A 72,089-nucleotide genomic window follows, 5' to 3' on the forward strand; every position below is an offset into this window, starting at 1 on the left:
TATAAAGATTTTATAAAAAACTTAATGTACCCTCTGTCTGCTGGGCTACTGATCCTTGGGGAGGCCCCTTCTTGAGAGTAAAGTGAATTCTCAGAATGCAGTTATACACATCAGCATTCAACAAATGGTTTTCTGTGATATTCCCTTTAGATCCTGTCTCCGTTTATAAAACACTTCTGTACTGCAAAGTCTTAGTGACATTAAAACTGCTAATGAAGACATTAATATTCCAGGAGCACCAATACATCAGTTATTGCATTTTATCAAGTCAAGAACATGAGATGAGAGTCACCATTATTATCATCATGCCCATTTCCCTGACCAGGACACTGAGACTTGGGTGTAGAGTGACATGCACAGGGCACTTCGGAGAGTTAGCAGCAGTATTAGGCTTTGAGCCCAGGGCTTTCCAATCCAAATCCAGGATCTACTCCACCAGGCCACACTTGCATTTCATACCACTCTGAGAGCTCAGGCTGAGAGCCCACACCTTCAGAAAGATTAACTGAGGCCTATTCGCTGCATTGGAATCCACCCAGCTAGTCTGTCACCTGAGCCATTAGTGTTCTCTGAGTCCAAAAACCATTAGCATTCAGTGCCCAGAGGTGGGGGAAAAGTCAGGCAGTCTCCACAAAATCTTGGGTTTCTAAGATACATGAACACTATGCACATCTTTTCCCACAACCACGTCAAAATTATAACTAATTTACAGAAAAGTCATTATCAAGAACCACCTGAAGTCTAGCTGAATAGAAGTCTAAATATGTACAGAAGAGACTGGTGGGTGGGGCAGAGATGCAGCATTGAGAAGGATATGTCAGCTGTAGAGGTCCCACCATGAGGAGCAAGGAGTCCCAGCCCAGGATCCCAGTGCCAAAAAGAGAAGTCCCAATAATCCCTGGTTGTAAAACCCAGCAGGACTGTGGCTGAGTGGGAGGAGGGCTGCTGGAATCCCAGGCATTACTTTTTAAGTGACCCACTCACAGACTTACTCAATGATGGACCCACTTGCTCTGAGCTTCAACAATGGGACAGCAGTTCCAAAGGTTCCAGGACTTACAACAAGGAACTGACTTGTCTGGCTTCAGGGTAAGGGCTAGAGGGACAGCTTCTCCCAGACAGAAGTGCTGGCAGAAGTTGTTGTTTATTTGTTGAGCCCCATCACCACCACTACCACAGAGCCAGCAGGCGGGCACCATATTTGAGTTTCTATTAACCTGGCTAACACTGTTTGCCCTGTACTAGTGGCTCCCTGAGAGCACTCCCCACCAAGACACATCATAGTCAAAATCTCAAAAGTTAAGAATAAGAGATAATCTAAAAATCAGCAAGAGAAAAGCAGTTAGTTACCTACAAGGGAGGTCACTTAAGACTGTCAACTAATTTATCAACAGAAACTTTGTAGACCAAAATAAATTGGTATAAAATATGCAAAGTGATGAAAAACGAGGACCTACAACCAATATTACTCTACCCAGCAAAGCTATCACTTAGAATCCAAGGACAGATAGTTTCCCAGACAAGAAAAAATTCTAAAGTAGTTTATCACCACCAGACCAACATTACAAGAAATGTTAAGTATTCTTCTTTAAGAAGAAATAAAATTAAAAATATGGATAATAAAATTATAATAATACATACCTGTCAACATTTACTTTAAATGTAAATGGGTTAAGTACTCCAATCAAAATACATAGGATGGCAGAATGGATAAGAAAACATGACCCTTACATATGCTGTCTACAAGAGACTCACTTAAGATTGAATGACACACACAGACTAAAAGTAAGTGGATGGAAAAAGATATTTCATGAGGATGGGAACAAAAAAGCTGGGGTAGCAATACTTATACCATACAAAATATACTTTAATGGTTATAACAAGAGACAAAGAAGGATCCAACTATACCACTTCTGGGTATTTATTCGAGGAAATCCAGAATTTAATTTAAAATGACATATGCATCCACATGTTCATTGCAGCATTGTTTACAATAGCCAAGATATGAATTCAATCTTAGTTTGCATCAATAGATGAATGGATAGAGAGTAAGTGATGCATATTTACAATGAAATATGACTCAGCTGTAAAAAGGAATGAAATCTTGCCATCTGCAACAACATGGAAGGACCAAGAGTATATGCTAAGTGAAATAAGTCAGATAGAGAAAGACAAATACCATGTGATTTTACTTACATGTGGAATCTAAAAAAAAAAATAAACCAATAAACAGTTCAATCCAGTCAACTCATAGATACAGATAAACTCATAGATACAGAGAACATTTTGATGGTTGCTGAATGGGAGGAGGGTTGGGGATGGATGAAAAAGAGGAAGGGAATAAGAAGTACAAATTGGTAGTTATAAAATAGTCATGAGGTTGTAAAGTATAGTATAAGGATATAAAGTATAGTATAGTATAATTATAATAACTATGTATGATGTTAGATAGGTACTAGATTTTTGGGGGTGACTTAGTGTTTAATCACTAAGTTGTACACCTAAAACTAATATATTGTATGTCAACCTTAATTTAAAAATAAATTATTTTTATAAAGCTTCAGGTTCTAAGTATTACCAGAATTTTTATGCTAGTTCAGAAATGTTTTTCAATTGTATAAATAAGAACAATTAAACAGCATCATTTTGTTAATGTAGAAACCCAATAGCTCTCAGATTGAGCTCAAACTGCAGAACAGATTTCAATATAGAGCCTAAGTTGCTAATCAAAGTGACAATAGTCATCATAGAAACTATCCTTTGTTGATCACCTACTATGGTTTAGCTACTTTATCTTTGCCATTTAAGCTTCCTGGCAAAGGCTTTTGTGACTATGAACTGTGAGGAGGAGAGGGCGTTATAAAAGACCCATTTACAAATGAGGATATTGAAGAGCAGCAGGGCTTAGTAACCTGCCAACAGTTACATAGGGAGAATGTGGAGTCCCACTCTTTCTCCCTGTCAGAAACCCATTGTCGTTCCATCATTCTCATCTAAATTCCTTCTGATAAAATAGCGGGAGGATCCCAATCTGTGCTTTATACCTGAGTTATTATAGCTTAGGCTTTTAGTGTTCTTTCTCTTCTGGAATCAGATGTGATGGAATCTCATTATTATGATCATTGAACCGAAAGGACACTACCCACCAGCATTTGGTGCTTCAAGTTTGGAATGACGTGAAACAAAACAATTAGCCAAAAATTTATTAGCATCCACAGTGCTCAGGGGACATTTGTCAATGTCTGAGGACATTTTTTTTTTTATTTTCACAGTTGTGGAGAGGGACTACCATACTGGCATCTAGTGTTTTGAAGAACATTTTACAATGCATAGAATAGTCCCCTGCAACAGAGAATTATCTAGCCCAAAACATCAATGGAGTTTAGGTTGAGAAACCTTCCCCTAAGCTAATGCCAAGCACCTGGCAGGAAATAAGTAAGCAATGTTTTCCTGCCCATCATAGTTAAAATAGTATCATTACCGGGCTTACTACGATTATCTTATGTATGTGTTTGTTCATGTGGATATTGTCTGTTTCCTTGACTCGGGAGAAAGCTCCCTGTGGACCAAGACTAGGTCTGCCTACCCAGAGGTCTCTCTAGGACACAGCAGGCCAAGTAGAAACTGAATACTTGTTGACAGTGAGTGAATAAATGAACAAAAATAGTGTGGAGAGGTTAAAAAAAAAAAGAGTCACTTCTCTTATAACTAAATACAGAGACCACAGTTCTCCCTCTTTCTGATGAAGTGTGATTTGGACTTAGAGAGCCTGACCTGGCTACAGACCATTAAGTACCACACATTCAGTCTGGAATCTTTTATCCTCTAAAATTTTCTGGGCAATTTCACAGATCCAAATAGTTTAATTGAGCCTCAGTGCTACTCTGTGGTTTTCCTCACTAACCACTTAACTGCTTCCTATGATTTCTATCATTCATGACTCAGGGCTAAATTCTTATATCTTGAGGTGTGCCTTCCTCCTATGGTCTGAAAACAAGAACAAAACACCTTGAGGAACCAAAGTCCCTCTGTGCCTCAAGTGTAAATGTTAGACAACTGAGGTGCAACTCATCCCAGCCTCATATGAAAGAAGGACAGAAGAGTTGCCCAACCTTAGGCTTTTAGGGGGAAACTTCTTTTATTTTTTAAATTACAGTTTACATTAAAATTATTTTATATTAGTTTCAGGTATACAGCATAGTGGTTCAACAATCATATACTTTACAAAGTGTTCCCCCTGATATTTCCAGCACCCACCTGGCACCATACATAGTTATTATGATCTTGTTGATTGCATTCCCTGTACTGTACTTTATATCTAGAGGGAAACTGTTTGTGTAGCAGCCCTAGTGTCAGGACTTATGAGGGAGTGTGGGGGAAGGGGTCCTGGGGAAGTGTGGGTCTTAAGTAGGTGAGAGCTCCTGAGACTTGTCTTGAAAGAAAAGCCAGGAGCCCAAGGTAAGTCAGCAAAGATAACTTGTGAGCAGACTGGGACACTGAGAAGAAGGCACCAGGGAGAAACTGAGGTCAGGAGAAACATAGGACTAAAGATGGATTAAAAATACACACCTGAGTGCCCAAAGTTCATCAATCATGGAGGTGAACCAGGGCCTTGAGGGACAGGAAAGGAAAGGCCAGGTTTCAGACATAGGGCCAAATGGATAGAGGAGTGGGAATGGGAAAGGAAGATGGAAACTGAGTGTGATGTGTAGTATGTGAGGTCCCTTACATAATCGTACGCACTAGAGTTATGCTTATTTTATGTAAAGAAAGTTACCTCCTTAGAGGTCAACTGGATTGCTCCTGGTCTACTAGACTGTGAATTCCATGAGGACAGGGACCAGACTAGGTCAGTTTTGTTCACTGCTGCATCTACAGTATCTAGAACATGGTGGCTGTGCATAGTGGGGGCACGGAATATTCTTGCTGGCTGACATAGACAAGATCAACTCACTAGTAAGAGGTGAATGGCAAGAAGGTGGCATTAAAAATTCCATCAGCAGGATACAGCTCTTCTCTGCACCAGACTGCTTTCCTAGCTAACACCAAGTCATAAATCAGAGAGAGCTTACCAGGAACAAAGATGTTTAGGCACCAAACCTGTTCAAAATAGAGTTGTTACTTTATTTATCTCCCAGCCTGAAAGGCCCAACACTTGCCTTTTGCCATGTCCACAGAGATCACGTGATTTCACCATTTTGCTCAGCTTTAAATAAGAGAAGCATTATTACTATTATTTTTAATTTCTAAGGAATTAGTTGGAATTTGGCCAACTTAATAAAAAGGTGAACATTAATTTCAAACACTCAGACATTTCAAGTTGGCTTGTGTCATTTTAAAACTATGTAAAATTATTTTTGGAAGCAAATTATATGTATTCCATGACTGGTTTTTGTAAGAGTAAATAAGGACCCCATGGTATCAGCTGGTCAATTGTTATGAACGTTTCAAAGCTATAAACTTGAATTTTCTTTGGTGTTTTCAATATAATTTAATTCAAATGCATTTATTGAATAGCCCTTATGCCCTAGTGCCAAAAAAAGCAGAGAATCACTAAACAATCAAGAGGGTGCCCATAGAACCAGGAACCCTGGAGCATGCCCAGATTAAAATGTGGGTTTTAGTAACTATAGTAGTTTAACTGACCCTAGTATTTGTCCCAATCTGCTGGCACATATTATCCTATTTTCTACAAAGCACAAACATTTCTGACACTTTCCAGGCTGTACTCCCAGGTGCTGTTTAGCAATTATGGTCTATCTGGCCATTGCTAGTCTTTTATTGAGTACTAGAGGCCCAGTGCATGAAATTCATGCATGGGTAATGCCCTTAGGCCTGGCCAGAGATCAGGGTCGATCTGCAGGAAGATCAGGGGGCCCCGCTGGCACCCACCTGGTTTGGCCTGGGGCCTTCGGGCTGGGGGTAGCTCCTGTGCTGAGCGTCTTTCCCCTGGTGGTCAGTGTGCATCATAGCAACCGGTCGTTCCACCAGTGGTTCTGCTGTTCAGTCGATTTGCATATTAGGCTTTTATTATATAAGTAGGATTGCCACTGATGCCCAATACTGCACAGGTATCTGGCAGAAGGAGGGAGCTTGCCTTTTTCTCTTTTTTTGTGTCCCCTACCATAAGCAAGAGTCTGGCACAGAGATATTTATGTGGAATCTCAAACCACTTACAATTTTTTTTTATTGAAATAGCTCTTCTATTATTTTGCTTATTATAGTTTAGAATAGTAGTTAAGAGTATAGATATTAGAGTCAAACTTCCTAGGATCAAATCTTGGCTCCAAGATTTGTGTGACTTATAAAATTATTCACCCATCTGTACATTGGGGCTAATAGTAATACCACCTTGATAGTGTTGTAGTAAAGATTCAATGGATGCATAAAACACTCAGTGCCCAGCACATAATAAGCACTATATTGATATTATCTATAATTAATGTCATTATTAATTAATTAGTAATAATTAGTCATAAATAGTAATAGCTAAGTTAGCTGCAGTATTACCATCTGACAACTAGTATACTAGATTATTTTATATTTAACCTTCTCAGTAGCCCTTGAAACAAGAATTATTGTTATCCCACTTTTCTAGCTGAGGAAACTAGGCTAAGAGAGGCGATAACTGTTCAAATGCACACAGCTGGCACATAAATTCTAATCCTGGCTGGCAGATGACAGCAGAATCTGTGTGTATCTACAGGGCTGGTTGGGAATGTTATAAACTATCAGCCATTATGCTGAACCCACTGCTTCTATCCCTCTCCAAAGAAACAGTCTTGAACCTGAGTCAGGCTCATTGCATCTGGATCCTTCCCCCTGTTAGCTGAGTTCTCTCCCAGGAGGCAGTTCAGGTCCTCACATATTTGATACATTTGAGGAAGTTTAAGTAATTCATTGGATGTAGACATATGGTGGTAAAGGAAGATGTGGAAGATGAGGCTGAAGAAATAAGGAGACTTCTCAGAAGTTTGTACTTAATCCCACATGCCAGCATTCCTCACAATGAGCTCTGTAGATACCCCCTGATAGTATGACATATAGGTAAAACAAAGAAAGAAAAAAAAAGGAGTTCAATTATGAAAATGACTATCAAAATCAAGTTTACATTGAAATACTATGTTTCTTTACTGCAAGACTTCTCAGAGCTTTTAAGACTCTGATAAATGTTCCAAGAGAAGGGAATAAAATGGAGTGCTTCCCAGATCATTGCCAACCACGGGAATATTTTGTGCTCCCAACCCACCACCCCTCTCCTGTCCCAGCCCCAGTGTTTCCCAGGACACATTCCTTTAGGAACAGCTTAACAGAAGAGCCCCCGAAATGGAAGATTAGTAAAGAGTTCTAACATCAGAACCACATAATCAGATGTATGATAGTAATTCTCACAGACCTATAGAGAGGTCAAGCTTAGTGGCCAGAAGACCTTCAGATGGTAATCAAAAATCCCTATGAAGAGAAAACTAGTGTTTAAATCAAGGCAGCAGGTGCAAGAATACACAGAAAGGGCAAATGGTCCTGCACCCTGCCATTTCTCACCTCTTCTCTCCTCCAGCACCATTCCTCCTGCTCATCTAACTCCACCCTCCAAGATTCACTCAACTTCCAGACTGTTTGACCTCCTTCCATCACTTGGAATAATATCTTAATGACTCTCCAAAACACTTCTATTCATCAGCTCATGGGTCATCTCAAGAGACTTTTCTTCAAGGAAGCATTCTCGGATCTTCTCAGGCCTAGGTGATTCAGGCCTCCATATCACAGTTCTTCCCTTCACAGCACTCACCCCCGTGTTTCTGATAGTCCCAATATTTTTCTTGCTCCCTCTGGATTTTGAGATCCTTCCAGGCTAGAGCCAGGTCTCATTCATCCCTATGTTTCCTTCACTGAGTTCAGAGTCAGACATATGGAAGTGATGTAATAAAGTTCATTCTATGAATGAATGACTTATTGAATCTTCACAACCCTGAAAGGAAGATTTTATTTCTCCCACTTTATACATAATGAAACAGAGCCTTAGGTGGATGAAGAAACTAGACTAAGTTTATACAATTAATGACCACATTTAGTGGAGCAAAGACCATCCCCAAAGAACATTAAATTTATCTTTGGGCTAAGGAGAAAAATAGTAACTTTTAAGATGGTATTAAACATGTATCTGGAAAGTTTCCAGTGTGCAACCCTATCTCCCCTTTGTGAGTAAATTATCCCATCGGTTTCCTGAGATCTGAACACTGAGAAGTGGTAGGAGGTCAGAGAGGGCATAGAGAGTAACATGGGGATGTTATTGATAGAAGCAACAAGTAGATTCAGAAAAAGTTTGCAATAATTTAAAATGTAAGTCTGCTTTCAAATTCAACCATCACAAAGTATTCATTATACATCTGAATGTCTGTCTACCTACAGGGAATGGTCTAGCTTAAAAAGAAAGTCATAGAAAATTTGGTTTCAAAGAACTGAAAATGGGGTCAGGTTTGCCTCTCTGAAACAGATTGAGGCCAGAAGAGCCAGTACCTCAGTCTTAGAGAGCTCTGCAGGCCCCGTCCAGGGAAACAAAATGTCAAGAATCTATTCTAACTGGGAATGTATGCTAATCCATAAAATACAAGGTCCTGAGTGTTGCCAGGCAATGCTTAAAGAGTTTTTCCAACTCACCAGTCTTTATGGAAACTCTCATGCATTTTGTGGGAGTGCAATATATGAGACATTTTAGTCTACTAAAAGGCATATACTACAGAGCAGAGCACTGAGTTAAGAAATCACAAGTGTAATGTAAACTGTATTTGAAAAAGTAATAAAAATGAAATTCCAAGTGCTATTTTGTTGAATATTCACAACATCCCTATGATATGTGCATTAATGTATGCTCTTTACAAAAAAGAAGCTGAGTCTCAGAGAAGTCACCCAGCTTTTATACAATGAAGCAAGAATTTGGTCCCATCTATGTTCTGTCTATATTCTTAAAGTTCTAAAATAAATAGATAAACCACTATTACCTATAATATTACAGATACTGCATGTCTGGTCTCTTTCCTTCTCCCCCTCCTCACAAAGAACACAGTTTTTTAGTATGCCAAAAATAGCTTCTCACTTTCCAGAACTGGAAAATGAAAAGATTACATTTAAGTGAGTGAAGCTTGTTAAATGTTAGAGTATTAAATACAGGCTTTTTAAAATGAGGTATTGATGTTATGTTAATTTGTCGTTTCTCATAATGGCTTGATGATGGCACTAATTTGGATTGCCTTCCTGTTGAGTACTAAGTTTATCAATCATCCAAAGGGCTGTCATGTCTAAGGTTTGTCAACTTAGTTCAGCAGAATATAATGTTTAGAGTCAAGGTTATTTGAAAAGAGGGGCCTCCAGAGTGTTCTAGAAAGAAGGTTGGAGGGTCAGAAGAGCTGGGTCTGAGTCTAGTTCCTCTCTAGAAGAACTCCGATGTAAAACTGAAAACAAATAAGATAGAGGATGTAAAAAGTATGCTATAAACTAAAAAGCAAAGGGAGCTTTGAAGAGATTTATGTTACCGCTGCTATTTTCCCCCAAGTTGTGGACACTGATAAAATAAATCTTAATCTATAAATCAACTGACCTCCCCCATTGCTAAAAGATAGTCTCTTTGTAAGAACATTAAGTTGCTTGTTATGCCAGCTGATGCAGTTTTATTTATGTTTTTGAAGGTCAGACCACCTCCATCCAATCCCCAATATTCAGTAATTCCTTTTTTTTTCCTTCAGCAAACCTAAATCCACCTCACAGAATGCAGAGTTGTGTTATTATTACAAAGATAAGTATAGGGCCAGGGGAAGCCTGGTTCATAGAATGGAAGTTAATCATTAATCTTGTTACAAATTTGCATTATTGTAGGGCTTCCTTGCTCTCCATGGTTGATTCTGTACCAGGTAGGCCCCATCTGGTGGTTTGGGTGGGGAGAAGTAGAGCCCTTGAAAGAAGTGAAATGTGGGAGGATTAAAGTGCATCAGATGAAATTCTTGCTTATTAGGAGTTGCTCACACACTGGCAGAGACTATATACTTGCAAGAAATAAAGTAAGTGGCTCCCGCAGCCCCTGGTGCAGGCCATCAGCCACTCTTTCTGGAATTAGTTAGCAACCCCTGCATGGCCTCCTCACTTAGAGTCTTGTTTTTTCCAATGCATATCTTGTCTTAGCCACCAGATCTAATCATTTTATTGTATTAGTTACAGTCCAAATAGGAAACAAGCATCATGCTAAAATTAGATAAGCCAAAAAGGGTTCAATAAGGAGACGAGTTAACATGGTGTGGATAGGACTGCCCAGCAACCCAGGCCTAATGACAGTGAGATGCACAGTCCTTAAGCCAGGGTGAGGATGAGGGAAACATTACTGGAAGCAGGAAGGAAGGAGAACTGTAGAGCTGGCTTTCTTAGAGAGTCAGTGATGTTGGTAGAGAGATAACTCCTGTCTGAGGCGACCCTGCAGGCAGGGAGCCTGGAAATAAGTACCACAACCTCACTCTCTTCCCTTCATCCCTCTCATCTCCTTCTGGAGCATCCAATGGCCTAACCAACCAGAAACAGTGTAAGGGAGGCTGTTGAAATAGTGTACAAAGAACAGAGTGGAAAGGGATGGAGAGTGGACCTGTAAAGGCAAGAAAAAGATGTCCAGCACAGACCCTTTATTTAAAGTCTCTCTGTGTGCTAAAAACACAAGGGAGCAGAATTGTTTCCACCCTTGAAGAAGCTACAGTCAAGGGAGAGTTTGAAGAGGAAACTACAACGGAATTCCCAACCCTGAGAATGCTGTAAGGAATTTATTTCCATTGATCTGTTCTCTCATCAGACCTCCCCTGTAGGCTTCCTGCTTGACAAGGAGATGCAGGCTTTTAGGACCCTGGGTTGTAGGGCTGTATAATAAGATAAAATCCTACTGTCTATGAACTTATTATCTACTCAAAGAGAAAGACATGTAAATAATAAACTAAAACACACAAAGCTCTACAGTCTTCCTTTACATGGAACCTTCTTTCCAAGCATTCAAACACCCAGCTCAGAGGCACCATTGGTTCTGTCCATCTTTGCAAGTATTTGGATGGTAACTGGTTTGGACAGCAGCCTATGTTCATTAGGCTTCGAAAGTATCCATGCCACTTCATGGGATTAATATTAGAGAAAACTCAATTAGACTTGTCAACTTTTTGCATGTGACATTTAATATCTATTAAAATCATGTCACCTCTATCAGCCAGGGGCCTAATTTTCAGTTTCTCCAGACCATCAACTTGAGAATGCCAACACCCAAACAAGGGGGATGAAACTGTATTGCTATCATTCTCTCCAGACAGTCTTAAAGCCAATCTAATATATGATCTGAAAACAGTTTTAATGTTAATGTGTCACTTACTCCTCTTTTCCCAGAGAGCCACACTTGAAAGAAGAATAGGAAAGGCTGAAGGTTAATTGTTCAAGTAGGTACTATATGGAGAGGTAGGGAAAGAGTACCTTCTAAGACAGAAAGACTAATTAGTGAGTAGACTTGTTTGAGGGTGATTCATATACCTGGCTGTCACTTCCAAACAACTACACCATTTCTAGGTCAAAACAAGGCTGAAAACTGCACAAAGGATACTATGGCAATTCTTAATAAAAGAGGAGAATGTAAAACTCTACTTTGTAGTGTAATCTCTTAACAGTAGAAGCTTTAAAGCTCTAGATGAAATGACGACAAGATATGTAACAGATGGAAATGTAACTATAATTTCAAGGCAGAAAAAATGTGTAAGGATTTCAGTATTTAATGCCTGTGTTTATTTTTCTATTCTGCAATAACTTATGATTCTTGTGCTTGCTCCACAATTTATATTCTGTCTACTGGAAAACTCAAATAATTGCCTCTTAAAATGGAATATATATCAGATTAATTTGGAAGATTTCTTTCAAAATGCACACACTCCCAACCTGATGCCATCAGAGTGGGGCCTTGGAGGCTACGTTTTATAATGTATCCACAGGTCTTTTTGTTGTTGTCATTAGCCCATTAATTTTTTAGAGAGAGGGGCAGGGGGAGAGAGAGAGAGAGCATCAATGTGAGAGAAACCCATTGATTGGTTGCCTCCAGCACCTGCGCCAACCAGGGCCAGGGATTGAACCTGCAACCCAGGCACATGCCCTTGACCTGGAATTAAACCTGTGACCCTGTGTGGGTGAATGGGTCGATGCTCTAACCACTTAGCAACCTCAGCCCAGGCTGCACAGGTCATTTTAATGGGGATTCTTGGGTAATAAAGAATGCACAGGACTGTCCCTAGATAGTCCAGATATTTTATACTGCTGGGCATTTGTTGAGGCTCTTTCATGAATATTACCCTTGCTAATTTTCCTGGCAAATGTCTCACACGTTTCCAAAGTTTCACAAGTTCTCTGAAGCCTTTTCTATCACCCACAGATAATTGCCCATATACTGCATATTTTATATTCTTTTAATATTTCCACTATCTCACACATAGTACATGCTCAATAAATGCTTGCTGAATGGAATGAATTAAATGGATACTGACTCTATTTAGGTCATCTCTTACATCCTTGGCTTGTTACTCAAAGATAATTTATATAATGCTTAAAGATTTAGCAGTCTCATATGCTCTATGCTAATTGTGGCAGTACATTATTAAAAGGAAAAGGAAACAAGATGTCTACCAACCAAAAAGAATTCTAATTTTACTAGAATCAGTAAGAGACTTTAAGTGAGATTCAATTTAACTGGTGGCATAACTTGCACATTGTTTTTCTCATCCTCCTCCTTTCTCACTATCTCTTACCTTGCATCCACCTAAGCCTTTTGTCTCTTTATGTCCACTTTCCCAAAAACCTTACCCACATGGGTTTTTTGTGTGCTTGTTTGTTTGTTTTGTTTTGCTTTTCCTCTCCCTCCTTTCTTCTTGTTTCCATTGTTTCTCTCTCTCACCTCTCACTTTCCTCAAATTCAAGAATCCAAGTGTCATACCTGTCCCTACCAGGTCTTCCCAAAATTTAGCCCAATATCTCTCTGATTCCAATTCTGTAACTTTATGATTTTTAACTAAGAATTCTCCCCCCACTTGATTTCTCACTAATGGATAGTTCTCTAAGAATTTTCATTTTTGAGGCTCAAAATGGTCAAAATATGGTTATAAAATGTGTGATTTATTTTAAATATTGATATTTTATGAATGAACACATAAGTGTAAATGTGTTCCAAGAAAAATTACAGGGTTTATGAAAATCCTCATTCATGGTACACCAGAGGCTGTGTGTTTTGTTAGTGGAACACACCCTGAATGTCATTTTCCTTCCAAACATCCAGCGTATCCCGTCTGGATGTCTAACCTCATTTCCATAGAACATAAAGAAGGTCTCATTTGGAAAAGAACTGTTCATGCCAAGCCAAATTTCCTTCCGATCCTAAGTCTCACCACTGCTAATAAAGACCAGACAGGAAAATACACATAGAAATATTTTGCATCAAGTCTGGATTCAAATTGTGGCTCTTTGACTTCTTAGTTGTATGATCTTAAGTGTGCAGTAAGCTTTCACTTCCAAAGAGGGCTCTCTTCCCTTTGAAAAGATAGAGTTTTGCTTTCATTTCCTGTAGGATCACTGTTTCCCAAGGAAAAAGGTATGGACGGAATACTGGCAGGAGTGCCTAAGTAGAGCAAGAAAGTAAAAATAGCCCAGCTGACATGGCTCAGTGGTTGAACATTGACCTAGTAACTAGGAGGTCACAGGTTTGATTCCCATTCAGGGCACATGCCCGGGTCGCAGGCTCAACCTCCAGGAAGGGGGATGCAGGAGACAGCCAATCAATGCTTCTCTCTAATCATTGATATCTCTGTCTCTCCCTCTTCCTCTCCCTCTCCCTTCCTCTCTGAAACCAATAAAAAGATATATTAAAGTAAAGAAAGTAAAAATACCAGAAAGTCATGTGGGAGGCTCTGAAGTCAGATGACTTATTTCTAGTGACAGATAAGTTACTCACTGGCTGTTTGACTTCAGGCAAGTTACTTGGTGTCCCTGAGACTAATTTTTTCCCATCTATTAAGTAACCATTATAAAAAGAATGCATTTCATTGGGCTGTTATACTAAATGGAGTAGATGAGATAATGTATGAGCATATTTACTCAGTACCTATATAGATTGAATGTTAAACAAGTGTATGTATTTGTTTATTTAATGCCATCAGTGTGCCCCCACCCCCCTTGCTCAGAGACCCAAGATACTTTGTAGGGATGAAAGTGTGTTAACTTGGAAGGCTGGGGAAAGGGATTTGGCAGTGAAAACCAACTTGAGGATGAACCAGGCAGGACTATAGTATTAGTATATGACTTACACTGTAAAGGATTCAGGAAGAACAATAAGGACTTTACCTCTATCTGTAAAACTCTGATCATTATTGTAACCCAAAACTTGACATAGTGTCTAGCACATAGTAGGTACTCAATAAATATTTGCTGAATCCCCATACCAACTAACCTATCATCTTGCGTATAGGAGGTCTTCAATGAATGTTTGTGAAATAATAATAATTATTATAACTAATATTTATCTTTATTATGTGTCATACACTCTTCTAAGCATTTTATAAATATAATTCATTTAGTTTTCACTTTGACACTGAGATAGGCACTTTTACTACTTACCTTTTTCAAATAAAGGAAATAAGGTACAGATTAACTACTTATGTGTTCACATAGCTAAAGACTGGCAAGGCCAGGATTTGGCCCCAGCCACTGTGTCCTAGGCAATGTAAACCTTAGGAATGCAGTTGTCTTTGCTTCTAGTTTTTTGTTTGTTTGTTTTTTCTTTTTGTTTTTTATGAGGATATTTTTTCCATCAATTTTTAGAGAGAGTGAAAGAAGGGATGGAGCGGAAGAGAGAGAAAATAAACATCAATGTGAGAGAGAGATATCAGTTTTTGCCTCCTGCACTTACCCAAACCAGGGCCAGGGCCAGGACCAAGCCAGGCACATGCCTTTGACCAAGACTTGAGCCCACGACCCTTCCGTGTGTGTGTATGTGTGTGTGTGTGTGTGTGTGTGTGTGTGTGTGTGTGTGTTTTGGGGGAGAGGAGTTAGATACCCTAACTACTTAGTGACATGGACTAGGGCTGCTTCTAGTTTTAAGCTTAATGATATCCCTGAAAGAAATCAAATGGTTTTTAGAATTGAAATAAGGTTCAGTTTGCTAATCTGTAATTCAAGATCATACTACTTGGCCTCCCTATCAAAAAGAATTATTTGGAACATCAATTAAGCTAATGTGGACTATCATAAAATACATCACATTTTACATTCTCTATACAGTAATATAACTGAAAGAACATTGATTTTGGAGTTCACAGACCTACATTAAAATTTTGGCCCCTTTTTATTAAGTTTTATGGCCTTGGGCAAGTCATCTTTCCTTGCATTTTTCACCGGTAAAATAAGAAATGTTATACTAAAGTTTGGGGTTATGATAATCACCAATGAGATAAAGCATGTAATAAGCCAGAAAACATTGCCTAGCACATGTAGGTAGATGATGACTATATGCTATCTTGCGAATAGTCTAGTTTCTTTAAATGTAATAGGACTGTGATGAGCATTTTTTGAGTACCTACTGTATATGCTTCTCATACAGAGAAGCTCAGTAAATACAGCTCCTATTTCAGCCCTCCCCACTCCCTCAAGTCACTTCAGAAGACCCATTACCTCTTCCTCTTGGTTGTGCTCCCCCTCTGACCTCATCCAAGCAGTGCGCTGACTGCTTTCTGCCTCATCATCTGTAAAAGTAGCATGTCTTTTCAGGCTTGTGTTTTAATGAATATTTATGGTACAATCTACCCTGGTGTGAGGCACACAATGGCCCCTTTCTGTATTGTTAAAAGATCTGGAATTTTATGTACAGGGGGCAGTATTAGTGTCTGGTTTCCCCAATTGCCATTAAGAAGCCTTGTGCTGTAAAGGTTAGTGGAGTGGGACCCCGGGGCCTGCTTCACACAGCACAGAAGCCCCTGTGCAAGACGTGTTGTCTTTTGGTTTCACATTTTGTTCCAAGAAAGTGCTGATCCCATTTGACTGAGGTATTGACTTTAGGACATTTTAGTGAAGCATTAAATCTTTTGTTTCTTACTTCACTTACAGGTAGAGTTCATTATAGTCAAGCTGGAGTGAGTCCTGTAATAAACTCTCTCTCTCTCTCTCTCTCTCTCTCTCTCTCTCTCTCTCTCTCTCTCTCTCTCTCTTTCTCTCTCCCCACCCCCCACCCCCTTTTTCTCTGTCTCCTTGTAAGAAGCATGAGATGGGATTTGTTGTCTATGTTTAGACCAGTGGTTCTAAAGGCAGGACAGGGACAGTTAGCAATGTATGGAGACATGTTAGGCTATGAAAATTGAGGACCTGCTACCGGCAACCAAAGGGTAGAGGTCAAGTGAATGTGTTAAATACCTTATAATACACAGCAAAGCCACCACAACAAAGAACTATACAACCCCAACGTCAATAATACCAAAGTTGGAACCTCTTGTATAGAGAAAGTGTTTTATCAATGACTCAGGTTCAAAAGCTATGTATAGCCAACCCTTATGGAAATTAGTGTCAAGCTTTCTACCAATTTGTCTTCTGGCCTCAAGGAGCTTAACACCAATCATGAATGTTTTTGAATACATATAAGCTTAAGTTTGATTCTAGTGCCACCACGTTTTAGCTATGTGACCTTGGACAAGGTGCTTCACATTTCTGATCCTCAATTTTCTCATTAATATAGGGGATAGAGTCAATAATATTATAAAAACTATTATGGTGCCAGGTTGTTACTAGACTTGGGGTGGGGGTCAATTTGTAAGTTATATGACTGTCTAATCACTATGCTATACATCTGAACTAATGTAGTATTAAATGTCAACTATAATTGAAAAAACAACAACACTATAATACCTACCTTGAAGGTCTATTATGGAGATTACATGAAGTAATGTATTTATAGCCCTAAAAATATCCAATACAAAGCAGGCTCCTGACAAATACTATTAGTATATTTTTGTAATAATCATGTAACTAAAATGATCACTAGAGACCCTTAAAGCTGTCCTACCCACTCCATGTATTAAGTTCCCATGAAAATTCAGGGATGCTTTCCCTAATTACACACAACTCCCATCTACAAGAGGACAACAAAAAATGGAATCATGCATTGGGTGCCGTGTGAGTGCCCAAGGGCCCCACTACACTACCTAGGAGTAGGGGCCCACTACCCTACCCAGGAGTAGAAGACTTGCTCAAGGAGAAGATGACAGCTTAAGTTTAAATTGTTATGATTCTAAGTGAGTTACCTAATATCATCTCAAAAAATCTGTGAATTTATTCTACATTCTCACTGGCCTCCATCATTTATTCCTTCAGCAAACTGTTGATATTTCTATCATTAGCAATTACATTGATCGTTTAATGAAAATTTGAACACACTATCCAGTTTCAGCCCCCTACTGTCTTTTAGATCCACTCATATTCCAAAAACACAGGATATTCCCTTTTTTAAAACAAGTTGGCCATATCTGCTGTGATCAGAACAAGAAGCCCAGAAAGACTACTGATGGAGCTTGGTGGATGTCCATTGATCTGGGTTCATGGCACATTCATGACTTCCACACGTCTAAAAAGTACAGGCCCAGAAAGGTGTCCTTAATTACAACTCTTACAGGGAAACCTCTAGTTAAAGTATTTACTGTTAGTGGCGTAAGGTCAATCATCTCATTACTTATGAATCTATGTTCCTTTTAGCAACTCAGTAGATATTTAGATCAATGTGCTCTTAGCCTGCAGTTTCCTATTTCTGACAAAGATATTGAACTAACATGGGAGTGTTGAATTATGTTTAAATGGGAAACGATATGCCTTTTATGTGGTCACTAGGTAATAATATTCCTGATTTGTGGCTATTACAGAAAATTAAAAGAACAGATGAAATTGCAAACTACCACAGGACACAAAAGGATTTGGTTAGAGAAAAGTTGGAAATAACTCCAGGGTTTCTCCCTGAGTGGAGCTATTACTGCCATGACTCCCTTGAATTGTGTTCAGCTGATGGATTTTTGGAAAACATGTGTTCATTGTATGTATCTGTCTCTCATGCTCCGTGTGAACATCTCATGGGGCAGGGACAGAATCTGAGTCACCTTTGTACACCCAATGTGCAGCACTGTGCCTAGTATACAATAGGCATTCAAACTGTTGAGTAAATAACTTGTATGTAGTCTCTTATTAGAACCCAGGACCCTGTGGACCCTGTGGACCCTGTGTTTCATCATCCATTCATACAGTTGGCCAGGTCAAAAGTTAAAAAAAAAAATCATTATTGACCTCTCTCTTTTATCCACACCCACATCCAATCTATCAGTAAGTTATGTTAGTACTAACTTCAAAACACATTCCCAAAGCCTTTACTTCTCTTCACTTCCACTGCTTTCTCTCTCTTCTAGATACTACCATTTTTACCTGAAATATTCTAAGTAATTCTCATCTACCCTTACTCATTTACCACTTTACTCTCATCATGCCATCTCCCAGGGATCTGAGTGAGTCAGTTGCCCCTGTACTCACAGTCCGCCAGGGGTTTCCTGTCTCAATCACTTGAGAATCTGAAGTCCTCACAAAGTATAGTAAGGGCTTGGACATTGATACCTGTCTCTGTTATTCACTCTGTTACAGCCATAATGGCCTCCTTGTTTGTTATTCTTCAAAGTACAAGCACACTCCCATATCAGAGGGTTTGCGCTTTCTCTTCCCTTTGCCTTGAATAGTTATTCATATGAGTTCTTTGGGCTCAAAACCTTTCTTCATTCAGATTTCTGCTTCATACCAGTCTATCTAAACTATAGTAGCCTCATCACTTTTTATTCTCTTCTCCTGCTTTATTTCTAATCCATCAGAGTTATCCTACCTGGAATCATATGTTTATTTGTTTACTGTCTGTTCCCTTTACTAAAATTTAAATTCATATGGGTAGGGGCATTTTTGTTTATGGCTCAAGAAGAATAGCTGGAATGTAGAAGATGCTTAGTCATGTGCTAGATCAGCCGTGGGCAAAACTACGGCCCGTGGGACAGATTCGGCCCGTTTGAAATTAATAAAACTAAAAAAAAAAAAAAAGACCGTACCCTTTTATGTAATGATGTTTACTTTGAATTTATATTAGTTCACACAAACACTCCATCCATGCTTTTGTTCCGGCCCTCCGGTCCAGTTTAAGAACCCATTGTGGCCCTCGAGTCAAAAAGTTTGCCCACCCCTGTCTAGATGAATGAATGAACAGATAGGAGGCCAGTGCAGATGGGTCATAAGTGAGTAAATGGAAGAGTGGGCCATAGTAGGCAGCAGGTGGAGTGCATATTATGTTCACCTGTAAATCATGCTCAAAGTTTGTATTTTATTCTAAAAGTCAATAGAAAAGCCTTTTAAGTGTTGTATGTAGCAAAGTGATATGATATAAATTATGGTTTTAAAATATTTGGTCCTTTGTAATAAAATAAATCAATAGCTTTATACATACTAGATGGAATGAGAGCAAGAATTGAAATAAGGAAACAAGTTAGAAACCTGTTGAAGTAGCACCGGTGAGAGGTAGAGACAGAAAATAAAGTAGTGGCCTTAGAAAATAAAGAGAAGTAGATGGGCTTGGGATTATTCAGGGATGATAGGACCTGACCTCAGACTGAACATGGGGGTGGAGAGGGAGGGGAAGGGAGGGGAATAATTAAAGATTGCCCCTTCATTTTTGGTTTGAACAACCTATGACAGTATTGTGTGTAAGGAAAGATTGGGAAACAATCATTTTGCATGAGTGAGTTAAAGCTCTATTTTGAACACTTCTTTTTAACATTCTGAGTTTGAAGTTACTACTAGATATTAAAATGAACATGGCCTAGGGGCCTTGTTATATAAGCCTGGAAGTGAAAGAAACCTGGGCTACACTTTCATATTTGAGATCCAGCAAACTATAAATGACACTTAAAGTCGAGGAACCAAATGAAATTATTTAAGGAAAGAAGTAAATAGAGAAGCCCTAGCCTACATTCTCACCAAAATAGAAGGGAGTGAATGCCCTGGCAACCAGTCAGCCTATTCCGTAAGCAGGTGATATAAGCAGATGTGGAGGACAGTCTGGCAGGAAATCCAGACTCCAAAGAGAAGCTGATAATAAACAGCAGAGATTCACATCTCTACATTAACAAGTGAAGCAATCGGAGCTGTTTAGCAAGGGGAAGGGCATGAGGAGGGGTTTGGATAGAATAGAAAAATGATAGAACCAAAAGGATAGAGGTCAATAAGGTCCAGGAATTGTCAGAGTGGTGATATTTGAGAATATGGCCTAAAAATGTGGTAAGTTGTCAGAGAATGTGATGCCATGAACATCTATGTTACAAAGGTGCCTTTGTATTTGTTCTCAGTCTCTATTAATGCAATCACGCAGGTTGACAAAATTCCAAGTCTTAATCAATTAATGTGAATGAAGGTCTGTCCCCGCGATGATTCTCTAAGTACCTGATAGTAATCACTACAACTAGCAAAAGCCTCTTTGGTCTCTTTGTTTTCTTGGCATCATTCTCTCTCCTCTCCTCTCCTCTCCTCTCTCCTCTCCTCTCCTCCTCTCCTCTCCTCTCCTCTCCTCTCCTCTCCTCTCCTCTCCTCTCCTCTCCTCCCCTCTCCATCTTACTACTTGGTGCCCTGTTAGCATCTCTGACAAGTTTTTTTTCTGACTGAGTTTCTGTGTTCTCCCAAGGCAGTGAGTAAGGTACACTGTGGGAAGAGCAGCTTCTTGGTTGAGGTCCTAGCTGAAAAAGAACCCCATCATGCAGCACTATGTTAGGTCCTGTGTAATGCCATTTACTACTCTTTATGCATAAATATCTCCAGGATATTCCTATTTAATCACTTCAGTCTATACTAGTAACTGGTACAACAAACAAGTTAGTAGATGCTAAATAAATATTGTTGAATCATTAATAGGTTTATACTTTTAACACGTGCACCTCCCACCACCCATTGCACATTACCCAAAAGTGAGCCAAATCTGATGTTTGAGGTAATCTAAACAAAGCTCTATGAATTAACAATGTTCATCCTCTAACGATGGAGACTTTCTTGAGCAAATATATTATAGCTTTTGCTATTGTTTGCCATCTGTTTTGTATTATCTAAAAGTTATAATTATTACCCTGACCGGTTTGGCTCAGTGGATAGAGTGTCGGCCTGTGGACTGAGGGGTCCCAGGTTTGATTCTGGTCAAGGGCATGTACCTTGGTTGCGGGCACATCCTCAGTGGGAGGTGTGCGGGAGGCAGCTGACCAATGTTTCTCTCTCATTGATGTTTCTGACTCTCTATCCTTCTCCCTTCCTCTCTGTAAAAAATCAATAAAATATATTTTTAAAAAATAGAAAAAAATAAAATTTATAATTATTTATAGTGTACAACTTTTTAATATATTAACAGTATTTGTTCTAGCAAAACAAATGCAGGCTTTGAATATATGTTCCAACCCTACTACTGCTTGATTTTAAATGGACATTTCATAAAAATCTTTGTTCCTTTGAGGATTATCATTCTTTGGCCACTCCCTCCTGCAGGAATTCCAGGTTGTAAATAGGCAGCATAAAACCTAGGCTGGCTCAGATAACTGGACTTCCAGGGCACCAAGGCTATGGTTTACCCCTATTGCTGCACCTACAGGAGTGCCTTGACAAATAGCAATTGCTCAAGAAACATTCTGGGCCCTAACCGGTTTGGCTCAATGGATAGAGCATAGGCCTGTGGACTGAAAAGTCCCGGGTTTGATTCTGACCAAGGGCATGTACCTCGGTTGCGGGCACATGCCCAATAGGAGGTGTACAGGAGGCAGCTGATCGATGTTCCTCTCTCATCGATGTTTCTAACTCTCTATCCCTCTCCCTTCCTCTCTGTGAAAAATCAATAAAAAAAATAAAAAAGAAAGAAAGAAACATTCTGGTATAAATTAATAGAGACAGTCTCTTATAGGAGCTACAGCTCCCACCAGCAGCAAGAGAGAATGGAGAGCTGAGAATCCAGTAATACTTGCAGTGAGTGCGTGCATATCTGTGTATGGTGGGAGAGTGGCACCAAATGAAAGATCAGAGCAGATCAAACCAGAAGATTATATGAGAAACTGGGATATAGAATAAGAAGGCAGAACAGTAAGAGATTAGAAGACGAAATGCAAGGGAACGAGGCAGTTCTCTTTGAAGAGCTTTCAGAATCATTTCCCTTCATTAGCTCTTCATGGTCTCTGAGAATTAATCCTTGTTTTTTAATGCTTCAGAAGAAGAGAAATAACCATATTTAGCAATGGGACTGGTAAATATTAAGAACATACTTTGAAGTGGACATAAAAGGTTTTTGTATCTAGTCTAGATAAGTGAGGCCATGTAGAGTTTAATCAATGTGTTAAGCTATCTCAGGGTTAGATATCGGAGGGGCAGTCTTTTTATGATAAAAAGAGATGCTATGTAGCAGTTTCAATGCTTTTATAAGACCAGCAATGATATGCAGATCCTCCAATAAATTAAGTGTGTTCATTCAACAGCAACATTTTTTGATACCCACTATGGAGGTGCCACAATTCTTGGCACACGTGTTAAAGTATGAACAAAGCAAGCCCCCTCCTCTCATGTAGTCTCCATTGCAGAGAGTTGGTTGGTTTATTGGAAATACAAAGTATCCAGGCTACCTGATTACCTGAAGAAAAAAGAAGCATATCATTACAATTTGCAATGAGAAACATTGAAAAGTTAAAAATATTTTCTGTTTCATATTGACAATGACATCTGTTGACCTCTATCTGTGATTCTGTGTGATATGCAAGTGCCAGAAATTTAACTTCAGAGTTATCCAACTCTGAGGAGACCAGAGAGAAGGGCTAGATATTTTGTAAAGTGAAAATTCAAGTTCAGAGTCTCACATATAGTCAACATACAATCAATGTCAATTTTCTTTTCCTTTTTTCCCTTTGATTGTATCTTATTTCCTTACAAAGTTATGGAAACTGCCACCTTATTTAAAATGGAGAGAAAAAAAAAACACATGCACAAGGAGTATGAGAAATAAGTTTCAAATATGCATTAATATAATAATTTATTTCAGTGAAGTGGATAACCTAGTTCAACTCTACTATAGAGAAAGACAAATGAGAGGAAGAGATCCCCTACACATGATTAACTGTCAATCATTTTTCTGTGAGTGGTTGTAGGTCAAAGAGAAGTGGAACAGTTCTGATCCTGCTGATTAAATCAAGAGCACATAGGTTTGAAGGGCAAGGATGGGAGATTAAGTTAAATCATAGAAATTCAAGCAGACAAAATGGCAATTAAGTTCATTAGCCTGTGTCCTGCCAGGAAAGGGGAACATTTTTAGAATACTATTTTGTCACCAGTGCCGTGTTAATAATCCAATTTTGTAAGTCCCATTCAAGTCATTCTTTCAACAGATATGTATTGAGTGTCAACTATGTGGCAGAAACTATTCTGGGTCCTGGGGACAGAGTCATGAACAGTCAGACAAAGTCTATGTCTTCATAAAGCTTATAATATAGTCCTTGGAATAGACAATAAATAAATACATACATAAAGTGTCAGTAGTGATAAGTGTGCAGAAAAATAAGTTAGGCTCAGAAGTCCCAGCATATTATTTATATCTCATGCCCTAGGTCAAGTAAGTTAAGACTAGAAATCATTCAATTGAAGAAAAAATAATATTAGACCCCACCTTTTCAAAAGAGGAATAGCAATAATTTACAGTCGTCTTTAGTCTACCACAGAAATCTTTAGAGGTTTGTGAGCAAAGGAGTAATATGGTCCAACTAAAAATGTTTTTAAATATATTTTTATTGATTTCATAAAGGAAGGGAGAGGGAGAGATAAATAGATACATCAATGATGATAAGGATCATTGATCAGCTGCCTCCTGCATACTCCCTACTGGGGATACAGCCTGCAATCTGGCATGTGCCCTAACCCTGACCAGGAATTGAACTGTGACCTCCTGGTTCATAGGTCGATGCTCAACCTGTGAGCTACACTGAGCTACACTGACTCAGCTGGGCCCTACTAAAATTTTAAAGTTCAGTCTGACTACTATATACATAATCAACTGGGGAGGGAAGGGTGCAAACTTTAGTGAAAGCAGAAAGATCAATTGTCTGCATTTAATCCTAATTTGCTTCCAATTTGTGGACGTCTTGACTCTCAATGTAGTTATGGGAAAAATTAATAAGTGTGATAGTACATGTGTCAGGTTTGCATATTGGTTGTTTTTTTCATATGGTATACACTATGAGATATAATTTTATTTGATATTCAACCAATATTTTGTGAGCACCTATTATATGCCACGCATTGAGGACACTGTGATAAGCAGCCCTTACCCCTATCTTTAAGGAATGCCCCATATATGTTCCTTAAAAAAGGAAAGGAACATGAAAATTTCAACAGACTTTCCAAATGACATCTTGTTAGTTAGATTTTTGGTTTCTCATTGTTCATTATAAAATGTCAACCTGCTCATCCAACTCACCTTCAACATATAAAAATCCACATTTTCTACAGTATAGAATAGAGTGTAGTTTTCAGCCACTCATTATAGAGTGTAATCTTGAAATTGCTCCTATACTAAAATGTATGAAAGTTCAAATTAGCAAACTGATAATTTTTCTAACGTGTGTGGCCCACTTTTTGAGGAATTGAACTACTAGAAGGCTTTAGTTTGATCATATCATCCTAGGCCTTCTCCTGAACTTAATTGCACATTCATCTATAATAATAAAAGCATAATATGCTAATTAGACTAGATGGCCAAACAACGGAATGGCATTCTGGACGACCTTCCAGATGACCTTCTGAACAAAGCTGGGCGCTGCAGCTGCAAGGGCCAAGCCCCTTGCATTAATTTCGTGCATCAGGCCTCTAGTAGCTTAATAAAACTATGAATGTTTGAGATCCAGCTAAACATGACACCTCTAAGAAGCCTTTCTTAATTCTCTTCAATGGAACTGCCACAGAAGATTTTACCTCTGTTTAATGTATTTAGACATGTATTTAATTCTTCCCTTTTACATAATCAGTGGTGATCATTACCAAAGTAAAGATGTAGAACTATAAATTTTAAGCACTTGCAATATGTCTGGCATTAGGTACAATATAGTTTCTACATTTTTTTCCTTAATATTGACAGAAATTTTTTAGAGATGCTTAATATTACATACAGTTATAGATAAAGAAACTGAGGCTTATGGTGTTTTAATGATTTTATCAAGGGTTACACAGTTAACAGCTGATTATAGGATCCAGACTTCAACCTCAGTTCATTTTGGCCTTTGTTGGTCCTTGAATATTGTCTCCAGAGACTTCATGTCCACTTGGGATCATAGAATGGGACCTTATTTGGAAATAAAGTCTTTGCAGATGTAATTAAGATGGAGATTAAGATGAGGTTTAAGAGGGGCTCAAAATCCAATGAGAGTCTCCTTATAAGAGTCAGAAATAAAAGCACAGAAGATACAGAGGGAAGGACTTCTTGTAAATACTGAGGCAGAGATGGAAGCATGCTGTCATAAGCCAAAGAACACCAGAAGCCACAAAAGCTGGGGAGACAAGGGAGAAATTCTCCCTTGATCTTTTAGAGGTCTTGTGGCCCTACTGACAACTTAGTTTTGGACCTTTGGCTTCCAGAACAGAAAGAAAACAGCTTTCAATTGTTTTAAGCCACTCAGTTTGTGGTACTTAGTTGTGGCAGCCCTAGCCAACCAATACCCATCATCTCTTCCTTAAACCCTTTCCCATTTAGGGCTCTGCTTTGATTTGTCCTAGGACTTTAGGGTAGTCTTTTATCTTTCACTTTAAACTTTTAACAATGCCACTTCACCTCACCAACTGCTCCTGAAAAAGGGTAAAAATCATAGAAGGAACTATTTCAGGATGCTTTTGGGTACAAGCTGCAGACATTCAAACTAGAGTATTTAGAAGGGGAGTTTATTGGCTCCCATCACGTAATGGAAGAAGGGCAGGGATCTAGGGAAACCTCTAATATGACAAGAATGTTTGGAAACCCACCAGGTTTCTCTCTCCATCTCCCATTTCTTTGCATGTTTTCCTTACTTCTCAGCCACTGGAGAGACAGGCAGCTCCTGGGGCCTCACAACTAGCAAGTTAGACAACCATGAAGAAAGAGACTTTTTCTGAATTTCCAGCTTGAAAATTCCTGGAGAAGGTTTGTGGTTGGACCATTCTAGATGGCATGCTCACACTCTTACCAAGGAGCCCGAGTTCTGAGGTTCACTGTTGCCATGTGGACCATGCAGTTATAGCAAGCAAAAAGGAGCATTTCCCTAGTACCTGGGGTGCTGTTATCTGAGGAAAGGCATACAACTGAAGCAGATGGAGACATAGATATCAACGTAGATAATTTCTATTCAAACGGTGCTCATCTACTCTCCTGGATAAGACTTTCTTTTGCAAAAGGCACAAAAAGAGCCAAGCTAATACACAGACTTATCGACTCTACATTTCAAAACCACTTAACATGAATGTCAATAAAGATGTTAGAAAGTACTATAAGCCTTTTTTTCCAAAGAGGCCAGTGACTGGCAAGAACTCCTTTGAATATAAGTGGAAATGCAATCAGCAGAACTTTCATTACCCAGATTATATCACAAGGATTTACGTGGGAGGGAAGAGCGATACCAATAAATAACAGTGATCTGGTCTTTTTTCAAATATTGCAGATTGCAGTATCTTCAGAGCTAACATCCTCTCTGATTGCAAAGAAAACACTGAATGACAAAAGAGAGAAATGAGGGGGAGGAGCGTAAACTGCTTTACCGCAATGCCACGCGGGTATGGGCTCCTCCACAGGACCAGGCAGGCTGGGTGGGTGGGAGACAGTCACAAGGCCAAGTCATCTGCTTTCCCCAGAGGGCCATGTTGCCAAATGGAGGAAACGTTCCCCAACATTTACTCTTGGATGGATTTGGTCATCTTTGAGGAAGTGGCTTTGTGTCCAGAATCCAAGCAAGTTTGGGTGGGTCCTTCCTGTAACATATAAATATGTGTGCCCTCAGACTGAAGAGAAGCAATCACAGAGGACAAGCTCTAGAGCAGAAGTGATGTCAGGCCAGCTCACCTTAAAAGCCAGTTTAGATGTCACCTCCCCAGGGAGCCTTCCTTGTGATTATGTAGTACTTTGTAATATCCCTGTTATAACACATCTCACAACATAACTGTTTGCATATTTTTGTTTCTGCCCATTAGGATGAGTGTCTTCAGGTTAGGGGTCTCCCCTTCTTAATCTTTATGTCCTAAGACTAGCACCGCGATCTAAATATAGTAGTAGCTCAATGTGTTCATTTCAATAAGAAGCTGAAAGAGGCAAGGAACCGAGGGGAGATGAAAGGGAAAAGTTAAGATAATTTTTCTACTTCTCAGTAGAAAAGGTAGAAAATAAGCAGAGGGGCCGAGACCGGTTTGGCTCAGTGGATAGAGCGTCGGCTTGCGGACTGAGGGGTCCCGGGTTCGATTCCGGTCAAGGGCATGTACCTGGGTTGCGGGCACATCTCCAGTGGGAGGTGTGCAGGAGGCAGCTGATCGGTGTTTCTCTCTCATCGATGTTTCTGACTCTCTGTCTCTCTCCCTTCCTCTCTGTAAAAAAATCAATAAAATATATTAAAAAAAAAAAAAAGAAAATAAGCAGAGGGCAGATTCATAGGAAATGAGTATGTATCTCATTTCAGATATTTGAATAGGCAGTTTACATATTTTGCCTCATTTTATCATCCCCAAAGTGCCCTTATTTCCTGAATTATTTCTATAACAAGGCAGGGTATTAATATATAACCCACTGGGGAATGTACAATTATCTTTACTCTGGGGATGAGGAAACTTAGGCTCAGAGAAATTAAGAGAATAACCTAAGGTCACATAACATTATTTTTTTTTCTCTTTGTCAGTCCACTAGGTATTTGAAACAACTATAAGATTAAATAAAATAAACAGAAATATTGACCAGTGCTGGGACCACAGACTAGTTAGCAATGGGCCTGGATTCCATGTCCAGCTCTGGCCCTATTCTTTACCTGAACCACACGGAGAATGGTGTAAACAATTAGGTCCTACATTGGGTAAGGCATCATGACAGAATAGAATCATTAAAAAAGGCTTTCAGGGGACACAAAAATAACCACGTATTTTCTTTGTATTATTGACCCCTCCTTGGGCATTTGAATGATTTTCAATAATAATTTAGGGCTTAGAGTTGATTCCTTTGCGGATAGATTATCACAATGAGGAATATTAAAGCATCAGATTAATGGAAGAAACCCCACTCAGAGTGTCATGCAACTCTCTAATGTTGTAAAATGATCATCCATAAAAATTGCCTGATTATCCATGTAGTTAGATGAATGGGCCAGAGGCTGATGTCTCCTGGCTACTACTGGTTGTCCCTATCTTCCCACTGTTAGTCCTTCTGATGATGGCTGTTATTTGTAGGAATACTGGCTTTTGAGGGAATCAATTAAAAATTGTATTACGTATGTATATTTATGTAATATATGTGTATACACGGCTATGTGTATATATGCATATATTCATATACACATATATAAGATTTCCTACCAGCTCCAGGCTCTTCTTTAACCACCTGATCTGGGCCACACTATGAGTTTTGGAATCATTGAGGGCTCCTCCACATCAAAGGCTAAAACTCCCATAACTTACTCTTATTATAGCCTCCTCTCCCTCCAGCTCTGACCTAATACTCCCATTATATACATTCCTAACCTGGAAGTTATTGACTCTGTATCTAATTCTAAATTTATTCCCTAGCTTAATATCAAGGACTCTGAGAATTTTTGAAAATCTGGTTTCTGACCATTCTATATAACTTAAGTTTTGCTCTTGACATTTCATTGAGGTCAACAGTGGATGGTTGCCTCATTCACTTATTTTTATACATATTTCTACAACCCTTTCATTTCATGGAATTAAGTAATTATCTTGGTCATAAAAAGTAAAAATATAAAAGTTATTGAACTTCTCTGTTCTGTGCCAGGCACTGTATTAGGTGCTTTTAATATTGTGTGTCATTTAGTCCTCTAGAAAGCTTGTGAAGTAGTCATTATTATTTTCATTTTAATGACAAAACTCTGAGGTTCTGCAAGGTTGTGGTATTTGCTCATGCTGATTTGTCCTTAAAGGTAAAGCTGTAGGGTTTAAATTCATGAGATCTAATTCTAGGTGTCAACTTTGTTCAGCATCCCCACAATGGTCTCTTAGGTTCTATTCATTTCATGGGCACTTCCTACTCAGTTGAAAACTTAGAAAAATGTTCTTACTTTCTCCTATCACTCATAGGATCCTTGCCTTTAGAACAAAATGATGAGTTTCTCTAAGGTCAAGACCATGTCTTGAGCACTGAATACATATATGATGATAGGGGATATGATGCTGATCAAAAGTCAACAAAATGTCAGTGTCCCTGCCATCATAAGAGTTATTATTTTAGAGGGGGAATTACATTCATCAGTAAATGTAAAGAAATCCACTGGAAAAAGTAATAAGTACTGTAACACTGTGACAGGGATTCTGACTACGTGGGAAGATCAGGAAATGAATGGACTGGGAAAAATAAGTGTTCAGACATAGGAATGACCAGTGAAGTGAGAAGCTGGTGATTGTAGGAACCAACACAAGATCACTGTGGCTGTAGTTCCACAAAGAAGTTGAAGAGTGTCTCAAGATAAGAAAGGGGATGGGCAAGGACCAACTCACACAGGGCCTTAGCATTCCAAGAGCATTGAGGAAGTCATCAAGGGATTTTAAACAAGGGAGGGACATGATCTGATTTATATTTTTATGTGACCATTATGTGGAGGACAGATAGGGTGTGGGATTGGCAGGGAGACAAGTTCTAAGGGTGTTACCATTGCCAAGGTGAGATGATAGAGGTGCCAACTAATGTGATGGTAATAAGGGTGGACAGAAACAGTCCTGTTTATCTCTGTATTACGAGCGCATAGTATTGTTAGCATGCTCAGTAAATGTTGGTAAATGAATGAATAAGTTAATGATGCATTTTAAGGTCTCAGTAAGTCTGTCAGCTCTCATTTCACCACATATCTTTATAATTAGGTTGGGTGACCATATACATCAACTATCATTACTAATATTCACTTGTTTTCTTTATTTCCTATGAGGAAATTGCCATGTGTGCTAAGCATGATACATAGATTATTTGGTTTTATAATTCAACAAACCTATGTTTTAAGCTATATTATTCCCATTTTACAGATGCAGAAACTATAGCTGAGAACAGATTAAAAACAAAAATGTATTTAATTCCCTGACAGGTTTGGCTCAGTGGATAGAGCATCGGCCTGCGGACTCAAGGGTCCCAGGATCGATTCTGGTCTAGAGCATGTACCTTGGTTGTGGGCACATCCCAAGTCGGGGGTGTGCAGGAGGCAGCTAATCGATGTTTCTCTCTCATCGATGTTTCTACTCTCTATCCCTCTCCCTTCCTCTCTGTAAAAAATCAATAAAAATATATTAAAAAAATGTATTTAATTATCTTGATCAGTTAATAAATAAATGCATGTTTAAATTAATTAATTCATAGAGGGTTTATTTTTAAGGGAGCTGATTACAAAATTATAGACAAAATACAAGAAGACCACAAAGGACAGTGTAGAAACCCAGAGGTAACAGAAGGGAAGTTAATATCACCCTATTTCTGAAAGGTTTGGGGGAAAGAGAAGCTGTAAGGGTCTGAAAGAGAGACATGGAGCAGCCCATCTTGAAAAGTACAATGATCCCTGATCAAGTCACAAAGCCAGTACTAGAGGAGTTTTCAAGGGGAACAACAGGAAAATAAACATTCTGATTTCACTCTTCTCCCTCCCATTGATGTGCTCTTAGGGTTCCCATTGACGGAACACAATGGAAGCCAGAAGGCACAAGAGTCTGTTCATGTTGTCCATACAGGACAGCCTCCTAAGACAGGTAGCAGTGTGGAAAAGGGGGGTAGATATTGAGAACAAACAGAAGATATTTGGCATGTATGTCAATATTTATTGAGAGCCTGCTCTGATGATTAATTTTACTTGTCAATTTGGCTAGGCTTTGCTACCCAGATGTTTGCTGTCCACATGTTCCTGTGAAGGTTTTTTTTTAGATGTCATGAATATTTAAACTAGTAAAAATAAAGCTTATTATCATCATAACGGGGGTAGGCCTCATCTAATCAGTTGAGCGCCTTAAGAGAAAAATACTGAGGTCTCTGGAGAGAGAAGGAATTCTGCCCCCTGATTGCCTCATACTCAAAACTGTGACATCAAATCTTTTCCTGGGTATCTAGCTTGCCAACCTGCCCTTCAGATTTTGGACATTCTAGCATCAATCACATGAACCAACTCAATAGCGCTCTCTCTCTCTCTCTCTCTCTCTCTCTCTCTCTCTCTCTCTCTCTCTCTCTCTCTTCCATCCTTCTCTTCATTCGTTCCTCCATCCCTCCCTCTCTAACTTTGGAAAGCCCTGGCTAAAACATTACCATACATGAAGCCCTATGCTAGGCCAATGCAATTAAACACATCTTCCCAGCCCCTGTCCTTTAGAAACTCACTTTATGGTGCTGGGATGAATCCTATAACAAGGGGGACAGAGGATGCTTTGTGAGCAGATGCTTTGTGGTACAGGATGCTTTGTGCCCAGCCATGGCAGAGGCAGCGTGGACATCAAGTGGAACACAGGGAAGGCTTCCTGGTGTTAATTCTAGAAGACAGGTAATAATCAGTGGAGCTCTATTACTAACCTTGATGGCCGAATTCTAAAACCAGGGTTATTTTTATCATTGATTTTTGCCCTTCTCTTCTACTTTACCTTCAACCTGGACATTCTGAACTAGCAGTTGATGTCCACAAACCACATGTTTGCTGCATCTGTGGGAGTAACAACCTCCAAATGAAGGGGCAAATGTCAACATCTACTGTAATTGAAGATCACATCTACCTATTTTTATTAACAACAAGACTTCCTCTTACCCACTTGTGTAAACACAAATGTTCTTAGGGGCCATGCAGTGGGAAGGAAAAGCCACCAATTAGTTCAGGGACCTGGTTCAAGTTCTAGCTGGGCCACTTACCAGCTTTGTAATTATAGGCAAGTCAATTAACCTCCCTTATTCTTATCAAAGGCTGTTATAAAGAATGAGCAAACACTTGGTGAACTTTAAAGTTTTTTGCATGTAGAGATAAAAATTAGCATTGAAGATTTTTTTTTTCTCTTTTACTTGAAATTTCTAAAAGGCCCTCATTTTAATATCTCAATTTCTTTCATTTTTCATGAAACTAGTTGAGCCCTAAATATTGATCACTTGATTCTTTTAGGCCCAGAATTTGTTAGTGATCAAGAATTTTAAAGGGAAAATTCCACTGCCACTTCTTGAAATGCTATGTTCAAGGGCCCATTCTCTTGGAAAATATTTTTCAATTAACCTGCAATGATCTGCACACCTATAGACACTTTCCAGCAAAGAAAATATATATTTCTTACATCATGGTGGGTTGATTTGGCTTAAGAAGAAACACAAGGGCTAGAGAGAGCAAATCAGTGTGGGCATCCAGTCCCTGAGTTTAGTCTCAGTCCAAGAGCTGCCTTCTCTTAGCTGAGATTTAGCTGCCTTTGCAGAGAGGCACGTTTAGGAGATACCAGCATCACTGTATCTCAGAATTATTCCTCAACAACTTGCCTCCCAGTTTCACTTCTCCAGCCTCATCTACTTGCTATCACCTACCTTGTTTGACTCCAGACTAGCATAAGGTTTTGGCTCTCATGCTGGTTTTATCAACATCTTAGTGCATTTATTTTGTGCTTGACGCTATCTGACTTCTTGTCCCGGTTCACTCTCCAGGCCTTGGCCCTTTGGTTGGCTTTCACACTTTAATTTTAGCTCTGGCTACTTCTCTCACACTATGGGATAAGGAGATGACATTGGACGTAGACCTGATACATCCCTAAACCTCCCTGGGACTCAGTTTTGTCCACAAGATGGACGTAAGTTCCTTCCATTTCTGAGCTTGTGAGTCTGATATTTACAATAAACCTCCTTGTTGCCAGACACTGAATGCTTGTTCCCCTAATATATACAGAATGGCAACTGGCATTGATCATAGTCAATGAGAATGTTCTCCACCTTGTGCCTTGTACATGTTGTCACAGAGTAAAGCTTTATTTCTGACTCAACAACAGAGATATTCCACTTAAAACTGTGTTAGACTAATGAATATTAATTTATCTCATTCAAATGAGTCACTCGTTTATTTTTAAACCAGGAAGGCAAAATGCAGATGATAAAACAGCCCCAACTACTGCTGTTTTACAGTTTTTGCTGTATCTCTGCCTACAAAGTCAAAAGTGCATTAAAAAGTAATATTGTGCTGAGCTCAGACATATGCAAACGTCCCTAGATATTTTGTCTCAATAAAGTTCATAGAATACATTCCCAAAGGTCTGAAGACAAAACAGAATAGATCACAAGGCTCATAAAAATATAATGCATGCCTTTTATGTGATGAGAAGGGAGTGTCTGGGCTTAAGAGGCGGTCTTTTCTCATAACAGCCCCTCTTATCATTAGCTCCAGCACAGAATGAATTAGCTCTGAAAGATACACAAACACGGAGTCATAAGGAAAGAAGGAGGGTTAGAATACATTGCAAATGGTACATTCCATGCATTTTTTGCTTCATTCATTAAATTGCCTGGTCAGTTTCTTCCTCAGCCTTTCAACCAAGTTTTATTGACTACTTGCTATGCCAACTGAATACAAAAGAAAACCATACAGTTACTGTCCTCAAGGGATTCACTGTCTTATAATAACAAGCTTATGCAGAAAAACTAACCACAATTAAGTGCGATAATAGGAATAGCATTTATTCACCTTTTCAATACATTGATCAGATACTCATATTTGGCTTAATTCAAAAAGAATCACTCCCAATTTGGCAAGTCAAATTTTATTATTGCTTATAGAGATAGGAGGTGACTAACATGTTTCAGACATAATTTCCAATATTTATTGAACACTTGGCAATGCACCAAGGTCTGTTCAAAACATTTTATAATGTTAAGTTCACAGCAGTCCCACAGATTGGGTATTATTATCTTTTCCAAATTTACAGCCAAGGAAACTGGGGCTGAGAGAAGCTAAACACTTGCCTAAAATGACCATGGCTTCTAGGCAGAGCTAGGATTTGAACCTTGACAATTCAGCTCCAGAAACTGCACTGTTTGTCACTGTACTCCCCTGTTTCTCATATGTGTGCTATGCAACATCCTAAGTTTGTAGGAAATATTTCTCTGCCTTGCTCTGTCTCTGGGCTGGTAAAAGATAGAGCCAGGACTTGATAAAGAAACTTTAGTCAGAGGACATCAGCATCCTCTGTACTGAAACACTCTGAGATGAAGGGGAAGCCTTATACATTCATATCCCTGCATCCTCTTCCTTAGCAGGATGACTCCCTGGGAGAACTCACACTGAGACAGAAATGTCATATAGCTTTATTATGTTAGCAATTTCACATCGTGTTATATTAGGATCTCCCTGTATTAATGTTGCTTTTCACTGAAAGATCACATTACTGCTTGTTACCATCAAACAGAATTTCGAGTTCACTGTAAACACATCTCCTGGGCTGGCTGCCGTCTTGCCGAGGCATGGCAGCCTCCTTGCTGAAAGAATACATGTTCAGGAATCCCTGGACTCTAGTTCCCACAGGTTTGAACCACCTGTAGAATCATCAACATTGTAAAATTAGAAGAGCAATAAAAATAGAGCTAAGGGAGCACTGGGCAATGATTCTATCAAGTAAAGAGGAATTACAGTGCAATGAGCAACTATAAGGGACTATGTGTAAGTTCTTTACCTGCATGTACTATTTATTGCTGAGAATTAGTTCAAGGAGTCCATGAGATATACTCATCTGATAAATATATGCATAAATTAATATCAAAAAAGTTGAGAAATTTGCCTATTGCCACACAGCTCCTAGGTAAACATACTGCAAGGCCCACTGTCCTCTGTTTACAACACTCTTTAACTCAGATCTACTTCAACCTGAGCCTAGCTGAATTTCTTAACATGAACTCCATGCTACATGGCCTGAAACAATTTATGTAAGCATCAGTGCCCTTCCATGATGAGTGATGGGCAGGAGCTGTGGAGAGTGACGTTCCAATATTGCTCAATATAGAGAAGCAATGATGTGTTAGAGTGAACATAGGCTTTGCTCTTCCCTTCCAAGTATACCTCACTTGGACAAAATAATTAAATATAGAAGCCTAATCCTCTCAGTGTGCAATTCTGTCTGCATTGCCTATCCTTCTGTGGATTTCTAAGAGAGCTCTATGGGACTAGGGGGATGATGCATGCTGGGAATATCAAATCTAGCACTTCAAAGCAATCACCACATGGAGTCCTGGCCCCAAGACTTGCACCAAGGACTATCTCTGATAAACCAGTAAACAGACTCCTTTCAGTAGGGATTATTATAATTTTTGTCCTTAATAATAATTTTTGCATGTCAATCAGACTTAACTATGTAAAAGAGAGTTAAACAAAGGAAAATATAATAAAGTATTTTGACTCCTGAAAATAAATTGACAACCTCTTCCAGGTTCATATAGAAAGGGAAGGGAAAAGGAAAGTAATAGGATATATTATGTCTACTTTGGATTCCATCCCATCTCAGATTACAAGGCACATGTTTCTACAAGGTGCTGGAAGGTTTTACTGAAGCCCACAGAGGTACAACTGCCATTACCATCAGTAATGAAATCATTACAATGGACAGTGTGATTTTTCATAGGGATTTTAATTTGCATATCCTATGTAATTCCCAGGCTCCTGTAGGTATTTAAGGTTGAATTATAGGGTAGTTAGAAGGTCTCAACAGGCTGGTCAAGGCTGTCTTACAACCTCTGTGCCTGATAAGACACCTTGATATAATTTAGTTTTTAGAACTCACACCATTCACTGTTCTAAAAAGGCATATGCACATATGAGAAGTTACTGTACTTTTCTATGTTATTTTCCTCATTGACCTAATAGAGCATAGTGAATTTTGAAGGTCATTTTTAAAAGGCAAGGTACCTAGCATAGAATAAACACTCAATAAATGATAGTTGTTAGTAGTGGCAGAAGCAATTAAATTACATTCCTTGTCCTTTTCATCCAATCATTGTGAGGATGAAAAATAATAATAATAATAATAATAATAATAATAATAATAAAATCAGGATGGCTCCAAAAATGTTAAACATCTATAACAATGCCAACTATGCTGCCACTATATTTTGTAACATCTCCTCTACATAGCTGGATAAAGTCCTTCCTTTCATCAGCATGATGCCCACCAACTTATGGTTGGTACAACTCTCCACAGAACAGAAGCAGATCATTAGGAGATTTAAGGCAGCCTTTTTCAAAGTGTGCTCTAAAAGAAACTTGTCCAGTTATATGTTTCATTAATATTAAATTAAATAAAACATATAACGTGTAGGTGATCAAGTAAGTGTGGATTGTTAATATGTATATTAGTAGTTTAAAAACTACAAAATAATATATTTATTTTGCAAAAAAGAAACATTTACCTGACTTGTATTAGGTGTTCCTTCTATAAACAAACAAAACAAAGGGACACAAGGAAATGTTGGGAGATGTTGGATGTATCTATTACCTTGATTGTGGTGACGGTATCATAGGTGTATACATATGTTCAAATTTATTAAATTGTACAATTGTACATACAGGTTTGATATCCATCTATCTGTCTATCTATATACAGTGGGGCCTTGACTTAGGAGTTTAATTCGTTCTGAGACCGAGCTCGTTAAGGAGCTCGTTAACTAAAATTACTCTGTCAACTCAATGCAAAAAATCGGCTGAGAGACAGCTGGTATCTCAAAAAACTCGTTAATCGGGACACTCGTAAGTCAAGGCCCTACTGTATCTATATCTATATCTATATCTATATCTATATCTATATCTATATCTATATCTATATCTATATCTATATCTATATCTATATCTACATCTATATCTATCTATATTTATATCTATATCTATATCTATCTATCTATATCTATCTATATCTATCTATCTATATATCTATCTATCTATCTATCTATCTATCTATCTCCATAAAGCTGTTTTTTTAAAATAAATATTTACATGAGTTTATACAAGATCCCAGTTTTATTAAGCCATAGAACCACTTATTAATGGAATACCAATATGTATAAAAGGTACATAGTTTACTGCAATGGCTAGACCTGGACTTGTCCGCAACAACATCACACTGGTTTTATCTCTCATAATGCATATTGTATATATCTTGTTAAAGGTGTATTTTTTTTACTTACATTGATGTACATTATATTAGTTTCAGTTATAAACCCAGTGATTAGACATTTATATAACGTACAAAGTGATCACCCCAGTAAATGAAGTACCTCCCTTACATTATTACAATATTATTGACTATCTTCGCTTTGCTGTACTTTACATCCCTAGGACTATTATCTAACTACCAATTTGTACTTCTTAATCCCTTCACCTTTTTCACACAACCCTCAATAACCATCTTATAAGGCAATTATAAAAAATGTTTTCAATATCTGAGTCTGTTTCTGCCTACATGTTCATTTATTTTGTTTTTGAACAAAACATATTGTAGTGTCTTAAATATATTGTAGCATATTAAATCTCCATAAATAGATAAATAATTAAAAAAAAAGAATTGGTGCATATATACAATGATGTTTTTTTGTCTCCTTATATATACAAGGAGCCTTTTGAAGTTGCCTCAGAGGCTCCTTAAACTATCCTCATTTATTTTGGATTATTTTTTTTTCTTTTTGTTGTTCTGATTGGGTGTGTTTTTTTTTCCTTCCTTATCTTCCAAATCTTTAATTTGGTCCTCTATTTTATCTACTCTGCCTTTGATTCCCTGCAATGTATTCTTTATTTAAGTTATAGTATTCTTTATTTCTTTTTTTATATATTTTATTGATTTTTTACAGAGAGGAAGGGAGAGGGATAGAGTTAGAAACATCGATGAGAGAGAAACATTGATCAGCTGCCTCCTGCACACTCCCTACTGGGGATGTGCCCGCAACCAAGGCGCATGCCCTTGACTGGAATTGAACCTGGGACCCTTGAGTCTGCAGGCTGACGCTCTTTCCATTGAGCCAAACCGGTTAGGGCAGTATTCTTTATTTCTGACTGGTTCTCTTTTATGTTTTCTATCTCCATTTTTATGTTTCCTTTCTCTTCATTTAAGTTTTCACTAAGTTCATCTACTCTTTCCCTAAGTTTATTGAGCATTCTTACCACCACTTTTTTGAATTCTACATCTGGTAGATTGCTTGTTTCCATTTTGTTTAGTTCTCTTTATGGAGTTTTGTCCTATTATTTCATTTGGGACATGCTTTTTGTCTCCTCATTTTGGCTGCCTCCATGTATTTATTTCTATGTATGTAGAACTGTTACATCTTCTCATCTTGGTAGAGTGGCTTAGTGTAGCATGGATTCTGTATGCCTCATTAGCACAGCCTCCCCTCCAGTCACCTGAGCTGGGCACTCCAGGTGCACTCCTAATATAGCCTGGGTGCACCTTCCTATTCTTGAACCTTGACTGCAGTTGGTGTGTCAGTGGGAGGGATATACCCTTAGGCCAATAAGCTTCAAGGACTGGCCAACACTACTGTGGAGAATAAGCTATGCAGGCATTCACTTCACAGAGCAGGAATAGCTTTAACAGGGTTCTGGTATCCCCTGAGTTCACCCTTTGAATGTGTCATTTGTGGAGGTAGTTGGATGGTGATTTTGTGTGATCTGAAGCTGTCCACCAGATTGTGCTGGGGTCCAACCCCAGCAGGTCCAGGGGTCCCCAAAGGTGTGGATGGAGTCGGCGAAGAAGGAATGACACAGAGACAGCGTTCAGTTGATCAGCAGCCTAGCCAGGATCTCTAGCCAGGATCTCCAGCCAAGTTCTGGTCTGGATCTCCAGCGAAGTTCTGCTTAGGATCTCCAGCCAGGTTCTGAGTCCATGTTCTCTTGCAAGGTTCTCCAGCCAGGTTCTGTCCAGGTTCTCCAGCCAGGTTCAGTCACCAGGTTCTAGTCAGGTTCTCTTGCCAATTTCTGTAGTCAGGTTCAGTCCAGGATCTTTTGCCATGTTCTCTCGCTAGGTTCTGTCTCTAGGTTCTGAGGCCAGTTTCTGTCCAGGAACTTTTGCCATGTTCTCTCCAGTGAAGTTCTTCTGTCTCTAGAGAACGTTCTGTGTAGGTTCTGTGCCTAGGTTCCGTCTCTCCTGGTTCTCTCTTCTAAGTTCTGTGTTCTAAGTTCTGGCTCTTGCTGTCTTGTTGCATCTAGATTGGCTGGCTCTGGGGCCTCCAGCAGGTGCTGGCCAAATTCAACCACTGCCTGTCATGGCCACCCAGTATGAGCTACAAAGCAATCTGCAGGTGGCTGCTACTTATGCTGAGCTTAGAGGCGCCTAGGAGGGGTCAAGCTGCAAACCAAAGCTGGTTGCCCCTAGGGCCTAGCCTGGGGCCAGTTAGCAAGAGATACCAGGCATGCTGAGTCCTGAAGCTGATTGTTTGAGAGATTTTAGTAAAGTTTACAGCATGAGCTAAGACAGGCCACTTGTGTGGAAAAGCCACTGAAAATGGCTTGGGAGAATCTGCAAGTTGGGTGGGGCAGTGTCTCAGGGAATCACCAAGTTAGGGTGAACAGCGTTAGCCAGGTTGATGGAAACTCAGATGTGGTGACCACCTGACTGCTCTGTTGGGGAAGGGCTCATTAAAGGAACAGTGGTATCTGCCAGCACTTCTCTCTCTGGGAGAAAGCTTCCCCTCCAGCCCTCACCATGAAGCCACACAATTTAGTTTCTTCCTGTACATTCCTGGTACCTTTCAAGCTGTTGCCCCAGCAGTGGAGGTCAGAGCCAGTGAGTTTGAGGAAGTGTGCAGGCCTTCAAGAGGAATGCCTCAGACCCTGTCCTCTGTCTCACTCAGCCACTATCCTCATTGATTTTTACAGCCAGGAGTTATGGTACTTCTCTTCTTGGATCTGGAACCCTGGGCTGGGGTGCCTGATATTGGGCTCCACCCTTTGCTCAACAGGGGCGACCTGTGCAGCAGAGACATCCATGATGATTTTTATCTGCCACATGTGGGTGTGGGACTAGCCCATTTGTAGTCTCTGCCTTACCTACCAGCCTAGACATGACCTCTATATATCCTTAGCTATAGGACCTGTTTAGCTAGATTTCAGTGGTTCTCCATGAGGGTTGTTCTGTAGTTTAGTTGTAATGTTGATGTGATTGTGGGAAGAGGTGAGTACAGCATTTACCTACTCCAATATCTTCAATAAGTCTGTGAAAGGCTTTTGATAGTGTTTGTTGTAAGAGAATCAAAAGAGGACTTTATAGGAAAAATAAGAGAGTCTAATTCTAGAGTAAAGGCTTATAAACTAATTAGACAGTGATAAAGGATGTACCAATTATAGCAACAGCAACGTGTCCATAAATTAAGCTGCAGAGTTCAGAAAGGGGCCTCTAATTGATGACACTGGCTATGGACAAGAATTGCTGCTGAGTCTTTGACAGCCATACTTAGGCTCCTGCCCTCTCAGGGATGGGCTTGCAGTGAAATGCTGGGAAAGCACATGTATGCACATTAAATGACAGGATAGAACTGCATGGGGACAAAGCTCAGCAAGCAAGAGGCATGTCAAAAAACATGAGCATGAACTGGCGTGCATGGCTCAGCCCTGGTTTTCTTGGCAGTCCTGGATCTTATGGGAGCTGAAACTGATCTAACATTCCTTGCATTTCTCTCAATGTCTATATGACTTTAATGATTTGTGGGGCCATGGTTACCTACAGAAGATCCAATAAAATAATGGACCTAAATTCCCAAGCCATTTTTTTTCCCACACGGCATGCCTTTCAATAAATTACTAGTGAATGGGGCAAGGAATCCTACATTCTAGGGATGTAAATTATCCTAAGCTTATAAATATGAATGATATATTTAGTAATAGAGGAGGACCATGCTTTAAATATTTTTTTTCATTTTTAAAACAGTTTTAATTTTACAGAATCATTGTGAAGATGGCACAGAGAATTCTTCTTTACCCCACAAGAAATATCCAGTTTCCTCCATGATTAACATCTTACATCACTACGGTCACAATTTAGGAACCAATCTTGTTTAATTGTTTCTAACTGATATCTGTTTTTTATTAATATTACCTCAGTTCTTCCCTAATGTTCTGTTACTGTCACAGGATCCCATGCAGGACACCACCTTATGTTTAGAAGGCATGTCTCCTTAGGCTTCTCTTGCGTGTGACAGTTTCTCAGACTCCTTATTGTTGATAACCTTGACAGTTTTGAGGATTATTGGTCAGGGACTTTGTAGAAAGTCCCTCAAGTGGGATTTGTTTGATGTGTTATTTATTTTTCATTATTAGACTAAACATATGTGTTTTGGAGAGGAAGACCACAGAGGCAAAGTACCATTGGTATCATCTCTTATCAAGGGCATATGTTATCAATAAGACTTATCTCTGTTGATGTGAGTTCTGATAACCTGGCTTGAGATAGTATTTTCCAGGTAATACCTCTGTAAAGTTACTATTTTTCTCACATTTTCCATACTTTTTATACTTAAAATAAAGTCACTTTGTACTTAAGGAGTGAGGAATTATGTTCCACCTCTTTAAGAGAGGAGTATCTACATAAATTATTTGGGATTCTTCCACATGGAAGATTTTTCTATTCCTTTTTTTCCCCCGATCATTTATTTATATTAATATGGGCCAGTGAATATCTACTCTACACTTTGGGTTATAACCCTTATTTACCTTATTTATTTTGTTGCTCAAATTGTTCCAGCTTTGGCCATTGATAGTTCTGTCAGATGGCTTCTGTGTCCCTTTTGCATACACAGCATTGGGGTTTATATTGTTTTATGTGTGTTGGTTTTATATTGTTTTATGCATACCTACGTGTGCTTGTTGTTTATTTGTTTTGAGGAATTGTTCACTTTCTGGTTCTGTCCCAGATCCAATAATTAGCCACATCTACAAGGATCCCTGGTTGCTTTTTTGTTTGTTTGTTTTGTTTTGTTTTGTTTTTTAAAACTTTATTGTTCAGATTATTACAGTTGTTCCTTTTTTCCCCCCATAGCTCCCCTCCACCCAGTTCCCACTCCAACATCTGCCCTTACCCCCCACTGTCCTCATCCATAGATGTACGATTTTTGTCCAGTCTCTTCCCACAATCCCCACACCCCTTTCCCCCCGAGAATTGTCAGTCCACTCCCTTTCTATGCCCCTGATTCTATTATATTCACCAGTTTATCCTGTTCATCAGATTTTTTATTCACTTGATTTTTAGATTCACTTGTTGATAGATATGTATTTGTTGTTCATAATTTTTATCTTTACCTTTTTCTTCTTCTTCCTCTTCTTAAAGAATACCTTTCAGCATTTCATATAATACTGGTTTGGTGGTGATGAACTCCTTTAGCTTTTTCTTATCTGTGAAGCTCTTTATCTGACCTTCAATTCTGAATGATAGCTTTGCTGGGTAGAATAATCTTGGCTATAGGTTCTTGGAATTCATCGCTTTGAATATTTCTTGCCACTCCCTTCTGGCCTGCATAGTTTCTGTTGAGAAATCAGCTGACAATCGTATGGGTACTCCCTTGTAGGTAACTAACTGTTTTCTCTTGCTGCTTTTAAGATTCTCTCTTTGTCTTTTGCTCTTGGCATTTTAATTATGATGAGTCTTGGTGTGGTCCTCTTTGGATTCCTTTTGTTTGGGGTTCTCTGTGCTTCCTGGACTTGTAAGTCTATTTCTTTCACCAGGTAGGGGACGTTTTCTGTTACTATTTCTTCAAATAGGTATTCAATATCTTGCTTTCTCTCTTCTTCTGGCACCCCCATAATTCAGATGTTGGTACACTTGAAGTTGTCCCGGAGGCTCCTTACACTATCTTCGTACTTTTGGATTCTTTTTGCTTTTCTGGTTGGGTGTTTTTTACTTCTTCATAATTCAGATCTTTGACTTGATTCTTGTGATCCTCTAGTCTGCTGTTGGATCTTTGTATAATATTCTTTATTTCAGTCAGTGTATGCTTAATTTCTAGTTGGTCCTTTTTCATATCCTTGAGGGTCTCACTAGACTTATTGAGGGTCTTACTAAATTTATCGGTGGTTTCTAGAAAGTTCTTGAAAAACCTTACACTGTAGTTTTGAACTCTATATCAAATAGTTTGCTTTCCTCCATTCCTGTCATTTGTGACCCGTTTCTTTGTCTCCGCATTTTGGCTGCTTTCCTATGTTGATAGAGTGGCTTTCTGTGCTAGGTGTCCTATAGGGCCCAGTGGCTCAGCCTCCCGAATGACCTGAGGTGGACACTCTTGGTGCACCCCTTTGTGGGCTTTGTACACAGCCTTATTGTAGTTAAGCCTTGATTGTAGTTGGTATCACTGGGAGGAATTGGCCTCCAGGCCAACTGGCTGTGAGAATCAGCTGTGTTTATGGTGGGAGAACTTCTGTGCTGAAGACACCCTTCTGGGGTAAGACTTGATTCAGTGGGGCTTTGGTGCTCACTGAGTCTGCCCTGTGAGTGTGTCCCTTATGGATCTGAGGAGTTGTAATCTGGATGGTCCCACTCTGACCACTGGGTACACTGGCACTTGGATCTCTAAGGAGGTGCTAATTTAGCCTCTGCCTGAGGCTACCCAGCAGAAGCTACAGAGAGATCTGCAGATTCCTCTTCTTTGTTTGGGATTTGGAGGTGCCTAGATGAGGCCCAGCTGTGAAGCACTGCAAGCTGCTTTGGGGCCTTGGGCCTTCTTTTGGATGTTCTGGGTCTCTCTGACCCAGCTGTAGTTTGTTAGATAATTTTAGATTACAAAGAGCCAGGTCTATCATATGCAAAAGCCTCTGCACACAGCTTGGGTGGGGCGGGGTCTCAGGGAATCAACATGGCGGAGCAAACAGCTATGGCTGATCCTCAGTCCTGCCCTAAGAGGTCCTGGGTCTCAGTGTCCCACGGTAATCGCTGCAAGCACCTCTGAGAGAAAGCCGCCCTTGAGTTCAGCCCAATGCCAGATAGTCCAGTTTCCCCCTCCCCATATGAGTCTGGGTCCCCAGAGACTTGCCTAGAACTGGAGTCAGGGCCATCAGAAGCTTGTGTCTCCCTCCTGACTGAAAAAGACAACCATGTCCTCAGTTGCCAGCCCTTTCCGTATGCGCCTCCATACCTCTGCACTTTACTTCCACACCTCCTCTGAGTCTCAGTGTGCTTTTCTCTTTCCTTCTAGTTGTAGAATTTCCACTCAGCCAGCCTTCCTGTGGTTCTGGATGTTGTCCATTTTGTCTTTTAGTTGTATTTTTGAAGTGTTTGTGCGAGGCAGCAATTTCAGGTATTTACCTATGCCACCATCTTGGTTTTCTCTACCTGGTTGCTTTTATTGGCGAATGATATGAGAAATCAAGATGTAGATGGAAGTTTTGCTCATTGCTATTAGGATACTGTTGCCCCTGGGCCCTGTCAGCTGACAAAGCAAAGAATACATGTGTGTGTATATCACATTACCTAGTACATACTAAAAGAAGAGAATAAAGTATTGCTTTTATTATAAATTTAATTTTTTTTTCAATAATATGAATTTTTAATTAAATGGACATGATCTATGAGTAACTCACATCTTAATTGAGGAAAATAAAAATAACTTGAAATTTCTGGTTTGTAAGCCAGAAAACCATTGAATATTTGTACAGAGGACTGGACATTCATGTAAAAACACATACACACACAAATACACACACCTCTACACACAAAGTTGTTCCATTGGATGCAAATATACTGCAAAATAATAAAAGTTAAAATTATAATTACTTTGTAATAATTGCAGGTGACTCTGAAAGTTTTAGCATAAATAAATAATAAAATAAAATTTAATTTTTTAATGACCATTATAACTCAAGATGCATAAAATTATGATTTTATAATGTACATTTTATTTGAAACTTAAGTAGTGTATGTGTAGTGTCTTATTATATTCATCTCATACCTATACCAAGCTTTTGTACTAGAAAAAACATATTTTTAAACTATTATAACACTCTTTTTCCTTCCTGAGTATATGTCGTTTGCCCTAATAAAATAGATAGATCTAGTTTCTTCATCAGAATTTAAGATTCATAATGGAAGATTGTGGAAAAAAATGAGGAAAATTGAGAGAATGAACAAAATTTCAGCCTCAAATGTGTAAAACAGGATTTTGCTAAGCTTTGTGAAAAAGAGATTTTCCAAATTTTTTGTTTCTTTCACATAACAAAAGTTGACTATGGAGGGCCCAACCAAAGTTCACCACAGTGAACATTTTCCCCACCTGTGACCAGAGGAGGGTATATAATAAAGGAGGTAAAATAAAAGACTGCCTTTTTCTGACTGAGAGTGGCAGCAAGGAAAAGAGAAAGTTCCTCTCCCTCTTCCTCTCTCTGGGCTTTGGGTGAGAAAGTAGTTCCTATTCCAGCTTCATCAAGCATGGAGATGTTGCTCCCACTTTTCATTTGGGAATCTGGGGGGAAGCCATTTGACAAGTTTTCCCTTAACTAATAGTGTGGTCAGGCAGAGAGGGAGCCCCACTTTGCTTTCCCCCACCTCCCTAATCTATCACCAGTGAATTTCATGTAACTCCCTTATATCTTCCTCTTTGATTTTTATGTATAAAATAAGTGGTAAAACTGCCATTTTTCTGGAGCATTTTCTCAATCCTTTCAGATTTTGCTTTCCTGTAATTGTCATCAGTCTGGCTCAAATAAACTCATAAAAATTCTTACAAGTTTGGACATTTCTTGTGTTGACACTTATTTTAGGGCACAGCATATGTTTTAGCTCTAGAGTTGTCATATGTATTGCATATATATATGTTATAAACTCTGTAATTCAATGTTACCTTTTTTTTTTCTTTCAACAGTCATGTTTAAAAACTCTGTAGTTTAGAGGAAATATAGTCCTTTGTATATACCTATATATTTATCATTTTCAGTGTGCTTTATTACTGTCTGAGTTGTTTATATGTCTTCATTTCACTTCAGTCTTGAAGAAAAACTCCCTTCAGCATTTCCTATATAGACCTATTGGCAACAAATCCTTTCGAGTTTTTAAAATATTTTTTAATAGATTTCAGAGAGGAGGAAGAGAGAGAGAGATAGAAACATCAATGATGAGAGAGAATCATTGACTGGCTGTCTCCTGCATGCCTCCTACTGGGGATCAAACCCGCAACCCCAGCATGTGCTCTGACCAGGAATCAAACCATGAACTCCTGGTTCACAGGTCGATGCTAAACAACTGAGCACCAGCCCGGCAAATCCTGTCAGTTTTCATTGATATGTTTATTCTTTTTTTTTTTTTTTTTTTAGTTCATTTTGAAGAGGATATATTTGTTGTTTTCTGCATATAGTTTCTTGGCCTTTTCCCCCAAGTATATGTCTCCGACATTGCGATTTATATATTATAGAAACTCTGGATTCTGATGAAGTTCCTTTGAAGTGCATTTATTTCTTTAACAAACAATTAATCTGTCTGAACTCAAACTCCAGATTTTCACTTTTCTCTGATATGCAGAAAATCTGTTTGTTTCTTTTACCTGATTTGGGGGTTGGGATCTACCCTATGCTTCAGAGTTCCAAGAGCCATCAGAAATTTGGGCAGAGTTTATATGCAGAACATAGTATTTCCCTTCTTATCCTATTTGCGTCCTTGTTTTCTTACTTCATTTTTTTATTCTTAATCTCACAATAATCTCTCTCTGTTGGTTCTCCAACCCATTAAGTCTACATGTTTTCCAAATAAATGTAACCTACCTGGTGTGGTGCCAATTGGGACCTGCTCTTAGATAAAAAACAAACAAAAATCATTAAAAAATCACTCAGTAATAAATACCCACCCTTGTTTCAGAGTCCTTTGGTTGCTTTTATGTGCTTTCAGGATCTTTTTTCCCCCAAAGTTTATAGTTATTATCTAATAATATTTGCCTGATAAAAGCTACTCCTTGATTATCACCAGTTGGAATTACCTGCCAGTGTATTACTGTGTATGATCATATTAAGATACATTTAAGTATGGTTTCCATCTATGGCACATTTTAAAGGGGAATGACAATTTTAAAACACAAGTGGAAGGATAAGAGTAGTTTGAGTGGGGGGTCAGGGGATATCTTCAGTCCTAGAGAGGGACGAGATATGTGTGCATATGCTTGGCCATGGGTCACTATGGTGGGTTGGATAGAACTCTGGCCCAGGCAGCAAGGGAAATATGCTTTGAGCAGGCAGAGATCAATGCATGATGAGCAATTTGGAAGATGAAAATTCTTCACATAGGCAGGGCCTTAGATTGTGCGGAGAATTTAAAGTCATCCTGAGATGTTGTATTTTTGTTCACAAGCTTAGTGAGGCTACAGCTAAGGAGTAACATGATTCCATGAGCATTGTAGTAAGTTCCCTTTGACAGCTATGCAGAATTGTTGCCAGTGAACATGGGTTCCTTATGATGTTGAGTCTCAAGAAAAACATTTTTGGGGACTCCCAAGGGAGGATGAGGTCTGGTGATAAGATTTATTTGTAGCACCAGATGCAAAATCAAAGGAGTGCTGTCCCTGGGTTTCTAATGTCCCATCTCTGTGCCTCCATGGAAAAAAAGTCTAATTTTTGCCTTCATCAAGGCCAGAAATAGGGTCAGTGTCCAGACATTTAGTGCCATTGGTTCAGCTCATGTCTCTGTCCCAATCTGGATATCTTAGTCTGTTCCTGGATGGTGCTAAGCTCAGTCCCACACAGGCTGTCATGGGCCCCAGGGGGCTGCTAGGCCCACATGGCTACAATGGAGAGAACATGCAAATGAAAGGGGTGAGCACATGTTACAGAGCAAGAGAGAGTTATCTCTTGGTTAGCTGGGATTATGTTATCTCGGGTTTGAGAAGGACCAAGAGTTTGTTTCAAAATAACCAATCAACTTCCCAAACTTTCATGGACTTCTGATGGGTCCACCTCCTAACCAATCTATTTCCTAGATCTTTCATGGTTTCAATGTCCCTTATTAATTCAATCCTTTTTCAAGGGTAGACTGACAGGACTTCATGATCACCATCTTGGCTCTTACTGCCTATATGCTTACCTCTCCCTGTTCTGCCCTCTTATCTCCCCCACACTCTCCCCTCCAGGTACCGGGTGGTGGGCTGCTTCATACATGGGGAAAGGGAGGGGTGTTAATCCCCTTGGCAGAGCAATGCTGCCATCCCTTGGCATTTGTGAAACTGCCTCTTCCTGGTTCAGCAGGCTTATGCTCCCTAGTTGATTATGCTTAATAAGCTTAATAATGTTGATTCCCTTTGTTTCCTTCTTTTAGTAATAGTTAACTACCTATGATAACGTATTGAGAGGAAGACCAAAGGCGAAGAGACCAGTTAGGAGGTTTCTGCTATGCCCCCCAAAGAGCTAACTGATGAGTTCTTAGCATAGATATTTGTATTGTGCTACAGGAGCCCAAAGGATAGAGACATTATTCTAATTATAAGCATCAGGAAATAATCAAGTGTTGAGTGTGTTTCCTTCCACGACTTGCGTGGAGTAGGGTTCGGTATCTGAAAGAGGAGCCGCACAGCAAATGAGAGAAAAAGACACGAGATAATTTTGCAATATTGGGGGACCAGGCGGCAAGTCCTGAAGGACTTCTCCCTATGCTCAGGCCTCACCAAGCTTTTTATTGATCTGGGATGCCCCTATAGCATAGCCCTAGGCAGGTGACCCCCTGCAACAGGCAGACTAGCCCATCAGCAAGGATTTACATAATAATAAATGGGGGAGTAGTTTCAGCTACCACTGTCTGGACAAACAGAGGTGGCGCCTAGCTCCGGGCTTTGCTAGGGCTTCAAAGGCACCCAGCCTTGGGGGGGGGGGGGGTTCAGGGAGTGCTCTGTCTATGCTTAGATAGTGAAGGCAATAAACAGTTTCCCACAATCAAGGATGAAGACAACGTTTAAACTAGAATAGAATTAAGTGATGTTACAAAATGAATTGTTTCCCCCAAAATTCATATGTTGAATCTATAACCCCCAATGTCACTATATTTAGAGATAAGACCTTCAAGGAGGTAAATAAGATTATATGAGGTCATACAGTGGGGACCCTAATCCAACAGAACTGGTATGCTTACAAAAATGGGAAGAAACACAAGGGATGTGCACTCACAGAGAAAAAGGCCATGCGAGGACACAGTAAGAAGGCAGCCACCTAAAAAACAAGGAGAAAGCTCTGTGTCATTTTAAATTGCCTATTTTTCCCCCCAGAACTTTCAACATTCAGAACTGTGACAAAATAAAGTCCTACAAGTTACAGCATCCAATCTGTGGTATTGTATTATGGCAGGCCTAGCAGACTATTCATGTGGATAGTTTATAATTTTTAGCTGTCCATCCATGGATGAATTTTCCCATGCATTCTTGATTGAGGATTAGTTATTTGCCAGCAACTGTGTTACATGCTGGGGTGTGTAAATGAAGGGGACATAGTAGCTAACATAGAAATACCCTTGTCCTACTTTCTCCCTCATCCTCTTTCCACATCTCCTCTCTTCTTCTCATCTCTCTTTCTCCTCATATATCAGTGATAATAGTGCTGTCCCTGCAGTGATGATAATCATTAGCACTGGTCAAGAGCGCCATCCAAGTGAAGGGAACACAATTTAATCACCCCCAACCTGCAGTTCCCAGTAGATGCCTCAATCTGCCCATCTCTTATAGCTGCTTAGAAAATGATCAAAGTTATCTGTTAAAATAAACTCACAGGAAGGCAGCACAATGCCAAAGCAATATCATTGTACTTCCCTTTTCAGAGGAGGTTTATAAGCAGTTGTAATCACAAACCACTTCTGTCCTGATAACTGCAGGTAGTCTTAACCCAATGGTTGCAGGAAAGATAACAAACCAAATGATAACATTTCTTTGTCCCAAGCCCTAACCAGCTAGGGTATTTTTGGGGAGTGTGGATCACTTAAAATATAATAGAAAATGTTGGTGTCCACTTTTATTTTATTTTTCCCCTTCAGTGTATGTAGCTAGCGGATCTGACCACCCAGCAAAGAATTCTATGATAAACAACCTGTTTCATGGAGGCAGCCTATAGCAATTTTCAGAGCCTTGAGTAATTAGGTAGATCTGTATTCTAATGCCTACTGGTTCTACCTATGCAGTAGCAAGTACCTCCTTTTGAGCATCGGTTTTCTCATCTATAGAATGAGAATTAATGACATACAGGTTGTAAAGCAGAATGCCCAGCACAAAGCAAAGCCACTAGGTTGCTAGCATGCCCTGTGGTTGAGTCTGCTTGAATTACAGGAATAGCTAAAGGGAACATTCTCACCAGCCTGATCAGCCGAAGAGCCAGGGGGCCGAGGTTGGCTCCATTCAGCAGAGTTGAGTTGTGTTCATTATAAAGGCACCAACCCCTGGGAGGCACCTCAAACCTCATTCTCTCCCGAAGAATTTGATATTCATGCTGCTACATCAAAAGGTTGGGGCAGCTATTATGTATTAAAATGTGTCATTTTAAATTGCCTATTTTTCCCCCCAGAACTAGCAATATAGATATTGAAATTTCTTCAGAAAGTGCTTATCTCATCAAGACTAAAATTATACTATATGAAATACTAATTACAGTATTATGAAGCAGGTTGAACTTTCCTGTGACATTCTGTCTATTAGGAGAATACTAATTTCCTCTCTTTCTTAAGGCAGATAGAGCCATGTTATCCCCCACCGGCGCCAGTTTCACAGGGTGTTGGGATAAGAGCTCTAACTCTTACATTTGGCCTGAGTGATCTGCAGCTTTGCATCGGCTTCCAGAGGAGAGCTAGAAATTGAAACCAAATATACTGCAGACTGAGTTCTAGTGCAGTGGGAAATACATGGTAAAAGGAGCTCCAATTGTTGTCCACATAGGCAGACAATTTGCAACATAAAATGTATTTTAAATCAAATAAGGCAATACTTTCAAAACACACGTAGCCTTGCTTAGCCCATAGTAACTGTTCAATAAATACTAGCTGCTATTTAATGCCCATTTACCAATATAAATGACTTGACTGAGGTGAGAGAGCTAACAAGCTATGGAGAGAGAGCTTGTGCTAGGATTCTATGAGCACGATTTTTATTGAACCTTTCATTCATGTAACAAATGTCTCAATGCCTGCTATGTACCAGACACTGTTCTAGTGCTGAGCACACAAAGACAAATAAGACTCAGCACCTCTCCTCCAAAGGCCTTCTGTCCAAGGGAAAAGATGAAGCAACAACCTTCCCCTGCAAGGCCATCTGGTCAGAGCCATACAGGGCGAGACCACAGCACCTCTGCTTTCCTGTTCTGCAGGAAGGTAAGAACACACTGATGTAAGGGCACTTACAGCTCCAGGTGAGGTCATACGGCTGATCTGGACCCATTTTCTTTTCTGAACAACAAGGGAATAGAAATGATTGATACATTTGGCCCTCCTTACATCAAAATGTTCTATTTCAATCAAGAGTTACCTGCCCCATACAGTGCTTTTTAAGAGCGGTTCTAAAACGTTGCGGTAAAGGTATCTTGGAAATTGAAGTGTAAGAGAGTGGATTTACTTCTGCTTGAAGCAGTGTTTCCAGCCTTTCCCATGTCATGATGTCCATAGACAATGGTGACAATGACATGAAGGAAAGACTTGAGTAGAGGGAATGGGCTGCACTTCCCTTGAGGACTGAAGAGGTCAATATCTTGGCTCATGAGAGGCACATGCTGTGGCCACTGGGCCCCAAGTAGAGAGTGATGGATAAAAGGTGAAGGGATGAGAAACACAGTTCTGAGAAAACCGAGCTTGCTTTGAGCCTCCTATGAGACAGGCCTAGGAACCAATACCAGCCCACCACCTGTGAACTTAGGTTATTAACCTTTCTGGTGCCCAGTTTCTTCATCTCTTAAAAGAGGATTGTAACTTGTCTCCCAAAGTCACTGTGAGGCGAGAATGAGTTGTATGAATAAACCTGGTACAGAGTAAGCACTCCGTAAATGTAAGTTTCCTTTACTGTCTTCTTTCCCAAATATAAGCTCCTTCGAAGCTTTTGCTTTTGACTTACTGCATTTTTATTATTTTGAGCATTTAATTTTTGTTTGATTTACCAAAAATCAAAATAAATAAATAATCCAAAAGGGAGAAGCTATTTTGGTATGTACCCAGGATGAACAGCAACACTTACAAACTTTAGGGTTTTCATTTCACCACCCTTTATCGACTTACTTCCCACTGCACGATGTTCCAGTTGTGGAAGATTTATTTAAACTCAGAATTGCTCAATGGGCTGTGCAGTCATTGCCTCTGTGCACATAAGCCATGGAGTGCGAACCAGCTGAAGAAAATCCTAGTTTAATGACCAGGTTTTATACCGGTGTATTTTTTGCTTCTCAAATATGAAACATTTTTCTCTTAATTTTTCTCTGAATGCAAATTTTTTTTATCATAAAATTGCTACATGGACATATGGGTGTGATTTTAAAATTTAAATAGAAATGAGAGGATTAAAATGAAAAAGAAAAATTATACCTTGCCTCACCTCTCCCCCATCTTTTGAACTCACACAGATTTGAACCATTAACCTGCCTGTTTATTACATTGGTATTGATCTCTAAATAGGCTAAATGAATTGCTTATAAAACCATTTCTTGATTTATCCATTTTAGACATTTTACAAAATGATTTCAGAGAGAGAAAGGGAGTGGGAGAGAGGGATAGAAATGTGGTGAGAGAGAATCATTGATCAGCTGTGTCCTGCACACCCCCTACTGGGGATCGAGCCCGTATGTGCCCTGACTGGGAATTGAAACTTGACCTGATTCATAGGTCGATGCTCAACCACTGAGCAACACTGCAAGGCATTTTTTAGATATTTTTAGTTCTGTTATAGTAGATGAAGTTTTGGCTTTCATTCTCCAAAATTAGTTGTATCACAATTTTTTTTTAATCAAGGGTCTGGTAATAATCAGTACAAGGAGTAAATATTATTCATTGCCATTTCAAATTGTGTATTATGATTCATTTCTTATATGCTATTTTAATAAACTACCATATTTATTTATGAATTTTCTCTATCTTTTCACCAATTATTCAGAAATACTTCAACAGACTTTTCAATTACCAAATTTATTTTAGAAAATCAATTTATAAATGACTTTCTTCCTCTATATCGAGGCCTGTTTTGGAGCCCTGTGTTTTGCTGCTCAAGACTAACTGATTATATCCTAAGTCTTCTTGTACCCTGCTCCTGAGGGAGACACCCTTTTTCCTGAATCATAGGCGTTATTTTTAATTTAATTCTCTTTCTGAAATGCACCATTGAATTACTGGAGGGTGCTTATAGCTATTAAATCACTTTCTATTAAGGACTACATTTTAATTCTATTCTTATATCTGATTGAAAATGTGACTGATAGACAATCAGGATAAAAATCATGTTTCTTTAGCAGTTTGAAAACATTGCCAAGGAATTTTAGAGTTCATTATTATTGCTCAAAAGTCCGAGTCCATTCTGACTTCAGGTTGCCAGGAGTTGACTTGCAGTTTGTTCCTCATGGAAGCTCCTTAGGATCTTGTCTCTATTCCCAGTGACCTTGATGTAGGTATTTCTTCTCCTTATGAGCATGGGCACTCTGGCCCACATGCTGGAGACTTGTGTTCTTCACTTATGTGGCAGTTTCTATAAGTTTCTTTCTAATTAATTTTTCTCCATAGACAAAAAGAAAAGTGAAAAAAAATGATTTTTTTTTCACACTGTAACAAGAACACTCAGACTTGAAGATTAGAAGGTCTCAGTGAGAATTTTTTCCTTGTTACACTTGTATAGGAAGGAGTGGGCAGGCTTTAGGTGAGCTGATTTATAGTTGGTATTGTGATTGTTTGTTATTTTAATCAGTGGATGTCTCAGTCAGTAAGTTGAACAGGAAATGTTTATCTCTGTTTCTACCTACTCCCAGGGTAAAAAAAACTTCTAACTTAACTAAACATCTATTTGTTGGATATTAGATATCCCCTTATTTCCTATCCTAACTTTCCTAATTTTCTTTTTAGTTCAACTTTGGGGAGAATTTTTGAAACTTTTCTTTAAATTATTCTTTCTTTAAACAATGATGCTTTTTAAAAATAATTTTAAATATATTTTTATTGGTTTTAGAGGGAGGAAGGGAAAGGAATAGAAACATCAATGATGAGAGAGAATCATTGATCCACTGACCCCTACGTGCCCCCTGCTGGGGATCCAGCCCACAACTCAGGCATGTGCCCTGACCAGGTTTAGAACCTTAATCTCCTGGTTCATGGGTTGACACTCAACCACTGACCCATACTAGACGGGTTATAATTGTTAGGTAGGTGGCTCAGGAGGCAGCATAGGAAATAAAGAGAGTTGATCAGATAAGGAAGAAAGGAAAGGTTTTATTCTGCATCCCCGGGTGACCCACGAACCCCAAAGACAGGGCATGTGGATCTGCGCCAACAGGGAGGGGGGTGCTTTTTTTATACTGCGGTTGGTTAGGGGCGGGAACATGAGCTGAGGTATTCAGTTGAGGAAGTTTCAGCTGCAGGGGGTCAGCAAGGTATTCAGGAAGGAGTCAGTATCTGTGTGGGGATCAATCATGTTGATTCCAGGGAGAAGCCAGTATCTGTGTCTGGAACGCTGATCTGTTGGAAATTCCAGGGAGAGTCCATTATCTCATCACATGTCTGCATGTATCCCGATCCTGGGCTCTCTCCGACCTAACAATAATCATTTTAATTTTCTAGAAATATTTATTTTTCTCCAGTTGTTATACATACTGTGTTAATTTTATGAGTTCATCATCATTTTTTTCTGTCTCTTGAAATTTTCTCCAGCTTCTGTTTCTTTGGAGTTTCATTCATATTCTATCTATCTATCTTCTATCTATCTATTTATCTATCTATCTATCTATCTATCTATCTATCTATCATCTATCTATCATCTATCTTCTCTATCTCTCCTTATATTGGAAGTATCTCTTCAGTAGATGCTCACTTACATTTAAAGAAGAGACACTAAAAAGCAGATTGAAGAGTCTCTGGGTAGGGGGATGACAAGCGGGTAAGAGCTGGCTTTGACTCTTGACCTTTACTTCAGGGAAATGAAATGGCAAACAGCTCTCCTCCATTTGCCTTTATTGGTATGTTTTATCCCTAGTTTCCTCTTTTATTTTTTCTAGAGAGAAATCCTCCAGCCTCTAGCTTTAGAGAGACACACCTTGTTCCTTGCATTGAGAAGCAGTAAAAGGAAGGGAGATGGGAGCTCTAGAATTCAAAATACAAACTCTTGCTTCCACTCCCTATATTGTTGGCTCCGCCTTCTACTTCCATCCTCCCTTGTTCCTGGCACTCAGGAGTCCAGGGGCTCCAAGGTTCATTTCCTACAGTATAAACTTCTGCTTTTTTGGTGGATGGAGAGATGGGGGGTGGGAAGAAGGGAGAGAGAAGGAGAGGAAATAACCCCTGCTCATAGGAATACAAAAGGAGATGTGAAAAGTGCTTTGCACACCATTTTACCATGTCCTTTATTCCCATTCCTTTCTTTATGGACACCTGCCTAGGTTCTGCAAACTACAGGTCTGCCTTGGGTTCCTTGGGGGGATCGTCTGGATTCTCTTTGGTATATCTCTCTCCAGTTTTAGAGTTTCTTATGACCCCTGCTCACCTATGCCATTTATCACTTTCCCACCTACTTCCACATTTCAAGAAGTTTGTAGAAATCCCATGTCTGTTCTTGTCTTCTCTTCATTCTCTTTGTAATCTTGCTTTTTTAACTACTAAAATATTCCTTTAATTTTATTTTAATAGAGTTTTGGGAAAGAGAGAAAATACATTCTGTAGTCATTCCATTCTGTTATAGCTGAATTCAAATATGACATTTATTATCTACTTACTTTTGCCTTTTCATTCTATAAGACACATTTAATAGTCATTGAGTTACTACAATTATAATGAAATTATAAGAACAATATTAATAACTTTCATTCTTGAATTAATATAGTATTTTAGAATTTTAAAAGCCTTTTAGCATTTCATTATTCATGTGAAGTAGATGTTTTTATACCCATATTACATAAGATAATAGAGGTTAATAGAGTTTAAATAATATGTCTGTGACCAAATACTTAATTATTAAAAGGCCTAAAACTGGAACCCCAAATTTCTGACCCTTACTCTGATACTCTTTTTAGGACATTATAAAAGCATTTTCTAAGAACTTATGTGAAATAAAAGCATGAATAAGACATAATTTTTGCCCTCAAGGAGCTCTCAATCTAAGGAGAAGAAACTCAGATGATATTTGAACTTTATTATAAAAAGAATGAAATAAGTATTTCAACATTAGCAGGCTGTGCTTCCAAAATAGATAAAATGCTCAGAGCATGAAAGCGAAGGAAGTCTGGTTCTAATCAGAAAGATCCAAAAAAGTGGGCATTTGAGCTTCGACCATGAGGGAAGGGTACCTTTTTTATAGGAGAGAGAGGAGGGCTTTCCTGAATGGGAGACAATAACAAGCAAGTACATGGCGAGGGGCCATTCTCAGCATATTAATGGAACAGGTAGACAGTTTTGGCAGGATGCATTGGAAAGGTGCTTTAGAGCAGTATCATAGAGGTCTTGAATATCTTGCTAAGGAATTCAGAATTGATTAATTTTAAAAGAAAAAGAGAGACTAAATAGAATGACATGGAACATGATTGCTTTTCCTGTTTCTCTACCAATTATTTTTTTTCCAAATGATTTCACACTTTCTAAATATAAACTTAATGTTGAGAACTTACTAAGAAAGTATTGGAGGTTTTTGTCCCTAAAGTTGCTTCCTTGTGAATAATGTGAATAGACTGAGAAGTTAAGAGGGCAGAGGAATAGAGAGATAAAAACATCAATGATGAGAAAGAAACATCAATTGGTTGCCTCTTGTATGCCCCTCACTATGCATTGGGCCCACAACCCAGGCCTATGCCCTCACCAGGAATAGAACCAGTGACCTTTGAGCCACACCACTGAGCCACCCACATCAGCCAGGCAAGGGAAAAGTATTTAATAACTTCCCTTGAATGCACAAATTTTAAAGTTAAGAAAACTGAGACCCAGGAAGCTTGTAAGCTGTATTTCCTTTCAGATCCATCACAATACATAATTCCTACTTCTGCAACAACAACAGAGTATATTTTTATAATGTGATACAGCTATTACGATTAGGTTTCTGAAAAACACCATGGAAGGATGGTTCATATTACACAGAACTTGAAAAATTATAAAAAATAAATAAAAAGCCGAAACCGGTTTGGCTCGGTGGATAGAGCGTCGGCCTGCGGACTGAAAGGTCCCAGGTTCGATTCTGGTCAAGGGCATGTACCTGGGTTGCGGGCACATCCCCAGTAGGAGATGTGCATGAGGCAGCTGATCGATGTTTCTCTCTCATTGATGTTTCTAACTCTCTATCTCTCTCCCTTCCTCTCTGTAAAAAAGCAATAAAATATATTTAAAAAAATAAAATAAAAATAAATAAATAAATAAAAAGACTCAGTGAGAAAGAAATTGGGAGGAAAGCGTATGAAAGACTTTATGTCAACTAAAATAAAGCAGTAATGACAGAACACTCAATGTGAATAGCACTCATGGTATTTTATGCATTCTAAATGAGAAATAATGGCTCTGTGTAATTAATTTTCATTTGCCACCCCGTGAAAGTGCCAGGGTTTTGCTCCCCTGTGATTTCTGGGATAGCCCTGTGAATTTGTTTTGTGGACATGATGCCCAACAAGAGGAATTCGTTTCTGTGTTTTTGCTCTACACACATATGTGTTTTTTTTGTTTTTATGACTAGACTATTTGAAGGTCTCTTCTTGCAGTTATTCCAAAACACCTAAGAACTGTGACTACTTAAGATGGGAAGTCCTGAGCGGTTGGTCAGTAAACTGGGCATACTTCAGAAAACCAAGGTTGTGTTTTGAGCTCAGCTACTGAGAAGTTCTGATCAAAGTATGTTCTTAGCCTTTCTTACCTGGGTCTTCCCAGGTGTTTCTTTGTGCAGGTGCTCCTGTTTCCTTTATCTCTCTCAGTCTTTATCACAACACACACACACACACACACCCACACACACACACACACACACACACACAAACACACACACATACACACACACACTTCTACTCTTACTCTATGTTGCCTCACTTTGATATTTCCAATCATTATTCCATCCTCTCCTAATATCCCTAAAAAGAGTAAATTCACTACACTCCCAAGTCTTAAACAAAAACACATGTGGTTTCTGTAAATGTTTGCAAAAGCAATCTTTTAGAGAAAATTTTCATGGAGGAAAAGTTGTCATTGGACATAATATTCCAATCTCAACTCCCCACACCCTAGCAACTCAATTACCCTGGTACATTAGGGCAGAACATTTCCATCATGCCAGAAAGTTTCCTTATGATTCTTGCCAGTCAACCCTCACATCTCCACTGGATTTATCTGAATGGATCTGTAATTCTAAAGAGCCAAGATAATAATATCCATCATTTTTTTAGCAGGTAGATGATGCCAGGAAATTCCATATCAGTATTTGAAAGTAACCTATAAACTGAACCTCTACCTTTTTCTTTTACACAAATTTACTCTCTATATATTAGGATCCTTCCCATAATTATTTTTCAACCTAGCTGAGTATAATGCATGGATAGGAGATATAGTGTATGGTTGATTTCATAGGAAAAACCCTCACTGTATATGCTTATTGAATAAACATGGTGCCTGTTTATATCAAAAGCTATCTTATCCACCTTTACACTGTCCTCACTGTGTAAATAGATGATGCATTCAATGTTGTCTCTATGCCAGTGCTGGCTTTGTTAGATTTTTTAAAATTATTTTTAATTTGGGTGGGTGTTAACCCCTCATTTTCATGGTCCAATTTTCTCAATAATGTTTTCAGAAACCCTCCAGCAGAAATAATGGATAAAGTCAGTTAAAGACTGACTACTGTTTTGAGATGGTTTTCTTCCATGGGAAATACTCCTTAAGGATTATAATCATTGACTATATTATTATTGAAAAATGTTTTCTTAAATACAGGGTGAAGCAAAAATAGGTTCACAGTTGTATGAAAAACAGGTTTTTTTCTTGTATTATTTATTAACTAGTGGCCCGCTGCATGAAATTTGTGCACATTAAAAGGGAATTAATTAGAGGAAATATTTTAATATTGCTATTTGCCCTTTCTCTATAATAGAAGTGTCAGAGATGAAAGAAAATTAGTAAAATGTACATGAAAATCTTCTTCCTGTTAGAGTCTGGGGCATGCTGTGGGACCCAGAGTCAAGTCCCTGCCCACCTGTGCACTCCTTGAAATCATGCAAGATCCAGACCCAGCTGGCTCCACCCCCATCAAGCCCTGCCAGGCGAGGGGTGCAGCCTCAGGTCCCCCAGTGCACACAAGGCAGGGGGTGCAGCCTCAGGTTCCCCTGCTTGGCGCTGGGGTGGGAGGGGCAGCCTGAGGTCCCCTGACCTGGGCCAGGGTGGGGGCCGCTCCTTGAGGTCCCCTGTCAAGCCCCACTGGGTGGTGGGTGCAGTGCTAGGGCAGGGGGTGCACCTTGAGGCCCCCTGTCAAGCCCCGCCGGGAGTGGGGCTCAGCATCAGGTCCCCACCTGGCTGGTGCTACGCAGCCTCAGGTCCCTGAAGATCACTCATTAAGGCTCGTTATGGGAACCCCGCCTCCACTGTGGGTGCAGCCACCTTGTGTTATGGGAACCCCATCTCTGCTGTGGGCACAGACATCTTGTGACAGTGTTACAGTGTGAGGGTCAATTTGCATATTACCTCTTTATTATATAGGATTATTGCATTAATTTTCATACAAACTGTAAACCTACTTTTGCACACCCTGTATGACCCATGAGCATTAGTTTTCAGATGGATTACTAGATTTTGAAAGATATTTGATCAGAGGACCAAATCTAGATTTTGTTTTCTTTCTCTTTCTTTCATCTTATTATAAATGTTTAATAAATGTGTGATATTAGTGCAGATGAACAAGTGTGTATGGGTAAATAAAAATCTCTTACTTTAACCAAAGTTGAAAAGTATGTGCTATCATCTGGAGGTTTAGAGTTAGCACCTCCAATGTGAATAAACCACATTGGACTGTAAATAATTCCAGAAATTATAGCTGCATCATTTATTATTGTGCTCTAAGAACCTAGTTCATTGCCTGGCACAAAGAAGGTGATCAGTATATATTGGCTAAATAAACAAATAATCAAGGGCAAAACTGGTTCCCATCCAGCTTTGTGTCCCTATCATCCAGCATGATACATGACACATAAAGGCTGCTCAAGCCTGGCCAGCATGGCTCAGTGGTTGAGTGTCAACCTATGAACCAGGAGGTCATAGTTCAATTCCTGGTTAGGGCATATGCCTGAGTTGAGGGCTCGATCCCCAGTGTGGGGCATATAGGAGGGAGCCAATCAATGATTCTCTCTCATCTCTGATGTTTCTATCTCTCTATCTTCTCCCTTCCTCTCTGAAATCAATAAAAAAATATATTTTAAGAAAAAGCTATCAAGATCTTATAATTAAATAGAATTGTTTACACTTAAATGGTAAAGGGCTAAGGAGACATAATAAATGTATCTAAAGCCATAGCCCAGAAATTTAGTTAAAGATAGTTAAAATCTTTTCATTTAAGTCACTAACTATATGAGTGTTTTACAGACCAATAAAGAGAATCGGGATACAGTGTGACACATGTTGGATTTAGAGGCCCCTCACCTATTAACCATGAGCATGTCCCTCAGCCTCTCAGAGACTCATCATCCTATATAATAAAGAGATAATATGCAAATTGATCCTCACACCCTCACAAGATAGCTGCCTACAACCAGGCCGGCAGGGGGGTTAGTGAGGGATGACCAAACGACTGAACAAGCAGGCTGCATGGGATGACCAGACTGGCGGGTGGGCTGTGAGGAGCGACCAGGCTGGTGGGAGGGCAGTTGGAGGCAACCAGGCCAGCGGTGTGGGAAGGTAGTAAGAGGTGACTAGGCGGGCGTGGGGGGGGCAGTTAGGAGTCACCAGGCCAGCAGAGGGGGCAGTTAGGGGTGATCAGGCTGGCATGCACAGGCAGTGAGGGGAAATCAGGCCAGCGGGGGGGCACAGTTAGGGGTGACCAGGCAGGCAGGCAGGTGAGCAATTAGGAGCCAGCAGTCCAGGATTGTGAGAGGAATGTCTGACTGCCAGTTTAGACCCGGCAGTCGAACATCCCCCGAGGGGTCCTGGATTGGAGAAGGTGCAGGCTGGGCTTAGGGGACCCCCCCCCCCTCATGAATTTTGTGCACCAGGCCTCTAGTTTCACCTATAAAGTGAGATTATAATACTTCACCAAGCTCTGAGGATCTTTCATGGGAAATTTTCTGCATAATACTTGGCACAGTTGTTGGGACTCTTTTTTTTCTTATACTCTTCTTAATGAGATTTGGAAAAAAAAGAGTGAGGCCAAAGTTCTCTCTCTCTATCTTGATATACTTTCTCTGCTGTAGGCTTCTAGTTCTATTTGCTCACAGACAAATGTGAGTTATAGCTCCTATTAGCCCCACCAGGCTGTTGCTGCTATGCTAGAGCCAGCTCAACTCTGAATGTGCTCATAGCCAAGTTTACCTTGGGTTCAATCTCAAAACTATAGAGTTTAAGAGTGTGGGAACCCTCAAGCACAGAATTCATCTAAAGCCCAAGCCTGATGTTTTAGGTATGTCTACATGAGATTTTGAAGGATCATCACCAAAATGAAAGTTGAGACCATATGCAACATAAACCCCTGATCAGGCAAAGGATCATTTTTTTTTTTTTTAATAAAGAAATGGCTATTTTACAATCAGCAAGGGAACTTTGACCATATCCATTATATAGACATTCTTCAGGTACTCAGAATTATAAGGTATACCTTTCCACCATGGTCCTGATTGCAGAGTAGAGGCAAGTTGGAGACAGTGCTGCCATTTCAAAACACTAGTTTATGAATGGGTCACATCATGTCTTCCCCTGATGATGTTTAATAGGACACTTCCAGTAAATAGATGAGGGTACTAGCATTCTGGTTGGGTGAACTGATCTTTCTGGCCTTACTTAGCTCCAGTGTCTCTCCCATCATATCCCTCCAGGAAGCCCACTTCCCAGTGACACTGACCATGCCTGATGGCCTTGGATCTAAGCCCATCAAATATACCCTTGGCTCTAATACACTCTGTTCTCTTTGGCTTTCTTGCCTTTGCCTGTACTAGTCCACAAGCTGGAATATTCTTACCATCTTCTCTTCCTAGAGAAATCTATTACTTCCCTTGAGGTTCTGGCCCTTCTTCTGAACTCCCATAGACTCTTAGCTTTATAATAGTTTTGGCTTATCTTTGTGTATGGAAAGCTTTTGCATGCATGATGTACATACTTGACAGCAGAGTCATAGCAGATGGTCAATAAATATTTGTAAAGTAAATAATAGAGGTTTTGTTAAATTGTTTCAAACCTAGGGCATAAATCATCATACTGTGCATGTTGTGGAAAGTGGAAAGAAGTAATAAGGATAGAGAAGAGATAAGAAGGTAGTTGTACATACCTGCCTCTAACTTCATAGGTATGACACTGGTAAAGCGGGCTCTCATCTTATGAGGTACTAACATATAATACAAATAAGGATTTATACTGATGTTTTAAGCACCATTTACCCAGCTCTTGCTTCTTAGCAGTCATTTTGCTAGGTATTTTCACTCATTGTAAGCTCCTAGTTAAATGGAAAATAGTAATCTATATGCATTTACCTAGCAGTTTATTGTTTCCTGAGTGTATGTATATCCATGATCATGGGAGGTGGTATTGTGTAGTGGCTAACTGCACAGAATAAGTATTTGCTTGGATTTGAATTCTGCTGTACCATATATGTACTTATAACCTTGGACAAATCTGTTAACTTCCCCATTCCTTTGTGTCCTCAACCACAAAATACAGATAGGACACACCCTATGGGGCTGTTGTAATTATTAGTGTATAACTAATACATACAACATGCATTTTTATTTAATTTTGATTTGCAGGAAGCACTAAAAAAAGTTAACAATGATGATAACAAGGATCTGTTTTGAATTTTACATATAAGTCTATGAAACAAGCAGGAGAGATTTTCTTTTCCCCATTTTACAGACAGGAAAAAAATGTATTTGTGCTTAAGGGTTTTTCCAAAGGACCCAATTACTCCATGAAGGTAAAAATTTGATCCCTGTTTTTCAGATTCTGAATTCAGCCTCTTTCTCTGTTGTATATTCCCTATAACCTGAAATAGTGCCTCACTGTTCTTTCTTTGGTTTGCAGCTCTTTGTAGCATCAGCCTTCCTTCACATTTATGAAAGGCACATTGGGGGAAGGGGTGGTTTGTGTTCAAATGAAACACAGTTATAATAAAAATGAATCTAACCATTTATCCCTACTGAGCAAGTTTGAAGGTAAACGATTTTCCTATTTCTCTGCAAAACATTCCCAGTCACTGTGAACAGTTGGTGAAAAAGAGATGTTGGTTTCACTATTTTATTAAGCATCTTTTGAAAGGATATCAAGAGGGCTTTATTTATTAGATGTTTTAAAAGTATGAAAACATTACCAACTACAAAGACAGATGGTTGAAGTGAAACAGAAACTGATCCTTTTAGACAAGAATTCCTAGTCTGATAACCCTGCCTGTTTCTCCCTGACATGTGCCTTCTGAGAATTTGATGTTAATCAAACCACTGTTTAAATAGACTGTTACATTAAGGAATGTGTATTTGTCCTCAGAGATAATACTGAATCTCTTCTGTCTTTATCAAAGCACATTTTAATTGACTGGCAAATTAAGAAATACATTCCCTGCATATAATATGAGGAAATACATTCACAAAATAAATAAAATAAGAGATTCATTATAATTTTATCTAGCTGCAGAGGTATACAGCTCTACTCTGAGACTACATGTAGTGTAGTATAGCTGGGTTCAGTTTTAGCAACTGTATGGATTGCAGAGAAGGCATTAGGGTTTTATACATGCCCATATGTGTGTATATATGAATATGCACATTAGCATCCAATCTAATAAAAGACAAAAAGGGTAATTAACCGTACCTCTGCTATGCTTCCCATTGGCTAATCAGGGTGATATGCAAATTAATTGCCAACAAAGATGGCAGCCGGCAGCCATGCAGCTGAAGCAAACATGAGGCTTGCTTGCTCCAGTGATAGAGGAAGCCAAGGTTCCCCTCCTGCCGCGGCCAGGCTCTGAGCCTGAAAGCAACAATATTTCAATTATAGAAGTTAAACAAACCCCAGATACCTGTTTTCAGCTGGCCGCAGCCTCAGAACTGGGAGCGCCAGTGATGGCAACAATGTTTCAATTATAGAAGGTAAATAAATCCCAGAATTAAAAAAAAAAAAAAAAAAAAAAAAAAAAGGAGAGGTTGGGAGCTTCAGTAGCTGGCCAGTCTAAAAATGGCCCTAAGCCCCTCACCCAGACTGGCCTGGCACCCCAGTGGGGACCCCCACCCTGAAAGGGGTGTGGCCAGCCTGAAAACAGCCATCAGCCCCTCACCCAGGCTGGCCAGGCACCCAAGCGGGACCCCCACCCTGATCCGGGACACCCTTCAAGGCAAACCAGCCAGTCCCCACCCATGCACCAGGCCTCTATCCTATATAGTAAAAGGATAATATGCAAATTGACCCTAACAGCAGAACCACTGGAAATGACTGGTCACTATTACACACACTGGCCACCAGGGGGCAGGTGCTCAATGCAGGAGCTGCCCTCTGGTGGTCCATGCACTCCCACATGGGGGAGCTCTGCTCAGCCACAAGCCAGGCTGATGGCTGCCAGTACAGCACTGGTGGTGGCAGACTCTCCTGCCTCCTCAGCAGCGCTAAGGATGTCTGACTGCAGATTAGGTCTGCTCCCCGCTGGCAAGTAGACATCCCCCGAGGGCTGCTGGGCTGCCAGAGGGATGTCTGATTACCATCTTAGGCCCAATCCCCTGGTGAGCAGGCCTAAGCCAGTAGGTGGTCATCCCCCGAGGGGTCCCAGACTACGAGAGGGCACAGGCCGGGTTGAGGGACCTCCCCACCCACTGAGTGCACAAAAATACTATGTAAAAAACATGGTATTATGCATTATATTTTATAAAAGGGAGAAATAAAAATGTGCACTTCTATCCCTTAAGGAACATAAATTTGAATTAATTACATTGAATATTAAATAATAAAAATTTTAAATGACATCAATAATTTATATTTTTATAGTGCTTTTCCATTTTCAAAGTGTACCCATAACCATTGTTCCACTGTTAAATAGGATTGGGCTCAACACACTTTGAAGGAGATATTATTAGCTTCATTTTGTATATAAATTTTTTTAGGAGTTTCACAGAGGTTAGGTGGCTTGCCCAAAATGACTTGCTAGTAATTGTTTCAGTTTAGACTTGCATCCATTGGACAATGAGATTGTTAAACCCTACTGCTCTGGTTGCCAGAAAAAGCCTAAAAGTCAGGAAAATGCATTTATCTTGTGAGTCTTAATGGCATAACCAGATCCTGACACTTGTGAAAAGTAAAGGCTTTCTTATGTTGCCATAGTATAGTGTTCATTTCTCTGCTATATAGCACCCAGTATAGAATGGCATGGAGTATATTTAGTTAACTATCTCTCTCCTTGAAACTTGAGTTTCTGAGAGCAAGGACCAAGCACTTTATGTGTCCCCATTATAGAATCTTACGCGGTGCTTTCTTTTCTGATTCTCTCCCTAGGCTATAGATGGTATTGAGGCAGAAGCAGTCATTTCTCAACCTCCAATGGGTAGCTTGAAATCTGTGTCCTTCCAGCTGTCAGGCTCTACTCTGACCCCGAGAGCATCAGCCCACACTCAGAATTCTGAGTTAGATGCTGATGTTCAAAGCTGAAGACTCCTCCCATTGAGTGTTTCTGCTTTTCATCAGGAGCGAGGAAGCCCTTGTCTATCTCTGCATATGAACTCTCTCAATAACTAGATGATCCTGTACTTTTCATTGCTTCAAAAATGAACATCTCACAATTCTTCATGCTGCCTTTGGAAGTACATGGGTGTTTATCCAGGTGTTGGAACTAAGATGGTAGTGGTCTGATAGCAGGCACCCGTTCACACACAGGTTGAGTAACGTGAACCTCACGGCTGTCACACAAAAAGGTGAACTCAAAGGTTGCACCTTCCACTTTGTCCTTTAGCCATTCAAATAGCCTATCTCATCTCAGGGCCTGAACATCTTCTCCTGATATGTTCACCTCTGTGTTTTTCATTTGATTCCAATTTTCTTCTGATGTCATACCTCTATCTAGTCACTAAAGTGTTGTTATTTTTCCATAATATACTGATATCTGCAACTGCTCGCTAGTGCAATTTACTTTTATTTAGTTGCTCACTCACCTGCCTAACTCTATTTAAAGATAGAAAATAATTTGGCCTTTTTAATTGGCAAACTTTACTTTTAGAGCAATTTTAGGTTTGTGGAAAAATTGAACAGAAAGTACAGAGAGTTCCTATATACTCTGTGTCCCACATGTGTGCAATCTCCCCCACTATAGACATCCTGCACCACAATGGTGCCTTTGTTACAATTGATGAACTCTCACTGACACATCATCATCATTCAAAGTCCATTCTTGGTGTTTTACCTTCTTTGGGTTTGGAAACATTTATAATTTTATGTTTCCGTGATGGTCGCATCATACACCATAGTTTCACCATCAAAAAAATCCTCTGTGCTCTGTCTATTCAACCCTAACTCCTGGCAACCTAACTGATCTTTTCACTGTCTCCATTGCTTTGTCTTTTTTTGTCATATGGTTGAAATCATAGCCTGCTTAGATTGGTTGTTTTCACTTAATTATATGTACTTAATATTCTTCCTTGTCTTTTACAATTTGATAGTTCATTCTTTTTAAAATTGTATAATATTACTTTGTTTGGATGTATCACAAGGTATTCCATTCATCTACTGGAGGCCATCTTGGTTACTTCCAAGTTTGGGCATTAATTAGTAATATTTTTTAATTGCAATAGGGGCCTGACACTCTTCTGGGGAACTTTACAGAGACAATCATAATTCTCATAACTACTTATGATGGTAACTGTTTGGAGAAGCTAAGGTTCAGAGAAGTTAGGTGACATACCCCAAATCACCAAGTCGGTTGAAACTGCATTTCAACATAAAGTCTACAACCCAAACTATTGCCCAGGAATGTCATGCATATCACTCCTCTGGCCTCCCTTGGCCACAGTACACATTGCTGGTTGAATACAGCATTTTTTCTTGTGATTCCTACTTCAATATAAGCTGCCAATATTAATCAATTACAGATGGCATACAAAATGAAAACTAGCTGACATTTTTGCTATAAAAAGGTGTCATCTATCTCCTTAAGAATAAATGTTCAGCTTTCACCACATTTTGGCTGACATCAATGAGGTATAAATTTTATTATGATTAATATAATGCCCTAATTCAAGAAGAAGTGATAGACCCTTATGATCCTTAAAATAACCTTTTGATACATTAGTAACAATGTCTTAATTCTGTTAAATTATTGAAATGTAGTCTTTACCAACCTTATTCACTTCTATCTCCATGCTTAGTAACAGACAGAATACTCTAACATCCGGCCTTTGTTCTGTATATGCAAATGCTCTCCACATATGCAAGGAGTTGAGCTTCAGTTACCATTCATGCGGGAACAATATTTCTGTTACTGTGAGGACTGCAGACCAGCAGACAGAGCCTCAGAAAAGACATCCAGTCCAGACTGTCTTGTGGTGAACACCTCACACTATCCCACAGTGAACTTGAGCTTCTGAATACACCAAGGCCTTCTAACTTTGTGTTATTTATTTATTTATTTTTAATAATTATCTTTTACATTTATTTATTTGTTTATTTTTATTGAATGTATTGGGGGTGACACTTGTTTACAAAATTATACAGGTTTCAGTTGCACAATTCTACAATACATCATACACTGTATTGTGTGTTCAACACCTAAAGTCCTTCCATCAGCATTTACCCTCCCCTGTGTTGTTTTCAGTGTATGACTGCAGTCATGTCACATAGTTTTAGAATCTTGATTTATTAAAATGCAAGATATTTCTATTAGAGGTCTAATGTATTATATGCTATGTAACAAACTGCCACAAATTTAGCAGCTTAACACACCATGCATGTATTATCTCATAGTTTCTGTGGGTCAGCACTTCCAGGCACAGCTTAGCTGTGTCCTCTGCTTAGGGTCCCGCAAGGCCAAAATCTAGGTGTTGATTGGGCTGTATTGTCATCTGGAGACTGGACTGGGGAAGAATCCACTTCAACCTAACTGAGATTTTTGGTGGAATTGAAAGTGAGTCTGCTAAGGGAAGAGTCTCACATGATGGAACTTAATTAAGAGAGTGGCATTCTATAATCTTTGTCATAGACTACTGGTTAAAAGCTCACTCAGAGTGAGAGGATTGCACAAAGACATGCATACTGGGAGGAGAGGATAATAAGGACCACCTTAGACTGTCCACCCCTAGAAACTAGAACAGCTGGTCACAAGGGAATTTTTGAGAATTCAGAAAACCTGGGACTTCATCCTGACTCTCAGACTAAGTAACATTTGGGATTTGGGACAAGTGAGTGCTATAGAAAAATTTTATTTTTTAATCTGTTATATGAGTGCTTCATTGGACAATCCCCTAGGGTTCTATAAATCTTCATGGAAGCCCTTGTCCTCTCCAGGCTTCAGTTTCTTCATCTGGAAGATGAGCAGTGATGCTCAAAGCTTATTTCCAGACTTGACAGTCTATGGTCTGAGTAATCTCATGTAGGTTAAGTTCTGGCCCATTATTTCAGCTTAATGTTATGCCATGTAAATGGAAGAGGAACAGTGTCCACAATACAGAGACTGGTGCTCCAACACCAAGGAATAGCCTAGATCTCCTGCCCACACTCTTATATTTTAAACAACCCCTTCTAATCAACAACACATAATATTCTCATGTCCATGCAGCCTAGCCATTCATTTGAGGCTTTGACAGTCATGAATCCTTGGTTTTCCTTGGAACATCTAGGAGGTCTAGGACCAGGTTCATCATGATCTTCAAACTTTAATATATGGTTTCACCTATGACCCTGCCGGTTAGCCAATTAGTTGGAGCATTATCCCAATTGCCAAGATTGTAGGTTCAACCCCTGATCAAGGTACATAATAAGAATCAACCAAGGAATGCATTAAGAGGTAGAACAACAGATCAATGTTTCTCTTCCCCTTTCTCCCTCTCCCTCTGCATCTCCCCCTCAAATCAATTTAAAAAATAATGAAAACACACACACATATATATTTTTATATCTATGTCTATCTATATCTATATCTATATCTATATCTATATCTATATCTATATCTATATCTATATCATCTATATCTATCATTGATAGCTATACCTATATCTATATAGTTGTACCTCCTGCTTGGCTTATTTCTCCTCTCTTACATAGAATCTCTGAGTTGTTTATGTAGCCCTAGACTCATCCCAGTGCTATAACCAATATCAACATGGTCAGAGAGATATTGGCAGACCCTTAAATGTTATTTACAGTAAATATTGGTGGCAACATCACCCAGAAACCTGGGAGAAGTGAAGATATATTGGCCACTTCATGAATGCCTACTAGGTGAAGGGGGGTATGATCAAGCTGAGGGAAACTGTAATAAAAGGCTTTCTGGAATCAGTAATGTGGAGCTAGATATTCAAGAACAGAAGTTATCTCACAACTGAAAGTGTGTGTGTGTGTGTGTGTGTGTGTGTGTGTGTGTGTGTATCACATATGGAACTGGCATATACAAAATAACCAAGACCTAAGGAGTAACATGAGACAGAAAAAATTATGAAATAACTTGATGCCTTCCTTGGAAAATGGTAATCAACATGGCTAAAACACAGAGTACACTGGGTAGTGGGAGATAAGGCTTCAAGGGCCAGTGTAAGTTTAGTAAGTGAAGGCCCTGCTAGATTATGCCAAGGAATTTGGGTCTGGACATTATCTTAAGGAAAATGGGGAATTGTTAAGACATTTTACCAGATAGGGTATTTATTATATGTATTTAACATCCTCTCTCCCAGAAATTCACCTTGTAAAAAGTATCTTAAGGAAATCATTTGGATAAATGCAAAAAAAGAAATGAATGTAAGACTGTTCCTGACTTTTTTATGAAACAGTGAAAAGTTGGAAAAAGCCACATAGAAGGTTTCTTAAATAAAATGTATATCTATTAAATGCACTACTATATAGACCTTGTGTTGGTATTGGAAGAAAGACATATTATATTATTAAATAAACAGCACAGGTTATACTACAGTGTAGATTACAGTCTCATCAATGCAGGCATGTGTAATTTTGCATGTATTAAACATATGGAATGATATATCCCAAAGCATTGGTTATCCTCGGGATTTACACTTTTTTTATACATTTATGTTTTTTGTAAAGTTTTTCAAAAAAACAAGAGAGGAATTTATAGTATGTTTTAAAAAAATAATTCTACATCAAGAAGCTAATTGTAGGATTGGGATGGACGTGTTGATTAGTTGGGAAAAAACCAAAGTGCACTGTAACCAACATTCACAGATTCCAGTGTTTCAGACAATATATAAATTGATTCCCCTCTCATGTAGCAACTCAAGTCGAGTAAGCAGGCTGTGAGTCCATAAGCCACCAGGGACTCAACTAACCCATCAGGTGCAATATCCTCAAGGTTGATATCTGAGATTTTCCAGACCTTGTAATTTCCAGAGAGTGAGAAAGAAAAGGGAGTGTTCAAGAGTACATCACTTCCTTTTATGCTCATTAGTGAGAAATTAGTCATAGAATAAATTGAGAGTTGAGGGAAGGGTTATCAATCAGCAGTTGGCCATAGAAGCAAAGGATTCTAGATGGGGAGATTGGTTTGCAGGCTGATATATTCATCAAGCTAAGAGATGAGTTCTGTTTTGTGTTACTGTGTGTTTTTAAATGAGTCTCAGGTGTAGAGAATTGGATTAATTGTCACCTTTGGTTCACAGTATATGCTCTCATCATTGGTTCGTATGCTCTCATCTCATTTGTTTGATTGTTTGTTTCCTATCAAATAAATCACCAGCCTGCATAAAAATAAATTGTTTAGGTTATGCCATATAATAAAGCCACCCCCCCCAATTCACTGGCTTAAAATAATAATGACTTATTCGTGATTCTGTGGGTCAGCAATTTGCCTGGACTCACATGGGTGGGTCCTATAGTCTGGGCAGGTTTGGCTGGATAACCTCTACTGTTGTGTAGTAGTGATTGTCAGCTGAGGGTGACAGGGCTGGCCAGGCCATGTTTCTCTACCAGGCTAGTTGAGGTGCATTCACATGGCAGTAGTGCCAGTGTTCCTGGGTAGGCAAAAGAGGCCAAGCTTGGTATGCATCATATTTTATTTTATCTCATTCGCCAAAGTAAGTCACTTACTAATCCCACAGTCAGTGTGGGAGAGGACTACTCAGAGTGTGGATACAGGGAGTCGTGGCCATATGAAGGCCATAACCACAGCAATCGACATGTGATCCTCACCTATCTCATCCCTTGTCCCCCCCACCTGAGGTAATACTACCCTGAAACTTGTATTCATCAATACCTTGAGTTCCTTTATATAGAGGGTGTTTTGTTTGTTTTACTTCGTTTTTTATTTTATTTATAAAAAAAGGATATCATGAAGGATGTAACATTTTGGGATTACTTGCTATATAATATATTGC

This window comes from Myotis myotis, unplaced genomic scaffold (genome assembly GCF_014108235.1).
Source record: "Myotis myotis isolate mMyoMyo1 unplaced genomic scaffold, mMyoMyo1.p scaffold_m19_p_10, whole genome shotgun sequence".
Lineage (NCBI taxonomy): Eukaryota > Metazoa > Chordata > Mammalia > Chiroptera > Vespertilionidae > Myotis > Myotis myotis.